Here is a 72,089-nt window from a genome sequence, read left to right on the forward strand (position 1 = left end):
CAATTAACATATTAGCAATACCACTTTAAAATCATTTGTCCAAGTTAATATTATTATATATATGCTAATGTTTTTATGCCATAATTGCGCACGCTATCTTCGCTTGTTACATTACCATACGTATTTACATTTTCCTCTTATGACACACCTACTTCAGTCTTTAAACCTAATTTACTGTATCACACAGATTTCTATATATAATATCTCATGTATCAAGACATTATAAATTCATAACCACAACGCAGCTATATATGTATGAAATTGAATCTTTACTTGTACAATAATGTAATAATATAATTTTGATAATATAATCTTACACACGGTACATATAATAGATGGCATTCTGTGTGTAGGTACAATATCTTATTGATTTCTTGCTAATTATGCATGTGTGTGTATGTGCATGTGACTGTGTGTATGTATCTCAAACCATAATGAAACTTCTTCTTACAATGTAAAGTCACCATCCAAAATGGCTGACTTACAATGCTGTGTTACAAGCATATGTTGGCTCAAAGGCCTAATTTACTAACAATGCAAAGTCAGCAACAGGCCCTTAACTCATTACAAACAGTATTAGCCAGTCCACCACAAATAGCTCTTTATTCAGCAGTTATCACACAATGTCCACTAATATTTCTTGTCTAACAGGGGGGGAGATATCTATAAACTTCCCAGCAACATCCAAAGAAGTCTTTTCATCTTATCACACATCTGTTTTACTAGTAGTCATTACACACATAGGGGGAGGGGATAAGAGCACACACCAGTCAGACAAGCTACCAAATACAGTTTGTATTAAAATTAGAGATGGTCACTGACCCCCGTGTTTAGGTTTTGTATTCGGTTTTGGATCTGGATTACCGTCGTGTTTTGGTTTGGGTTTTGCAAAACCAGCCATTGCGTGTTTTGGTTTTGGTTTTGTTTGGTTTTGTTTTGCTATTTTGTTGGAAAATCAATGTTTTTGGGCCTAAAATAACCCAATTTAGTGCTCCACCTGTTTCATAGATAAGTAATCTAATTGTAAAGCTAAAAAATCATCCAAAAAACAGTTTAATTCCTGGTAGGTAGGCCTTCATTTATTCTACACACAAAACAGATTGTCTTCCTCTCCATCTATGCATATTGGCAATGCAGCCATCATCTTTGGATGTGTATTACACCCTACACTTATTGTTAAATATGTAAAGAAATGGAAAAAGGCAGTTTGGTTTCTGGCTCTCTAGGCCACCCTCCACTTGTCAAAAATATCAAAAAATTCAGCCGTTATAGACTATACAATATTAATTGAAATGGACAAAGTCAGTTTGGTTTCTGGCTCTCTAGGCCCCCCTCCACTTGTCGAAAATACCAAAAAATTCAGCCGTTATAGACTGTACAATATTAAGAGAAATGGACAAAGCCAGTTTGGGGTCACTCTGTCTATGACCCCCTACCCTTAAGGATAAATTGCCCAAACAGCAGCCTTTCAAGACGGTACGTGATATGGAAATGTCACAAGTCCCTTTCCTCTTTGGGGGTAGATTGCACCCTACACTTACATAGAAAGTTTTAAAAAGATGTTATCGTCATCATCTTCAGCTTCATCCTCACCCTCATCAGTGTATACATCATCATCACAGACTATCAATTCATCGCCACTTGAATCCGCCATTAGAGAACAGTCAGTGCTTGGATGTCTTGGATGGTGAAGGCCTTCCTCGTGGAAGATGTAATTCAAGGCCAACATACTTTGCTGAATTGCTTGCTTTCAGCTCCTCCTTCATTTTAGCAAGCTGCTTTTCCAATAGTCTAATTAAAGGAATGACTTGGCTCAAATTAGCAGAGTCTGCACTCACCTCACATGTCACAACTTCAAATGGTTTCAGCACCTTGCACAGCACTGAAAGGATTCCCCACTGTGCAAGAGTGAAATACATCCCCCCTCTTTTCCAATATCATGGCTTGTGCAATATGCTTGGATGGCTTTGCGCCGTTCCTCCATCCTCTGAAGCATGTACAGGGTTGAATTCCACTGAGTTACCACCTCTTGCTTAAGTTGGTGGCAGGGCAAGTTAAGCTGCTCTTGGAGCTGTTGTAATCTCCTACATGCTGTGGCTGAATGCCTGAAATGGCCTGAAATTTTACGGGCCACCGAAAGCATCTCCTGCACCTCACGGTTATTTCGTAGGAAACTCTGCACCACCAAGTTGATGATGTGAGCAAAACAGGGAATATGTTGGAAATCACCCAGCTGTAATGCTCGCACTATATTGTTGGCGTTATCAGAAATGACATACCCTGGGGAGAGTCCGAGTGGTATAAGCCATGCATCAATCACATCTCTCAGTTTGCGTAACAAATTGTCAGCCGTATGCCTGTTAGTGAAGCCGGTGATACAAAGAGTGGCCTGCCTGTGACAAATGTTACGTAGTGGTGTACATGCTGCTGCTGTTCCTGTTGGTGAAGGTGAATGACCAACCCAGTGGGCTGTCACAGTCATATAGTCTTTGGTTTGGCCATTTCCACTTGTCCACATATCTGTGGTTAAGTGGACAGTGGGCAGAATGGCATTTTTCAGCGCAATCTCTACATTTTTACGCACTTTTTGGTATAGTTGTGGAATTGCTTAATGGGAGAAATGGTGTCGCGATGGAACTCTGTAACGCGGACACAAAACCTCAATTAACTGTGAAAAACCAGCTGCGTTTATTGTGGAGATTGGACGCAGATCTAATACTAACATTGCAGCCATGGCGTCTGTGATTCGCTTGGCGACTGGGTGACTGCTGTCATATTTGCTTCCCCTCGCAAATGATTGTTTCACAGTTAATTGTAAGCTGAAATGTAGGACTGCTCATTTTCTTGACCTGCCTCTGGGCTGACGATTCACCCCCAGCAGCAGCAACAGCAGCAGCAGCAGTGTGACTAACGCTTTCTTCAGAGGAATCAATAATAGTGCAGGAGTCATCCAACCTTAATAAGTGGGATGCCGGGCTAACTGCGAGCACTACTGAGGATATTGATGAGGATGGTGTGGTGGCTGTATTTTGTAGCCGTCGGGATGTCGGTGAACGGAGGGTCTTAGCTGATGATGGAGTGCTTGTAATTTTTTTGGAAGAACTTTCAGCTTTTCCCAAAATTTTGCCATGAACTCTCGTTAAATGGCGTAACATAGGCGAGGTTCCAACATGGTTAAGGTCCCTCCCTCGACTGACTGTGGCTTGACATACACTACAAATCACTATACAATTGTTGTCTGGATTTGGGTAGAAATAATTCCACACATAAGAAGTGGATTTTTTTGTTTTATGCCCAGGCATGACAATGGCCTTTTTCTTGTCACATGCCAGAACTGCTGCCACTGGTGCAGGACTTACACAAACAACATCATCCTCATCAACATCCTCATTAGCGCCCTCGTCGCCTACACAAATCTCCCCCTCATCCTCTTCTAATTCCAAAGTGGCATCCTCAATTTGGGTATCACCGGCTACACTCAGGCTATTAAGGCACACATCAGCAGAATGCTCACGATTAGACATCCCACTGTTGGATGGACTCTCCACAGGGATTGGTGTAATTTCTGAATCAGAGCAAACATTATCCTCTAATGCCTTACTGTTATCTTGCAGCTCGGCTTTGATGTGTAACAGTAGTTGTGCACCAATTGTAGGCTCGGTAACATTTTGGGATCTGCCACTAATAGCCAAACGTGAAAGCCTCATTCTCTCTTTGCCACTGCGTGTGTAGAATGGCATGTTGGCAATTTTTTTTTTATCGGCACTTAACGTTTGCTCAGTAACACTTCTTTTTGGCTTCAACACAGTAATTTTTTTTTTTGTTTTGGTTTTTTCGACTGATTTCGAAAAACTGTGTAGCTTGACATCGCCCTGCCCAGATGACGTACTGGGAACACTAACATCAGGACTGGTGACAGAACCTGGTAGCTCATTCTGATCATATGTGGACTGCTTTGAATCCATTCTGAGCCCAAAGCACTTGTAGTGCTAAAAGTTATTTGATAAGATACTGCTGACAGATTGTAATTTTGACAGCCAGAAATATTTATGCACAATTATGGGGGACACCCCAAAAGCACTGAGGAGTGCTAAAAATTATTTGGTAGATACTGCTGACAGATAGTAATTTTGACAGCCAGAAATATTTATGCACAATTATGGGGGACACCCCAAAAGCACTGGGGAGTGCCAAATATTTTTTTTAAAAAAAATCCTCTATCCTCCTCTCTTCTCTAGCGATTTTTGGTAGCTCAATTGGAATAAGAATATTGTACTCTCTGTCCCTGCTCTAATCAGCCTGTGACTACACCCTGCTCTCTCCCTCTGTCAAATGGCGATGGATTGCTGTGGAGGCGTGTGTTTATAATCTTCAAGTATCGCAAGAACCGAGCCCCGAGATCCAAAGACGTCACGATGACGTTCGGCCTCGATTTGGATTCCGAGCGGGCGGGAGAGTCGGCTACTCGGCTCGGTACTCGGATACCCAAAGTTCGGGTGGGTTCGGTTCTCGGGGAACCGAGCCCGCCCATCTCTAATTAAAATCAACAACCAGAACTTCAATATATATTTACAGTGTTACACAATACAGTATGAATCTTTATCTAGTAGATATTCACAGAGAAGCCACACTATAGCTACATCAAATACAATACTATTCAAGTATGAGGTCTATTGTATTGATACAATCAGACTACTAAGGTATTACTAATTTCAAACCCTTAAACTGCATCACTTCTTAAGCACACTAACATTTACTACAATAACAAGATCTAATTCTATGACTATCCCGTGCAACTTCACTTTCTATGCTTGGTGTTACCCTAAACAAAACCCTTCTTAAAAGCTGCACCACATGGTCTGTGACTCTATAACAAAGCTTACAACACAGCCTATTGTAGCTCCTAAAGTCTATATCTTAATCATTTAAACCAATAACAATACGCAGTGTACATTTTACTCATATTAAAGTCATGTTTCCTCATGTTCAAAACATTACCGGTGCCCCGAAGGACACATGTAGCAAAATCCTTGTGTCTGTCTGTTTCCAAGTCCAGTTTTCAAGAGACTTTAGTCTTCACAAAGGTTAATTACAAATCTTCTGTGGGATGGGCTGATGTACTTGATTGGGGGCAATTGTTTTGATATGTAAATGTACCTAGCATCACATTTCTCTTCAGACAAAAGCTATGTACCTTGGCATAGTGGGGGAGGAGAGACGACAGTTATTTAAAGAAGGAAAATGGTATATATATATATATATATATATATATATATATATATATATATATATATATATATATATATATATATATATATATATATATATAATAATCAATTATATATATCTTTTTCAATTAGGTAACAACAGTTCTACACAATACACTCCAGATTGTCTTGTAACATTTGTAAACAAACCCTTCGCACCTCCCACTTTTCCCGTTCCATAATACCAGATTTATCTTTAAGTAAGAAACTGTTTGCCATAGTTGTTTTTATCTTCATACTACGTATTTTTATCCTTTGCGGAAGTCACTTAAGAAGGAATTAATCTTCGTTCCTATCTGGACTTCTGTTCCTTGTTGAATCGCTACTTTCTTATCTCCCCGTTTTTTCTTAAAATACTCTTCGCAACTTTCGCACAAGATAAGATCGCTAATGCTTTAGATGTTAGGCTTTAGGGGCCTTATTCATTAGTGATCTTATCTGCTGTTTTTTTGCTTATGTTAAGCAAATCCACTCTGTGCATGCCCAGAAAAGGGAGATAAGAAGCAAAAATAACTGAGTAAGTGAAGAATTTCTTAAGTTAAGATGAAAATCCATCTTAAATTCACTCTTATCTCCCCGTTTCTTATTAAAATAAGCTTTTGCACAAGCATAAGATCACTAATGAATCAGGCCCTAGATGTTTTTGTGTAGGTCATATTTACATCTGTATTTTCAACGTCGGAAATATTATTACTACCGTATAAATGTCTACTGTACATAAAATTAATTTTTACAGTTGCTCCTAATACCAAACACATGTTCTAGCTGTATACACAGCCGTCATCACTAGTAATCAGCACTTACACCCAACCTGTAGCTGATGCAAGTGATACAACAGAAAAACACGTACCTTAGAGATGAACAAAGCTTGAATCGGATACTGCTGCATGCGCTCGAGCTACCCACTCCCTTACTGTACTTTGACTATGTGCATACTACCAGTGCCCTCCCTGTTCCGCTTATGAAATCGTAGGCTGTAGTAAGGGTCCTTTGCGCTAAAAGATGATTTGGATGTTGCTGCGTTCACTGGCATATGATCCGCTTGTGGGCAAGCTAAGAGCGATTCTACGCAAAATACGGACCATTTCTGCATATACATTCCTTAATGTATCAGGCCTTCTGTTTGTAGCAAACAACCATACACGATTTCTTCCTTTCAAACCTTCTGACAATAACTGAAACATAGCTTACACAATTAGATACTGTCTTACCTGTAGCCCTAATGCTGAGCACTGCTAGACAAGAGATAATATTCTGGACGCTGTTGGGTAATGTTGGACACTGCTACAGATAATGGGTAATGTTGGGCACTACAAGAAATAATATTCTTGGCACCTTAAGAGACAATATTCTGGGCACTGGTGCTGGGTAATTTTGGAGAGTGCTAGAGATAATATTTTGAGCACTGCTGGGTAAGGCTGGACTCTGCTAGAAATTTTAATCTTGGCACTGCTGGTCATCACTTGAGATACTTTTCTGGGTAGAACTGGACTAGAGATAACATTCTGATCACGACTTGGTAATGCTGGACAATGCTAGAAATACATTTCTTGGTATTCCTGGGTAATGCTGGGAAACGCAAAGGAATAATATACTATTTATCATATTCAGGGCACTGCTAGATATTATGTTCTGGGTACTGCTTGGTAATGCTGAGATACTATACTGGGCACTGCTGGACTTGAGATAATATTTTTAGCACAGCTGGACTAGAGATAGTATTTAGGGCACTGTTGGATTAGACATAAAAATCAGGGCACTGCTGGACTAGAGATAGTATTCTGGGTACTGCTGGACTAGAGATAGTATTCATGGCACTGCTGACTGGAGATAATATTCAGGGTACTACTGGACTAAAGATAGTATTCTGGGCACTGCTGGACTAATAATATTATTCTGGGTACTGTTGGACTGAAGATAATATTCAGGACACTGCTGACTGGAGATTATATGCAGGGCACTACTGGATTAGAGATAGTATTCATGGCACTGCTGACTGGAGATAATATGCAGGGCACTGCTGGACTAATAATAGTATTCTGGGTACTGCTGAACTGGAGATAATATTTAGGGTACTACTGGACTAAAGATAGTATTCTGGGCACTGCTGGACTAATAATATTATTCTGGGTACTGTTGGACTGAAGATAATATTTATCATCATCATCATCCCCATTTATTTATATAGCGCCACTAATTCTGCAGCGCTGTACAGAGAACTCACTCACATCAGTCCCTGCCCCATTGTAGCTTACAGTCTAAATTCCCTAACACACACACACACACACACACACACACACACAGAGAGTCTAGGGTCAATTTGATAGCAGCCAATTAACCTATTAGTATGTTTTATTCAGGACACTGCTGACTGGAGATAATATGCAGGGCACTGCTGGACTAATAATAGTATTCTGGGTACTGCTGAACTGGAGATAATATTCAGGACACTGCTGACTGAAGATAATATTCAGGGCACTGCTGGACTAGAGATAATATTCAGGGAACTGTTGGATTAGAGATAATAATCAGGGCACTGCTGGACTAGAGATAGTATTCTGGGCACTGCTGGACTAGTAATAGTATTCTGGGTACTTCTGGGCACCGCTGGGTAATGTTGGACACTCTACAGGTAATATTCTGGGCACTGGAGGAGATTACTGAACACTCGGCAGTGCCGTAACTAGACATTTTAGTGCCCTGGGCGAGACAGGGCACCGGCGCCCCCCCCCCCCATCTAAGTGGGCGTGACATTTGCTGAGTGGGTGTGGCCAGCTTAATGTGGGGGTGTAGTTGGCACTTTACTGAAAAAATTCTGTTACACATATTTGCAAATGCATGAAAAGCTAAATGCATGTATATATATTTATATCTATATAGATATATGGCACTGGTTCTATATTAAAGTACAAACCAAATTATTGATATTAGAAGACAGATGGAAAATCAAAGGACATTGTCTCATGAGAGATCTTAATCAAAAAGGTACTGACAGAAGCAAAAACAGGATATTTTATAGGGGAGAATACATGATTTTTATAGAGGTGGAAATCAACTTTCCCTTTCACCAAAACAATCTGAATCATATTGGATGTATATAATCTGCTAAATTCTACATTTACTATCAGTAGCAAGCATTAGAGACAAATCCTCTATAAGAAAGTCAGTGCAACTTCATATTTTGCTCACTAAATCCTGTCTGGAGGGGAGATCCCAGGCAAATACAGCTCCCTCCACTACCCTCCGTTTCCTATCACTGTAATATCTGTAACAAAGATCTACAAAAGTCACAACCTTACCGTGCGGGATATACAGGGGACACTTTGGTAAGTTGTGTATCCGGGAATTGTGAGTAAGTTGTGTATCCGGTAGGTTACAATTCATTCAGGGCATCAGAAGCAGTGGAACGCATGTGCGTTCCACCGAAAACAGGAAGTTCGGCATTTGGAACGCAAATGCGTTCCAAATGCCGAACTTCCTGCTTTCGGTGGAACGCACATGTGTTCCACTGAACTGCTTCTGATGCCCTGAATGAATTGTTGCTTAAATTAGAGCGTGGTTTCTTCTGGGCACAGAGGCAGGTAACGGGGGCGGCTGCGCCCCCTTGGGCTTGCGCCCTGGGCGGTCGCACCGCCCGCACCGCCGTCGTTACGGCTCTGACACTCGGTACAGCAGATTACAGTTGTCCGCACCGTGGAAGTAATTGTGAGCACTGCTCAGTAATATTAGAATTTGTAATGATTATGTTTGTGGCATACTAAGAATTGTAAATAATGGGGCACAATATGGCATACATATCGGTGGAGCCAATACAGTACTCTCTGCAATGAACAAGTATAGTAGTAGTAGGATCTGCGTGTGTGCAACTTCCTTATCCTTGAGGCAGCGATAATATTCTGCATATGTAAAAGTGAAAAGAACATCCTTTGCTAGGACATAGGTAAACACTGTAGGAGGCAGGTGTGCAAAGAGCGCGAAATGACACCTGTCACCCTGTAATAGGACTGGGAGGAGACTCCCAAACCTGCGACATTTCTATAGTAAAGTGTCTCATACGATACTTCCATCTGTCCTGTGCGCGTCTCTGCTCCCATGTTTCAACTTGCAGATCTTGGCAGCGGGGACGGGATTTGTTGCAGGGAAGAATTACACTGTGTAAAGAATCTGTATGTGTGATAAATCACATAGGAGTCCGGGATTACAGAGGGAACGTAAGTAACACTCAGGAACTTGTTACATTGTATAATGTGTACTGTCTGTCATTATTCTAATGGTTACTGTCTATTATGTAAGTAAACAATTGTTAAATGTGTTACAACGCAGAAATAATTAGATGATATATTTATTCATTAAACAAGTTATACCTACAGAATGCTCTCGACATACACAGCACATTATTAACTAATGTGTGGAGATCGTTTATTGTTATTATATATTGTTATTATATATAAAATAAATTAATATTATCTATCTATATATTTACTTTATATTATGTATTATAAATATGTTGTCCTGAGCAAAAATATTGAAAAGTGGTCTGAGCGTTGCTTGTGTGCTTGGACATTTTCCCTCCACAAAAGGATTTGGGGCTAGATTTACTAAACTGCGGGTTTGAAAAAGTGGGGATGTTGCCTATGGCAACCAATCAGATTCTAGCTTTCATTTATTTAGTACCTTCTACAAAATGACAGCTAGAACCTGATTGGTTGCTATAGGCAACATCCCCACTTTTTCAAACCCGCAGCTTAGTAAATCTAGCCCTTGATGTCTGTTCCAGCTAAGGAAAAAACACTTCCTTTACACTGTGCACTGTGTAATAAAACATCAGCGCCCCCTCCCTCAAATTCCTAACCAACCTTAAAGTGAAACCATCTCCACTATAACATGAAGGCCTTGAGCCTGGGGGCCTCATACTATGGTGAAAAGTCAGGTCATCAAAGTGTTAGTGTCTCTATAGGAGGAGGAGGGAGGTGGAGGGCTGCACAGAATATAGCACAACACTTAATCATTCTGGGTCTCTTCCTGATCTCCGTGCTGTACAAGCTATGACAATTAACAAGATTGGCACTACTGGGAGTAAATGTATTAAGCTCTGATTTTAGCAATTCACCGATATTCAGTGACTTTGTAGAAAGAGAGCACTGTATACAGATAAATTAACTTACATTACGTTTAAAAAACATTCACACTGTCCAGACCTGTTTAGGAGCTAATAGTCTCACTAATCTATATGTAACGCCCCCTAGTGGTGTTTTAGTAAAACCTTGCACCTCAGTGAATACAGGAGGGGTCACCTAGAGGGCAAGCAAGACGTTTATGAAAAGTTAAATAAACTGGTTACTATGGTGATAACCCAGCCCAGCCTGTGAGACTAGGGGGCATATTTAACAATAGACGGTATTGCACTATCGTGCACTTACCGTGTAATTAGGTAATGGAAGTCTCCAATTGATATTTATGACAGCTCCATCGGACTGTTTAATCTCGAAAACCATTAATTTTCTCTGCACTTCGTTTTTTCTAGCAGTCACCATACAACAGTATGGTGACTGCATGTAAATGTACCAGCTGAAGCTGGCGTACATCATCGGAACTGTTACAGAATCTTTTCTTCCTCGGTATGTCCAGCTCTGCTCCGGAGAGAAGAGCTGGACAGCGCATGTGCAGGGAGTGATCTTGTGATCCCTCCCTGTCATCTGATCTCATTTCAGACTACAGATGCCGAAACACTAGTCTCGTTTCTGTGCACAGCCTGGAGGTCTCTAGACTGCACATGCGCAGTTGCATCTACAAATGAAAAAAAAAAGAGGAGGAGGAGATCGGTATACAGCGCGTGCGAAGAGGCAGGTAAGTATGATTTTTCTTTTCACAGAAACAGCAGATTATCGGGACTGCTGTTTCTGTACTCCGGTTTTGATAAATTTGAGAAATTAATCAATACTTATCCGTCCGATAAGGACTGATAACCATTTCTCTATTTCTACGATAAATGATAAATGTGCCCCTAGGGGAGAAGAAGGAGGGGCTGTGAGCAAGGAGGAAAGGGGAAAGGAGAGAGAGAAGACACAGGAGAAGAGAGATGTAGCTGGGGACCTGGGAGAGAAAGAGGGTGGAAGCTCCAGGATCCCCAGCATTGCCTGGAAGTCTGAGCGTGGTGACTGAGCCAGGGCAAGGAATGTGTGCCCTGAATGAGGGGGAGAACTCCATGTCACTATAGAGAACCCAAGAGAGAGGGGACACTTTGCATGGAAGTAGGGTTGCTACAAGAGGCATGGTAGCTGTAGTGTCAGACCCTGAGGCTGAGAGAACACAGAGTGACATGTCAGAGCCCACAGGAGACATCATCCCCGCAGAGGAGGGATGAGCTGCAGTTGAGAGGTACACAGAGTGCGTCAGAGCTGCATGGAGGAGAAGCTGCCTGCCTATTAGCATCCATGTGAGTGCCCCTACAGAGAAAGGGTGATCTGCAAGACATATGATTAATGTTGTATAACATCTGGATAACATTAAGAACTGTGCAGGAGGAGTAATGAGATATATTTGCAACCATATTCGTATTGCTCATTAAGAACTGTGCTGGAGAGAGTAAGGAGCTGTAAATATATTTCTTTATTGCTGCAACCATTATGATTATCGTGCTGGAGGAAGAGGAGTGTAAATAAAGAGTTGAGTTTGTTATAGAGATGGTCCGGCGCCCAAATTATTGTGACTTTTACACTGCATTACAAAGTGACATTACCTGTGTCCCACTAACTACAGAGAAACACCTGCATGTGCAGGGACCCCCTGATCATTTACACCCATGCCCATCAGCTAGCCAGGGCTTGAGAAGGAGGTGCACTGTGTACCCTTTGCACCCCACACTGCACACAGTGACAGGGGGTTACATATAGATGTTTAGTATCAAAAGATTTCATGAATAAGCTGTCCAGAGAACAACATACATATTGCACATATGAAATAAGTTTCATAAATGAAGTAGATAGTTCACAACCCTATCAGATGGAAATTGGGGTTTAAGCCACCAGCTGAAGCATGGATCTGTATTAATTCAAACTCTCCAGTATCAACAAAGGAGTATTAGCTGTGAAAGGAACCCTTCACTATATAGGAACAGAACCACAGTACAGATAGGTGGGTCCAGACATTGCTGCTTTAAACCCGGCAATCTGACTCTGCCTATTACAACTGATGTCATTTGCCCTGGAGACATTACACTAAATCGGATTTTACACGTGATGGGATGTAAACGTGTAGGGAATGTTGGCTGTAACTTTTATAGTAAGTCTATATTTCATGTTTGTCAGTCTTGCAGTTCACTGATTTTTTACTTGGCTCTAACTGTGGTCGGCTTTATTGCCGACGAATAAACAAATCCAACCCATTTATTTGAGTGGTACATTGCGCCCGTTTTCTATATATATTTTCCGGCTAATTAGGAGACTGTACAATATGTTGGACATTAGTGCTGTTCTATTTGCTGGTGATATATCCAAAGTAATGTATATTACCAGTGGAATGAAACTGAGTCTTTACACAAACAGAGGAAACTTTACTTCATTCACGGCCGGGAGAACACAAACACACGCACAGGTAGGGTGTAGTATAGGTGCTATGAGTTTATCAAAACAAATCATTATCTACATATAATGTTTCAGTCATGTAGACATTGTAGCACTGCACAAGCGTGAATCACAAAGTCCAACATCCGCAAATATTACAAAGAACAAAGAAAGATGTACATGTCCTGGGAAACTGGAAATAACTGTTACAAATCATAGATGCAGTTCTTCATGTCCTTGAAACTTGTTAATAAAACTAAAGCCTATTGTTTTTCAACACATACAGTATTTCTTTGATTTAAAATAATATTAAAATGAGAAGCACTCTTAGGGCTAGATTTACTAAACTGCGGGTTTGAAAAAGTGGAGATGTTGCCTATAGTAACCAATCAGAATGTAGCTGTTATTTTGTAGAATGTACTAAATCAATGATAACAGGAATCTGATTGGTTGCTATAGGCAACATCACCACTTTTTCAAACCCGCAGCTTAGTAAATATACCCCTTAAAGGTTTAATAACTTGAATATAAAGTACTTTTCACTGGACAATAGTTGAGCTGTTCATATACAATTCCATCAATCTTATATTGTTTTCTGAACAGCTGTAGGGTTTTTATTGTCTGCATATGCTGGTTATTTTACCCAGATGTAGCAATACGTTTACAATGGAAATTTTAACTTCAAGTGCGACTTTGCTTCATGAATCAACCGCCTACACACATAACAGGCACCCGAAATCATGTTTCTTGTTTTAAACACGTAATAATATCTTAATCGTTTCCTATTGATTTATATTTACTTTTTATTTTCAGAAAATCCACAGACGCCTCACCATCACCAAGTCAGTATGAGCATTAAGGATATCTTACAGCATGCACTTCAAGACATTACTGGGGAGTCCTTCAAATTATTTAAGACAAAATTGTGTGACCTTGATGTGCCAGAAAAAATCCCTCGAAGTAAATTAGAAGGCAAAGGTGTAGAAGAGGTGGTTGATTTAATCATCAGAACTTACACCTTTGATAATGGACCAAAGATAACTGTGAAGGTGTTGGAAGATATCAAGGAGCGTCAGGCCAGTCTCGATCTCAAGCACAAACTTGAAAATGGTAAGAATAATCTTCTTAATCTAGCAGATATGAGCAGTGTCGGACTGGGGCATGAAGGGCCCACCGGGGGACTGCAACGCTAGGGGCCCACCAGTGGGGGTGTGGCCAGCCTTCATAGAGGCGGGACCAGACACTAGAGGGGGAGTGGTCAGCTCACGAAGGACAACTAGTACCATAGTGTAGTATATAAAGAATGCAGTGTGTATATAGAGTACACATTCTTGACCTGCCCCTTAGATTGGGTAGAACAGTCACCAAAAATTGGGATTGTTCCAGTAAACCAGGCTTGGCTAACCTCTGCTTACCCAGTAGCTAGAGAACAGATGGAGGATATATATATATAAGATAATTCTGTGTCAAGTGAAAGTCCTGGAATTTGGAGGAAATTAAAATACATATCCAATAATATTAAATAAAAATAAGAAAATCTACTTACCCATATTTTGATTGATGCAGCCTCTGCTCCTTAGTCCTTCAGTGGCGGCGGGAGCATAAGACAGTCAGCTGACAGGAGGAGGAGGGGGCAGGTCACATGATCGCAGCTGCGATCGCATTTGAAAGATGACTGCAGCCAGTCATCTGCAGCAGCAGGGACCCCGACCACCAGGTGAGCTGACCCCCCCCTTGATCCACAATGTGGCTGCCGGCTGGATGACAGGATACGTATGTTCAGCAGCCATCCATTAATTCCTGGTTTAAGTTAAATATTCTACGAGTATTCCCTTTATTATTCCGCTCACGCTCAGACAGTTTGTGTGTAACACACTTACTGACAAGAAGTCTGATGTGCGTAGGGGGAACTGTTCCCTGTGGTCAAACCCTTATCTGGAAATATCTGACAAGAATCCCTGGACCTGGTCTCCCAGCAGGCACACGCTCCTCTGTCTAACACGCTGGCAGGATCTGGGCACACATACTGCGTGTAACACGGGTGATATCAGGATGGTGATTGGGGAACTCTCCACACCAGGCCGGCAGTGAGAATGATTACAAAGGTTTATAACAAGCAGACGAGATGAACTCTGTACACACAGCAGCAGGGACGCCGGGGAGGGCAGCAGGGATACCAAACATGTGAGCTGAATGGGCTCCGCCCACTTCTAGAAGGGGGTGTGGCCGTAAGGCAGCGGGGCCTACCGGTCATTTTTCCGGTAGTCCTGTGGGCCAGTCCGACACTGGATATGGGCCACTTATTGACCAGGTGGTCTGGGTAATAATATGAGCCTAAATCTCATAATATTCTACAAATTATTTTTATTACCTATGAAATCTTCCTTACTTTGGAAACCAAATGAAATGATAAAGTCAACAAGGAAAACAAGAATGAGGAGGCAGGAAAGTGACATCTACAGTATGTTTCAAGGGAAGGACAGCACTTGGGGGTGTTTTCAGTAAAGAATCATTTAAGCATCTATTCACTTTCTTACAGAACCCTGAGAGCTGTTCAGAATATTCTATACATTGACCTGCACCAGGGCATTTGCTTACTGTTGTCAGGAGTGTGTATCCATTACTATGTGTGTGTCTATATACATGCATTTTTTTGTGACTTGTAAATCACACTTCGTAAATGTTGGTGATAAAACACATTCGCTAGTACAACAGATGTAAATAGGTCTGACAAACGATACCCTCCAACATTGTTTACTTGCATTAAATGGGTTTAACACAAGTTATTGGCAAAAAGGCCAATGGAGTGTCTTCCAAAGACTTCTCAAACGTCTCCACCGCAAGTAAAGATGCCGATTAACAGCTACATGACAAAAGCATTTTTGATTGACGTGCAATTTGCATTTTGAAATGCAAATCAAAGTGCCAATGGGTAAAAGGCCATAAAAAGTTATCAAAACTCGGAGCAAGTCTAACTAGCGCAATGCCAATGTTTTCATTGCATTATCAAATTGGAACATTGTTAATCCAAAAAAATATTGTATATGGTACAAAAGTCACAAGGGAAGCATTTTATGAGAATACTATTATTATTTTTATATATAAAGAAAACAATTGTTGAAAGAAACCTGTTCCGTTAACACCTAACCATTTTTATTTTCTTCTACTTTCTTCTGTGCATTACAAAAGTTGATACAACAAACATAACTACTGCTCATCACAGACGTCCTGGAGGATACGAAAAAGAGGATCCTGTAGATTCTAAGGAGACTGTTTATCTTCAAACTACAAAAGTGGAAGATGATTGTAATCCATCAACAAGTAAGGAAACTATACAAGTGAAGAGGGATTTAAACACGAGTAAATCTGAGAACACACCTGACGATCCTCCACCAAAATTAACATCAGAATTAAAAAACAGCAAAGTGTCAACACCAAAGTGTCAGAGGGGAAAGCCTCGGCCTGACATGAAATTGGTCATGCCAACAAAGGAAAAAATTGAAGTTATGGTGGAATATCACATGGGCCAGGCACATACATTTGCCATCCTTCTGTTCCGACACTTTGTGCCATTTTCAATATATAAAAAATGGGTCGAAAATACCAACTTTGATGGATTTGGAGGTAAAAAAGCCATACCAATAAACCTACGAAATGCAATACTAAAGGAAGTCCGTGAAAAATTCACTTTAACACCAGAAGACAAAAAACAAATTAGAAGGAAAATAAATGATCTCCTGAGAAACCCACGCGCCAGTGGCTGGCCAGTTCTTATCTGATTTCAAAATATTGCTGTAAGTATAGCGGCGTGGTTTGGCTGCACATTTAGGCAGACGTGATGGAAGAGGGCTTCTCCAGCATTATCCCGACAGTGAATTCTGTAGTAGACATTTTTCACCAAAATTTGGCACACTAAATTATAACAATGGTGGTTGACTTGGAAGAGACCATGACAACACCTAAATATCTAAAATAGAAGAGGTAAAGGTTAATGTCTCTTCACTCCTCCAGGTCCTACAGTCTCTTTTGGGGGAGAGTTTGTGTTATCTTACTGAAGGCTACAATAACTTCCCTCTGCTTAGATAGACATCAAATCCAGCAGAATGGTTTCAATTAGAGACATGCTAACAGCCAAGAAAATAGGATGAAAAGTCATAGCCTCCTTCTGGGCCACTCCGTGAAAGCAGAAGACCCAAAGACTTTCCTAGAAATATTGCTGCCACTGAAGTTTGAAGGCATTTTTCTTTACAATCACTGTGAAGAGAGCTCATTGAGTCACCAACACCTGGAGCTCTCCTAAGGTTTAAGAACTTGCCTAACCCACTATATCTCCTTTAGCCCTGTCCTGGACCCACCACATTTGGACGTATGGTTTCTAGACTCCACCAAATTGTCTATGGGTCACTTGCCCCTACTCATACTCCTTAATATTATCAACCACCCTCTTCTCCTGCACACCCCTAGCTCCCTTGGCCTTTTCTATACTGTTTATCATGATAAATCTCCTCCTACCTCTCCAGCCACTCTTACAGTGACTCTATGTCTTGTAACTCTCCCCCCCAATCCCTGTAAATGTTAGTCTCTCAAGGTTCTGTCTCAGCCCTAAGCTTTCCTCTCTTTTTTGTTTTAATCTATTCCTTCTGTAGACTATTTTGGTTGCTTTAAATTCCATAATTACTTCTATGCAGACAATGCCCAAATATCACTAAGGACAAATTGAAGAAAGAGAAAATGTGTGAATGAGGGCACTCTGAGATGCAAATAAATAAATAATTAAAAGCAATAATCTTTTATTAATACTGGTTAAAATGTTATTGATTATTTAAAAGCTTGTAAGATGATTAAAAATATAGTGAATTGGTGATGTGCAACATACATATAGTGCAGTAAGTGAGTAAGAATTTCTGTTCAACTGAAATAGCTTGTTGTTGTCCTATATAATAAATATATATAAACACTTATATTTGTGTTTATTATTGTACTATCAAATAACTTTTGCAGGGATCTTATGCGATCAAATTCCTCTTCATATTTTCCCATTAAAAAAGAAGATAGAATTGCATATATATATATATATAAAAAATCTGTGGGAAAATATAGTGCGGCCTCTATTGGTGGTTATAGTCCCTACAGGTATTTTTCATTAGTAGAACTAATTTGCCCAAATATTTACCCCATTGGTTCTACGATCAAAAATCAGACACCTAATTGTACGGTTCCTCCTCGTTTTATTTTTTGTGTTATAATATTATTATAAAAGAATGGAAAACGAACCCCTTACTTTAAGCTGCCTGGTAACATAATTTGCTTGATAGTATTAGTATTGTGCAGATCTATTCAGAGGATCTGGTTTTAGATTATTTTCCCTGCAGTAGCATATAAAAATTAATGCTAGCAACAAGGCAAACGCCAATTACCCAAATATCTAATCTATAATCTTTTAGCCCTTGTGTCAAAATATCTATCTGCTTGGATGTCACCCTGAAGCTCGAGATACAAAAACTGAGCTTATCATCTTCCCTCCTCCCAGTGCCATCTACCCCCCAGTCATGTCTCCCTCACTGTTGCCTTTATCATATTCTCCCTAGAACCCCCCATGCCCACTGCCTTGGTGTATTTCTCGACTCAGCCTTCTGATTTAATCCACACATTCAGTCCCTTGTACGGTTATGTCACCTCCTCCGTATAAACATTACCAGAATATGGGTATTACTGAAACCTTTATACATGCTCTCATTATCTCCTGCCTTGACTACTACAACCTCCTCCTATCTGGCCTTCCCTTCATCCAGATCATACACAATATACATCTGCTCATATTAAGGCGGAATCAGTCTCATGTGATGGTGGAAATCTCACAGACAATGACTTTTATACACGTATAGATCATACACAATATCCATCTATTCATATTAAGGTGTGCCCTTCTGCTCCACGGGAGGTATCTGTCCTCCCTGAGCTCACCTTAGGACACCTGCGTTACGGTTTGACAGCTGTACCGCCCCAGTCAGACTCCCCACCTGCCACTGTCCTCGGAGCGGTTCATGCTACAATCCATCCAAAATACCATGGTGAGGCTGATCTGCCTCTTCTGCTGTACCACATCCCCTGAACCACTCTGTCAATGCCTACTAAATACTACTTATTCTTAACTTCAATATATCCCCTTCTTTAATGTTTGACCTCATCACAAGACTCTCGCCCACTAGGTACTATCAGCTACAGTCACAATCCCACTAGCTCCTATTGAAGAGAAATTATTCCCTAATAGATGATGGAAAATAGATTTACATAATTTCAGAACATTACTATTTCAATATATCCCTATTTCTCTTTGACATTGTAGAAACATAGGTTCAACTATAACTGGTACAGTGATGTAGACAGCTTCAACTGCAACATTATATGCTTTCTTCTAAATTCAAAATAATAGATGGAGATCATTAGCATTTTCCCTAATCCCCTGATAATGTCTTCTAATGGATAGAGAATTGTTATAAAATTATATCCGTGGTTATGTATCTATCAATTCATTCCGAGAAGAGTCTCTATAAGTGTAATGTCAAGAATCTATAGTTGAGAAGAAGCATCTTCTTTATTTTATATCCGTTACTCTACTGAGCAAAACAGACTCTTCTCAGAGAGCATTATGCTTATGTGCTTAATATAATATGTTCCTAAAATGTTACTTATTGAACACATATGTCAGATGTATCTGTCCTGATATATTTCAAGTTTTAGTTGAACATTACCACAGGAATGCTTCTTAACTGGTTTAAACAAATACAAACTGGTCTCTAAACTATTCACCCCACACGGGAGACTGATAAATATTCTAATTTCATGTTTTCCATTGTTAAGTTCTTAGACATCAATGAGACAATGATATATAATGTTACAGAAATGCTGCCTAGCATTATTGTCCTGAGTTGCATGTTGCAATATCCTGTACTGGCCATTTCTGCATTAATTGAATAATTAAATATCTGACTGGAGAGGAGCGAGGCAAAGAAAACTCAAAACAGGTTTGCTTGCTAAGGTCTGAAGGGCACCTCTTGGTCTATCACTTACTTGGCATACAGTTGTTGTACTGTCATAGGAGAGTGTCTTATTTTTATTCCTATATTAGCCAAAGTTCTGACCTATTACATTATGCCTCACATCTTCAAGGTACCTAAATTCACATTTCTGTACTTTTAAAAATTTGAGAAATCCATACTGGATGAAGGAAAAAGTTTCCCAACATTAAATGTTTATAAGAAACCCAAAATACAGTTAGTAAATGATGAAGCGATTGGGTTCTCCATACTTATAATGTTCTCTATGTTTTAGGAGGGGGTATTAATTATCATCCAAAATATCTTTTTTTTTAATTGTGCCATTAATTGGCATTGGCAAGTAGACCAAGAATTACATTTAATTTACTTATATCTGCCCCATTTGTGTCTGGACTAGTATGATATGCAGGATGTCCCACACACATTGGAAGTGGTCAACAATGCCATTCTCTCCTTTTTCTAATGCAAATGTCCCAGTTGTAGATGAATTCCCAGTGGATTTCTACACAAATATATATTGTTTCTGGGCTCTTACTAACTAACTAACCCTATTTATCCTAGGTATAATTATACTACCTCCATGCTGTGAGGCCACTTTGTATTACTCTTTAATCCAGATAAAGACACCATATTATATAGCTCATATAGTTCCATTTCACTACTTAGAATATAACCCTAGCAAGCAGATTCAACTTGGTGATCACATCTATAATTCATTTTAACCAGACTGGATTTATAAAATGATAGAAACTAACAAGTAAATGACATTATCACACAGTCCTGAAAGATGTCCAATGTCCAGGAAAATGCAAAGCCCAGATCTTTTCGTATGATATTCTCTTTCCAAAAAAATAATACTACAATCAATAAAAACATTTATTTCTGTGTAGTGTATTTTCTACTTAATAATTTGTTGTCTTAAAAGGAATTCTTCTTTCCAACGATGGTGTGTCAGTGACCTCAGAAATAAGTGTGCACAGAATGCGTCAATGTAGAATAACCAAAGGCCTAAAGCATAATAGTGTAAAGTTAGCAGTGGTGCCCTTCAACCAAACAATAAAAAATGTGAAAGCAACGTGGAAAAAAAATGTGAAACAAGGGAAATCCACAATTTATCAAATCAAATTTGTGAAAAATGTAAATAATCAGATGAACAAATTACTCAGATGATCTCCATGCAACAACCCACTCATGAAAAAGAAAAAAGCTGTATAGTGTAACACTGTGTATGGTAGAGACCCCGTCCACTCACATTCAGAATAAAAACAGTAAATTCTAAACCATAAGATAACTAGCAAGATACAGAGCATCCCAAAAACTACCAACAGATCATATTATGAATACAATGGAAAAATGTAGCAGAAAAATAATGGACCAAGAGGAGATTACACAGACACTATGGAAGGGAAGGTATAAGATAATCCTACAGGAGATGAACTGCAAACACTCCATAGACCATAGGTAGGCCTCCTTATATTGAAAATAGATGAAATTACAACAACCATATTAGTTCAAACTCTGCATTGAGTCCATTATGACATAACATATTCAGTAATAAAATCCATTTCATTTCAAGTCTAACTAAATCTCCAACACTATCCCTCTTCATTACTCTCGTTACTAATGCTAATTCCACAAAAGCGTCTCAGGACCTCTACATTACATTGGTGTTCTTCTTTAAAATGGGATAAAACTATGTTTTTAAAAAAAATCCTTCTTTATGTTCCTTAGATGTTCTGTGGTTCTGTCCTTTAACATTCTCGAGATTTTATCTACGTATTGCTTGTCGCAATTACACTCTAATAATAATATAAAGCTTTTACGGCTACATGTGATGAACTCTTGTCCTATGACTGTGCACTAATGGATGTTTGTCAGGACTATTTCCACTAACAAGAGGGAATATACACGGTTACCCACTACCCCCAGTCCTGTAGGCTATTGTTATAGTGCCTCTCACTGTTCATATTAGGGCAGAATAAAAATCTGAGGATCATTCATTTGAGGAATAACTTGGACTATATGCTATTGATATGATCTTATATATGGGGATCCTCCTTATCCCTCCAGAGAGCATTAGAGGTTTCATATACTGGGTTAAATATTAATTCAGATAAATCATTATTAAAATACCATTCTAATGAGTGGAGATATTTATATTTTTAGTAATACAAACTGAGCAATGTATATTTTTTGAAACGTTTTCGAAAATTTCAACACATTATTTAAATATATTTGTAAGTCTAGACTACCATTGTTAGTATTCAGCTGCAATCATTTACTGTATATACTCGAGTATAAGCCTACTTTTCCAGCACATTTTTTTATGCTGAAAAAGCCCCCCTCGGCTTATACTCGAGTGAGTGCCTGTTCTCCGGTCCCTCAGCTCTTATCTTCCGCAGTGGAAGTTAAGGGCTAAAGAAAATCCCTCCCTCCCTACCAGGCACAGAGGATAGTAAACACAGGGGGACATATCCAGAGCTCCTTGTCAATGAGAAAGAGATGCAAGATGTGTGTACTGTCCTAAAGACAGCCTAGTAGAAGACGGGCGCAGTACCTGGGGTGAGCAGTTTATCTAGTAATTAATGACAAACATATCCTCTCCAATATTTTCCAAATTGAATGTGAACGCTATATACACTATATATACACAATATATACACAATATATACACCTTACTAATATGGTTGCTGATTTTTTGGTACATTTGTAATAATCAACTATACTTATCAACTTTTATATATTGCACTTAATTTCATTTTGAGACACTCACACTATGGTGTTTTGTTGAAGAACTTCTCATAAGAAGTCTGCTACAAAGGAAAACTTTTGGATCTCTAGGGAGATCAATATCTTGACAGCTGAATTTAAAGAATATATCTTGCAACTGTAACAATCAAAGGGGACATTCATATGGAAGATATAGAGAATATTAATGACATGTATTTTTACAAGTGACCTTCATTTCAATTAGAAGACATCTATGAATGATTTCTAAATTCAAACGTCTTGATCATCACAATGTTTTTTGAACCTTAGAATGGGAATCATTTGTTTGTAATACAATATCACACTATGATTATTTCTTTTTTCTTTTAATGCAATTGGTTTACGCTGTTGAGAATTTTCTGAAGACTAAAATCATACCTTGATCTGAATATAAGTATTATTTATCTATTATTTATCACTCTGGTGTGTGGGAGACAGATAGCGCTTGAATATTTCCTTCACTTCATGTTACTTTTTGCCACTTTTTTTCATGCAATATAAATTGTTATAGAGATCTTAAACCTTGACTAGTCAGGTAATTGTATAAGATGATGTATGTTACAGAAGTACAGATTTAACCAAGACTTTTACTTTAGGATGAGGGTGAATCAAGTATCCCTTATGAAGAGCGAGATATTTGTACTTATACCCCAGGTCAGGTGTCATAATCATTGATATTTTGTTCTGCAATTAAAATACTAAAATAAATTAAATGTGGTGGAGTGTGTACAAAGTTGAAGATTTCCCTTGTATATAAAAGAGGTATTTTAAAACCCATTTAAGTTGAGTTACCAAGTTTTTTAAGTGACACACTGTTAGGTTTCGGTGCTTAATATAAACTAGTCCATAATGATGAACAGGTCAGAAAATAAATTAAATTATCAAAATGAAAATCTGTATAATTATAATTAGGGGAAACAATTAAGTGAAGAGAATGTTGATAACAGTAAATTGAGGATAAAGTAGATGACGTCTAAGCTATTATTAGGAGGACCAAACGCTATGAGAACCAACGGACATGAGTAAAATTAAGCATTACTAATAGCAAAAAAATAAAACTGTCTGGGAAAACAACAACATACTGGAACTCTGTGCAAAATATTTTAATATTAAACAATAAGAAAAGCAACTATTGTATATTATAATATAACAAATGCTGTGAATAATATTAATGAAATAACCAGAGTTAATTTAGATATCTAAATATATTACCCATGCTCTATCTTGCTCTTCTGCAGCAGGCTACCAAGTTAGGAGGAAGGAGCAGGCAGAGTGTGAGTGACAACTGTTGCTATACAGAGATGTATGATGTGGATTGTGGTACATAGATGCAGGGCCTGGGGGTGTCACAGTAACTTAAATGACTGCAGCCTCAGCTTATTTATCTGTATTAGATCCCATCAGGACACTGTTAAATATGTGGGAAGAGCCTTAGCTATCTGTAATGCAGTGGGGAGGTAGCATTTTACTTTACTATACAACATATATATATATATATATATATATATATATATATATATTACTATATAACAGAGCTGCAGTGGAATGCCAGGGTTGCATTTAACAGCTTATTGTACCTCCTGGACATTTCAATTTAAGATTTAATAATATTAAAATGCATGATTCATACATAACAAAATAGCTACATTTTATGTTTAGAGTAGAGCAAAAGTACAAAGCATTATATATTTGAGCGAAAACACTGGGAAAACTTAAAATCATTTGAGGCATGTTGGAGTCTTTTCAGAACACAGTCATTCTTTCGATGGCCACGATTGTCACCAGATTATGATAAATCATGGATTTTGAATGGAGCAGCCAAAATTAGATGGGCCTTCACCAAAAAGTGGACGTGGTTAGTCTGACAGTTAAGGATCAATTCACCTGATAGTTTGTCCCATGTTCCTGTCCTTTGTCCTTTCTATACCCCATCAAATATTTGCCTACCCCCATGTGTTCCAAAGCAGCTACATATTGTTTTCCACCTTACTATGGTCTGATGTCTTCAGAGATGTATAAAGTTCACCCTCTGCTCTTCTATGTATTCTTCTCTATATGGGTCTGTGTGCAAATTGTTTCTCAGATTTTGACCCCTTTTTGAGGTTACTTATTCATACTTACCTACTTTCCATACACTTCTCCTGGGTGAAAGTATGACCTGGATGGGGTTTGATTATAAAATATGTGTCAGCTGGTGGGCGGGACAAGGAGTATGATGCCACAAATTGTTTCATCAAATCCTTCCTCATTCAATTCATGATGCAATTTGTGTCATTACACATGTCTCCCGTACACTTTACAGGTCAGTGTAAGGTCTTCAAGGAGAATTGTCTGCTCCCATGGCAGTCTGGAAACCCTCCCAACAATCCAGGCCTTCCTGGAGAGTCGGCAACTATGCACTAACTTTCATGCCACTGTATCGACTCAAATGTGTTTATATAGGGTCCAAATTCTCATTTGATTAATTTAGGTATCTAATTTTATCTGATTTATATGTTATTATTCATTTTTTCAATAAAACATTTTTAAATTATCCTAATTGTGCAAAAACGGTTGCGGAGTAACAAAATTTTATTCCATAATAAAATTTAAAAAAACGATAACTTCAGTGACACACATTAGTATTTATGTCCCATTGAAAACATTAATCAGAAAAATATACAACTGTTTTACAGAATAGAGAAAGAAGAAAGTTACATATAGATAGGACACAATCAAAACACCTATTATTTGGTATATTTTGTGTGAGAATACTTTCTGCATAGGCTTCGGCCTTGAATTAAACAATCATTTCATTATGTACTCAGATGTAGTTCTGCTGTCATCTACCATTATAAATAATAATTGCATATAGGTAGTGATATAGTAATGGTGCCATCTTCTGTATCATTTCCATATCTATATTATCGGCCTAGGCAGAAAAAAATGTAAAATCCCTCCAGTGGACCATGAAGAGGCAGGTTCCCTGATATCTCTTCTACTAGTGACTGGTGTTCTGATCACTGGACCTTCTAGATGTGCTTGGTACTGGGATTTCCTGCATTGGACTCTGAAGCCTTACCTAAGGCAAGTTAATCTCATTTATTCCTGGATGCTAATCACCTGTGGCTGACCTTTTAAAGACTGACTTTCCCTGCAACCTGTGCAGTTCATCAATTGTTCTTGTTGTTGGTGGCCGTCTGTTGCTGCTTGATTCTGACCTGCTCCTCTGCATTGACTTCTGCTTGTCCCTATGTTTTTGCACCACGTCTTGCGACCCTGACTCGTGGCTTCGACTGGACCTTCCTCTTGCTTGTTCCCTGGTACTTTTTGTGGATCTCCCTGCTTTTGACCCTCTAGCTAGCCTGACCTTCCTTTTGCTTGTATCTCCTGTGGATCCTCCAGTGTCTCGTGTCTCCTGGCTACCTGGAATCCAGATACCTGTGGATAATCTAGGACTGTGTATCTCCTGGCTCATGGGTAACTCTGTCTCCTTGTCGCTGCATCTGTACTTTATAGTGTCATCAGAATTTTACCTGGTAAACCTGTTACCTAGTGCTGCAGTTCAGCCTTTGTATCTTGGAACCTGCTGATTCTATGGCCTAAGTTGTGCCATTCACTGCACCTGTGCCTTATTGTGTCATCGATATAAACTTGCTTTTTCTGCTGTTTGAATTCCTATTAACTGAGTTGCCGTTTACAATCGTCTGCACCTATTGGTTTCCCATGTATCTCTGATATAATAAACACCTCATTTTTCAAACATTATTGCCTCGCCATGGAGATCATACTAGGAATCATAACAGGAAAGCAATTATAGCAGATTATCTGAGCCACTTTCATAAACATCCTGGAGAATGGACATTGCTCAAAGATGTGTTCCACATGCTCACAGAGAGGTTTGGCTACTCACAGATAGATCTGATTGTCACATATCAAAATACCAAGCTAAAGCGGTTCTTTTACCGTCACAAGGATCCCAAAGCAGAAGGTATATAAACCCTAATGAGACCTTAGGTCTTCAGTCTGAGGTATGTGTTCTCTCATTTTCCCCTTATTCACCACCTACTGAGGAAAAGACTCATTGTATTCTTTGTTCTTAAATTAATAACACAGAACATTGGTTGTTCTAGTCAGTAAAGTGTGGCCATGACAAGCAGAAAGCATGGTCACGTGATGGGGTCCCGTTGCCCATAGCTTAAGCTAAGTATATACCATATATACTGTCTTCACACAGGGGGTTAAATAAGTTAACTACCATTCTTGTTCATGTTATCTTTCTCCTATATATATTATTTTTATTAGCATTATTATTATTGTTTATTTGTATAACGCCATTATATAATGCAGTGAATTCCAAAGAATACTGAATCATTCACATCAGTCCCTGCCCCATAGGAGCTTACAGTCTAATTCATTATCACACACATACTAGGGTCCATTTTGTAAGAAACCAATTAACCTACCAGTGTGTTTTTGGATTGTATTCGGTACCCAGAGCAAACCCACACCACCATGATTAGTACATACAGACTCCACACAGATAGAGCCCTTGTCATATTGGAGCTCATAAACCCAGCCATTTGAGCCTGCTTATCACTGTGCCACCATGCCACAGAAATCTCAATATACTATATATTTGGTCACCTCGATAGGTTGATGTTAACTAAATAAAGAAACAGGGAATGTTGCTGAACTCTTCAGGTAGCTATATACCAAATACATTGTGTACGTGAATGAGTAATAGTCAGTGGCCACTGATAGTCACAGCTCAATTCAAGAGTCACAAATAGCATGTATAGTCTTTCTCCCTAGAACAAGGGAGAGATGATTTATAAATGCTGGCCGATTGGCTTCTCTATGCTGACTGGATGTAAGGTGTTCATATGATACTTGCATTTAGTCTTGTGCCACAATCTTTGGAAAGGATCGTCTGATGTTTCAATTTCTCCTGGTCAATACTGTTAATGTCTGCGGCCATATTAATCTAATATCTTTAATGTAGACATTTACATGTTTTTTGTTTTGTTTTTTTCTTAAAAGATACAATATTTATTTTTTATTTTTTTACATTTACATGTTTTAAGTGAAGGTTAGGTTACAGCTTTACAAACTAGAAATAATGATACAAAAAAGGAATGCAAACAGCCCAAAAAGCTATAATAAAAAGATATACAGATTTTATTTCAATTACAGGCAGCAAATAGGCAAAAGTTTTAGGATCAGTTCAAGAAATGCCAATATATCAAGCTAATAGAGGATGCATCCGATTTCCAGGACACACTAGCAAAAGAGTACCAACTTCTTTCTTATGCGGTAAAAATGCACATAAAAGACAGTAGATGGCAGCATTACTCCAGCTAAGCATAAAATATGTAATTACTATAGATAACAGTAGATGACAGCAGCATTAATGTGTACTCTACTTATGGCCAATATCCATGTAGAACCTTTTTACATAAGAGCATTCATTATAATTATGAGTAAATCTGTTAATGCAATTTAACCAGTTAAAACAGAATAGGTAAGTATTGCAAAAGTTACTGTAAAGCGTTGCATTGCATATATATGTGTATAAGCTTAAAGAAAATGTGCAGTGCAATTTGACAATACTATACCATTATTACCTTTGATTTTTTTCCAGAATTAGCCTGGGCTCCATTAATTTACAGGTATAAAACAAGTCTTTTACATTAGTTAGTTCATTGATGCCAGGTTACTTCAGCAAAAAAAGTCTGTGATTAGCTTGTATAAGACAAATATCTCCTGTATCACCTGTAAGATAAATCAACATAGACATTTTTCTCCAGAGGATTTGGGGACTTTTTGAGTGTTGAGACTTCCCCAATGTGAAGAAAATATAAAACTGATTTATATGTCTATCATCTGCTACTGAGATTTATTGTGGAAAGTGACGTAAACATAATTTCTTCAATCCTAATGCAGACATATCCAGAGGTGCCCAGATATATTCAAAGTCAGAAACCCTTCCTCCTGGATCTCAGAGCAAGTTTCCAAAACAGTTATATATTCCAGCATGATGGCTGAACAGTTCTGTTTTGATACACTGTATGTGTGATTTTCTTTCTGTTATCAACATTGTGATGCCCACATATGGGATTTGGGATGGATATGAGTGAGGACCAGTGGAAGAGTCAGGAGCACTTCTCAGACCAGACAGTGCTGTCTCCCTGAGAGCTACACAGCACAGATGAGGCTGCTTAGAAATAGGATGTTTCATTTTTGCAAACAAACGCTAATCTAGGCAGTCCAGATTATTACAAATGTTGGAATTATCTGATCACAGAGGTCATAGATAAAATTGGGAGATTGGGAATCCTCTATCTCTACAGTTGTTAGGGGACAACAAGTCCCAGTACCACACTGGTTTGCAGAGCATGTGGGGACAAACTTCAACAGCTGGAGAATGAGAGGTAACGAAAATTTTATGAAGTCTGAAGTAAGGGAAGAATATATACAGAATGTAATTCCTTTTTGTCTATTTATCTTTATCCCTATAAGTAATCAAATAATTGTCTCATCTAACTTTACATACACATATGTATTATTTCAGAAGAAGTGATGTTATAATTAAATTTCTAGTTAGAATGATAAGATGAATACAAGCTTATTATTGTCACTTAGTATTAAAAGCTTCCTTTAGACTTTCTAAAGCTTGTTCTTTTGTTATTTTCTCCCAGTCTTCTGGTAATACAGCTGGTTTTGATTTATATTCATCAGCAAATTTTTGATTAAACTGCACAAAAATGTATTTCCAGTAATCAGATGACTTGATACTGGGGTCAGGTTGGATGGACCAATCTGGATAATATGTGCAATACTCTTTGAATGGGTGCGGATTCCAATTTGTGTCACAGTTTTGAAATGTACCATTTGATACAACAGAAGTAGAACATATGTCAGTGACCAATCTCTCATCCATTACAAATATGTACCTCCCCAATCCCTTAGGTCTGTGGACAGATGCAGAATGCTCCTTATGATCACCTCCTGCATTCTCACAGGGAACTTTACAGAATGGACACTGATGTCCACATCCAATCACCTTCTTAAACAGTTCATCCTGAGGCTTCAATGTGACCCTGGAAAGTACAGACTCAATGTCTGATGATCCCAGTTCTTCTAGAATTTCTTTTTTTATGATGGGGAGATAATGGAGAATGACCTCAAGGAACTGCTCAACATTTGCTGTACTATGGAAAGTGATCAGATTTATCACAGTCTGTGAAATGACTAATTCTTTGCTGAATAGTTCACAAAACTGCTGTAAAAAAGTTGAAATTGTTTCTATGTTTAAACATTTTTCACTTTTAAGGAAATCTTCTATTTTTTCAGAGATCACACCCAAAATTTTTACCTGTAACAAATTTATAGATGATGGATCCTTATATTTTTCTAAAATGTATTTAAGTATCCAGTTTTTCAAAAAACTCTCATATGAATTAATGTATTGCACATAGTTCTGGAAGCTGTTCTTCTCCAGTAGATCATTCAGCACAGTTACCTGAAAATTACTTCTGTTGCTAAATATAATATTATCAGAGTTCTTCAATATCTCATCAATGATTTCTTTCCCAAGATGTCTCAGAATATACTCAGATAATGCTGGTTTCAGACACTGCTCACAGAATGTTTTGGCTCTGTTCTGACACTCATCTTTCATTTGAAATATACTCTCAAATGTAGATAAATATTTAGGTTTTAACTTTTCTAGGCAGATTTTTGAGTAATTTTCTTGGATAAACGTATCATGCATCTTCTGAAATTTCCGAGATGCTCTTCCAAAGATGAGGAGCTTGAGGTCCAGCTCAAACTGTGATGTGAAATGAAACTTCTTACGGTTTCCTTCCTCCAGTTTATCATTGATCATGTGCAGTAATTCCTGGCAGTAAGTGTCATTATAATCTTCAGGCGATATTACTTTCTCTGTGACATATGTATCACATCTATCTATCAAATATGCTGCAAGTACTGCTACCTTATCATAGATTTCTTGGCTGATATATAAATTATTACGTGTTACATTATACCAACTGACATCAATGTACTTTTTATCCATCATAAATTCTCTGTGTCTATAATCATCTAAACTCATCACTTTAGAGAGATTTTCATTTATGCCACCACCTTTTACACTCATCTCACTTCTCAGCAGATGAAGCATTGTCTGACCGATGTTACGTTTCCTTAATTCCTCCAACTTTAAATCACAGAGTGTTTCTACCCACATGTCTTCAAATTCTTGTTTCACCTCCATGTCACCCAGCTCACAGTTCTTCTCTCTGCAGCGTTTCAGGAGATCAGTAATTTTTTTTTCAATCAGCTTCTGGGATGTCTTCTGGATAATCTGTATATTGATCTCTCCTTTCTGAATAGAAACAGCTTCATTGACCTTGCTAAACGCAATCCTTTCTAGCTCTTTTTTTAGAAACTTTACACTCATGAAGAAATCTTCTCTGTATCGTTCTATAAGATGGACATTTTTAGATTTATTCTCAAAGTATATTTTAAGTTGTATCAGTATTTTATTTTCTTCTTCAAGTAGCAGCTGTTGAACATCAATCTCATATTGTGCACAAATTTCTGTATCAAAACTATTAGCAGATTGATTTCTAATACCAGTCTCTGTGCTCATCACCCAGCTGTGGACATTTTTGGTGAACTCCCATTCCCACAGAGAGTATTGTGCAGACAGATTATTATAAGCTTCAGCTACCAGACTGTTCCTAAAGCTGAAGATAAACTTCTCATGTTTAACTGCTTTCCACAAACTCTTTATCCATTCAATAAACTGATGAATATTATTGCACTGTCTGAACTCAGAATTCTGTGATTCTAATAAATCAAATAAATACTTTTTTAGTTCATAAACATTTTCACTGTAACCAAAATTTACAGGAGCCATTGGGGGGACCCCCTGCCACAGTCCAGGAATGTACCAGTTGTGTCTCTCTAGATCATAGTCCATCACATCACTGAAAGCTGTAATTCCACTTTTCTTCTCCATTTCTGCAGCAATTTTTGTCATTTCATTCAACTGTTCCAGAAGCTTCTTCCGGTCTCTCATGTTCTTTTGATGAGCGGACACAACGCTCACATTCTGATGTACAAACTGACAGTTGGGTTTCTTCCCAATTTCTTTCATCCTAAGAAATGCATGGACCACGATCTGTAAAATATCTTTCATCTCAGATGTATGTTCCATGGCCATATTCACTATGGTGATATCACTCAAACCAACCACTAAAGTTGCCAATTCATTGTCATGTTCATAACTGTCCTCCAGAGATGCCAACTCAGGAGCTTTCAACCCTTCAGTGTCAATCACCAGAATAAAGTCACAGCCCAGCTCCTCCTGGAAGGTCTCTTTCACTTTAATAAGAGTCATGAAGGCTCCTCGTGTGCATCGTCCACTGGCCACAGGGAACTGTAAACCAAACATGGTGTTCAGAAGGGTGGATTTCCCCGTACTCTGCACTCCCAGCACAGTTATTACTCTCATCCTGCAGTGTCCTCCTGTCTTGTTGTCCAGCTCAGTCAGGACATCAGTTATCCACTGCAGGGGGATGTTGGAGGCGTCTCCATCAATCAGCTCCAAAGGGAACCCATCCAGCAGGAGATCAGCAGCTATTCCTGGAAGATTAGAAAATTGTTTTGGGGTTCCAACAATTAGATTCTCATTAACCTTTGAATATTCAGCCTCATAAACCTGCCACAGCTCACGTAGGAAATGTTCAATTCCTAAAGAGCTGTCAGAGAATCTCTGATCTAGTTGCTTTAGTTCTTCAGGATTATTTGATTTATTGTTACATTTTTCCTTGTATTCAGACTGCAGTGAAGAAATATTATTTCTTGCAGTTGAATCCAACTCAAACTTCATCCATTTCAGAAAATAATGTTTTTCTACTTGAGACAAATTGGTGATTGCGTTAATAAACAGTAATATGCCAGTAGAAATGTTGTGTTTGTATTGTTCCTGGCGTAGGGAATTTAGATGCTGTATGAGCTCACTATGATAATCTTGTACATTTTTATCTCCTTGTTTTGTCATTCTGCAAAGTTCTTTCTCTATTTGTGTTATTTGTTTCCACAGATCTCCCTGTAATGTCAGAGTTTCTTTCTTATACTCTTCCACATTGTGTATTACAGAGGTAATGTTACTGGCATGTTCCTTTGCATTCTGACATGTAGACGTGTTCTCATCTACACAGATATAATCTCCTTGGATTTCATCTATAATACTAACCAAACTAATTCTACTTTGACAATTATTTAAAAGACCATGAATGGTGTGTTGTATTTTTCTAGCCAATGCTGCATCATTAGCTGTGCTGCCTTTTAGAATAATATTTGTATTATCAATTTTAAGTTCTGACATTAGATTGTTTATGTGCTGCACAGTCTCTGTGGTTACTTGTTTCCCAGGTCTTGGAGTAACAATGAAATAATACTGTGTGTCGGAGTTACTGCAGGTTGATAACATTCTGAATTCTCTCTCACAAATACTCTCAATAAATATAAACACAGCTGATGAGACTTGTGTCAGAAACATGAACTGTTCCCAGCTGGACTCCAGGTCTCCACGTAGATTGGTCACTGCGATGGGCTCTGGGAAAACATCAGACTGACCACAAGGAAAATACCAGGAAATTTCCACAAGTCCATCAGATATTATCCTCTCAGTATTTCCTCCCTCCATATTGTCATGTATGAAGAAATCGTGATGATGTTGAGCTGGATTAAGAATTTGATCAAGGATTTTAGATTTGGATAATTTGTTTTTCCCTAGTTTTACAAAGGAGAAGATCGGCATGGGAATGTTCACAACATTTTCTTCACTGAACCCTTTACTGTCAGCTAATGATTGAGGTCTCCATCTCTTCACAATATCCCTCATTGCCCACAGCATGAAGGTGCATTCTGTGCCATCACCAGCAGGGAGCAGCAGAGGGACAGCAAACTGGCACATGGACATTTTTGATACAATCTCTTGTTGTAGAAAACTTTCTGAACAATGCAGGACAGCGCACACAACATCCAGAGGGTGAATATTGAGAGTTGAATGATTCTCAGTTTCAGTCATTAACAATTTAAACACATTTTTATTTTCATTTGGATCCAAGTTAGGTGAAAGTTTTTCAAACTGAGTGTTTAGTGCAGTTCTGTTTAGGGCCATGAGCTTCCTTAGAAAGTGCCATGGAATATCTGTTATATCCTGAGGCTGAACATATTCCAGATTCTCTGACCCGATCTCTAGAACATCCCTTAGGGTCAGTTTTGATACAGTTGGTTGCTGTAAATTTACATTCTCCAGAAGTCTGTGAAATGTCTGCACTTTGTCTGTGAATAGAAACCACATATTAACATTGTTATTCAATGAACTTTCAAATAATGAAATGTACATTAAATAGTATTTGATTATTCTATTTCCATAAATGTACTTCAGCATTTTCAACTACTGTTCAGTGTGTTGTAGCCCTAGCAACAATTCACTTATATATACTCATTTATATAGAGACAGCTTACACCTTTTATAAAGGGAGTTCTATAACTGGAAATCTTCCTCCCAAATTGTATGTACCTGAGGTCTGGCACTGACAAGGATCGGGGGACTCTGTTATGCCCTTACTGTGCCAATCATCTTTTGAGACAGGCAGCAATGTTGTAGCCCAACAATAACCTGCCTGTCGGAGTCTGAAGAAACAGGAGAGTAACAACAATTTAGCACAGGAGCTGCCAGAACTCCCAAACCTTACAAATACCAGACCCCAGGTAAGTAAAATATGGGGACAAAGTTTTATCCATTTAAGGTGTAACACTATCCCTAAAGGCTAAAGGATGTATCAAATCATTCTACAATTAAAATCACTTCCTAAAGATTTTTTTTTAGCTTACTACAGCTACATAAAATTGGTACTTTGGTAGTTTTGGACTTTCTCTGCATGTTTCATACAAGCTGTGTTCTCCACTAAGGTATGATACAGTGTATAGCAGCCTGGCTCCTCTCTGATTACAGGTAATCACACCTAAATTGTCAAGAAATTGTTCATCTGCTTTATAACAATTTATCTTGATTTCCAGTTATGCATCACCTCTTATCTGCCACAACTTCTATATTTTCAGCCAATAGGAGACCTAACTTAATAACATAGTTGCTCAAACTCTGCATTCTGCTAAACAAGTTAATATTTCCCACACTCACATTCAAACGGTTAATGCAGCCAAGCAATTTATATCCTCTTAACAGGTATTGAATTAATTTAGAGCAATAAGGATATCACTCATTGATATGGTAATTTAATATGCCTAAAGGTACAATGCGTATAGAGTATAAAAATAATTACTGACAAGATGACATATGACATAGGCAAACACTTGCAGAAATAAAATGAGAAAATTTAGAATATAAAATTACATACTAGTTTTTTAGACTGTGCCTGGGACTGGCAGCAAAGATGGACAGCTTACAATTCGATTGTTGACCCTGACTGTTAGGTGACCTGGGGCTAGATTTACTAAGCTGCGGATTTGAAAAAGTAGGGATGTTGCCTATAGTGACCAATCAGATTCTAGCTGTCATTTTGTAGAAAGTACTAAATAAATGAAAGCTAGAATCTGATTGGTTGCTATAGGCAACATCCTCAGTTTTTCAAACCCACAGCTTAGTAAATCTAGCCCCTGGACTTTTTAAAGACTCATTCTCACCTTCCCCCCCACCTCCCTACTGGTGGGGTGTCTGTGAGTGGTAAACTAGGCTGATGAGAGTTTTACAATCTGGATTCCTAACTCACTTTATAATCCCCAATGTTTACAAGTAACAGATCTTTTCTTGTGAGAGTCATACTAACCTAAGTTTAACATGAATCAATCGAGTATAAATATATGAATGTATAGATATCCAACAGAGGTGATTAGTTCAGTTAATATTCAATTATTCTCACATAAAAAAAACTAGTTAAATTGTCCTCCTCAAAACACATAAGGCTTATATATTTTTAATTTTGAAGATTCATTTTATGCAAAAATAATACCTGTCATGAATGTGATCTAAACCAAAAAAAGAGACATGGGAATTTTTATTGCTCATCATATTAGCTTTGAATTACTAGACACCCATAAAGACAAGGGCTGGGTACGGATTAGCAATTACCAAAATTCCGACATCCTTCATACCTACAAAAAAAACAACGATTGCACAAAAAAACGAAGTCAATACAAACAGACTTACCTGAAATCCGGAGATCAAGATGTCCGATGGCACCGGCAGGCTGACAGGCAGTGATTCCGAATGGACAGCTTTCCGGCACTCGAGTCTGACGTCTGCGCAACTTAGATGAATGGTAAAGCCACAATGTCTGGACCCCACAGACTAAGTTTTGAAACACTTAGCCTGCGAGGTCCAGACATTGCCACTTTAAATTACAATTTATCTAAGTCGCGCAGACGTCAGACTCAAGTGCCAGAGAGCTGTCCACTCGGAATAACTTCGTTTTTTGTGCAATCGATTTTTTTTTTTGTAGGTATGAAGGATGTTGGAATTGTGGTAATCGGTAATACGATTACCACCGAAAGAGAAAGAGGGAAGTTTCCTTATATTAATTGGCAAACCGAACAACCTCCCTTGAACTTTATTCAACATCTAGGTCTAAAGCAAAATCAAAAACACAGTTTTTGAAAAACTAGGGAAAATATTCTCCCAAGTCAGAAATGGAGAACTTATTGTTGCAGGAGACTTGAAAGCAGAAATTAGCACTACCCTGAATGGATATACCCCTGTGGCCACCACTTGTGAAAGAGCAGACCACTAAAAATCTAAAGTACTTCTAAGTTTTCAAAATACGTATCTGCTATATGATTCTTGGAGAGACAGGGAACCACTCACTAGGGATTATTCATTTTGACAATTTATAATACCTACTCAAGTATAGTTATGATTCTGATCAGCCTTGGCCCAACCCTAAGGCTAGAAAACATTTATCCAATAATCTGGTCAGACCACACCCCAGTCATGGCTGATCTCCACAATGTCATGGAGGATCAATGAAAAGCTTCTCCATGAAAAAAACATATAATAACCAAATTCAACACATCCTTACTGAATACTTTAATTAAAATAATATCCCTTCACACCTACCCAAAAACCCAATGGACAGCTTATAAAGCATTCCTGATAACTATGGCCTCCAGACAAAAAAAATCCCCAAATAACCCTTCTCTCTGCAAAACTACAATATATTGAATCCAAACATAAAGCTAGGCCGGGTGTCCTGTCTGACAGATGTACAAACTGCTAACAATTTCAAATGATTAAAACAATCCTTTTATGAAAAGGGTAATATGGCCCACATTTCACACAAATAGCCTCTAGCTTCGCTCCAGCCAATACAATTACTTGGCTAGATATCGAAACCAAGTACTCTCATCTACCTGGTCCATTCAGAGGAAACACAGGCCTCCTCTGTCCAATATGCTACTGACAGTATAGTTATTATTACAAATTTGTGACTCTTATGCTTTAAAATATGACCTTTATAATATGGACTCCCCCATTATTCCTCTCTGGAATAATCCATATTTCCCACCAGACACTGCGGAATCAGTGGCGCTATATAAATAAATGGTGATGATGATGATTACCCGATCTATCCAATGGATCTCAGCCAGATATCTTTTTGAAGTAGATATGACAGAAAACAATTGTGAATATCTTTCTCTGACATTTACCAGAAACCTCATGAACTGACCATTCATCCTTTGGAAGATATCTTTCTATAATTTTCAAGAGATATACTACCATTCAAACAAATCTGCCTCATATCTCTATACTATATGGCTTTTTTGTTTGACTCCTTTAACCAATAGAAAAGTCACCAGGAGATAGGACGAGAAAGACACCAGGTGACGATGGAAGAGAAAAAAACCATAGGTTATATCTAACTCTTAATCACAACCTTAATCAAAGAAACATATAGTATAGGTGGTGCTACACCCCAGAGAAACTAAATAAGATGTTCCCTACATCTGACCCAAAATGCTGGAGGAATTGTGGCTAATAAAGATTCAACACAGATTCCTCTTAGTTTTGACCCTAAACACTAGATAAACAGAGATCAGGGATCAGAGATCAGAGATCACACAGTTTGCCTTTACAAGTCATCGCAGCTTTAAATTTTCACTGCAAAGTCGCCGATTTCCGGCAAGTTGAAAAAAATCGGACATTCATACATTTACCCCCAGCTCTCTAAACACTGACCAGCTTCTCTAGCATCGGTCACACTGAACAGTGAAACAACCAGGTTTTTATAACTGACACTCCTCCCGCAGCAGGTGACACTCTCACCTTCCCTTTAAAAGGGAGTTCTCATTGTTTGCTCTGTTTGCTCTCTACTGCAGACACACCCTTTCAGCCTGCTGTGGGAAAATACTCTCTTAAACCAACTAAATTAAATCAGACTTTATTCTATTATTTTGTCACACAGGTGTCCTCCACCTGTTTATCTTTAACCTAGGTGTACTGCTGTGCAAATGTGTAACACTTGCATCCTTTCCATGCAGATTGCAAGCTAAATACCTCTCTTGGTTACATTATGTATCTAACAAGAGGAGTGTCAGTGTATTTTAATGTTATATTCATTCTTTATTTTTTATTCTGGCCTTAAGCTTCCAACAGTTGTGGAACAAATCCCATCATGCCACACCAATCAAAGAATGACTGAACAAGCTAGGATTTATAGTTCTAGAAAAAATAAACAGACATAGGTGGGTTAAAGCCATTGTTCTACTAAGGGCATGGGGCTGGGGAGTTATTTTACCTCTAGCCATAGCAAAACAGAAAGAAAAGAGTTATAAAGTCTAATGGGGTACATTTACTAAGGGCGGTTCCAATGAACCGCAGATTCTCTGCACTTTGCTGTCATATTTATTTTTTTTTTTCAATAATTTTACCAACATCTCAGTGTGATTAAGGCACTTGGACATTTTAAAGGAGTTGGCATAAATATGTTCCCAGTCTTCCTCCGACAAATCTAACTGAAGGTCTGATTCCCATTGGATCTGAGGTTTGGATTTGGGAGCGGCATCAAGACTCAATAAGTTTTTATACCAGAGGGTAATACTGGCTCTACTACTACCTTTAGTTAATGGGGAATAATACCTAGCTAAAGGAGGGCCTATTGCCGGAATGCTCAAAGGTAAGGAAGTTAATAGATGCCTGATTTGAAGGTATTTGTAAAAGTCACCTTTGGGCAACGAATATAGGTCACTGAGGTGTGAGTAGGAGCAGATCCCATCCGAGTCCATCAAATGTCCTAGAGTCCGAATACCCCTACCAATCCATCCAGAAAGATTCAAATCTGGTATTTGGTTGGCGATTATTCGTAGAGACACACTCGTCGTGGGACGCAACAGTCCCTCGGTTCTCTGGCACAATCGATCCCACACAGTCAATGTATCTCTGATAAGAGCCGGCAAGGTCTCCACCGGGGGTCTCCACTGGACAGGTATCCATAAAAGATCTGTCAAGGGGAACTCTGGAATAGACGCTACCTCCAGATCTACCCAAGGCTTCACTCCTCCCGGGAGATACCAGTCTCGGATCTGAGATAGAATACAAGCCTCATGATATTTTGTCAAATGAGGAAGGGCCAGTCCCCCTTGCCGTTTCCCCCTAGTCATACGCTGCATAGCAATACAGGGGGGTTTGGACTTCCAGACATATGTTTTCAACAGGGAGGTCAATTTGGTCAACAGACCCGAGGGAAGGCAAAATGGGAGCATGCGAAATAAGTACATTAATTTAGGGAGAAGCATCATTTTGAACGCTGAGATCCTACCTAACCAGGAGACCTCGAAGCACATCCATGAGCCTGTAAGCTTCAATAGTTGTTGATGTAATATAGAGAAATTATGTTCTATTATTAAAGCTAAGTGAGGGGTTATTTGAATTCCAAGATAAGTAAGTCCAGTAGTTTTCCAAGAGTAATTAAATTTATCTTTTAAAGCCTGTAATACGTCTACCGGGACATTTATAGGGAGCACTTCTGTCTTTGAAGTATTCAATTTATAAAGGGAGGCTTTTCCAAACTGTGACAGCAGGTCCTGGATTGCTGGCAGCGAGGTCTCCGGGTTAGTCACAAATAAGAGCACGTCATCAGCGAATAGACACACTTTATGAGATGTCTCTTTCACCTCTAAGCCTGAGCACCTTTGGTCCAGTCTTATCCGTGCCGCCAACGGTTCTATGGCCATCAGATATATTATAGGGGACATGGGGCAGCCCTGTCGGGTCCCGTTTGTAATTGAGAAATTTAGAGAAAGAAATCCATCACTATACACTCGCGCTGAAGGGTTCGAATATAGGGATAGTATGGCCTTTAAAATGTTGCCAACAAATCCGAAGGTGTGAAGAACCTGAGTCATATAAGACCAGTGTAACCTATCGAACGCCTTTTCAGCATCCAGGGATAGCAGTAACATGCTATCATTATTCTTATGGCATTGTTCTATTAAGTGAAGTATACGTCTCAAATTATCGGGTCCCTGTCTACCTGTCACAAAGCCCACCTGATCTGGGTGGATCAGTTTCGGGATGATAGGAGCGAGTCTGTTAGCAATCAATTTTGCGAATATTTTAACATCTGAATTTAAAAGGGCTATGGGACGATAGTTCTTGCAATCAGTAGGGTCTTTTCCAGGTTTGGGGATAACTACTATATGGGATTCTAACATCTCAGAAGGGAAGGAGCCGGAATGAGTCCCGGCCTCATATAATTGGAGAAGGATAGGTGACAGTACCTCTTGAAATATGGAGAAGAATGAATTGCTGTATCCGTCAGGACCAGGCGCCTTATTCTTAGGGAGTTGTTTGATGACCCTATCTATCTCATCTAGGGACCAAGGGGCATTTAGTTCTTGTCTGAGAGAGGGGGATATGGTTGGCAGGGGGAGATCTCTCAGGAAGGTGGCAATGTCATGATCTGTCGGTTGGTGGGTAGAGGAGTCGGTGCGTAAATTATATAAGTCTGTATAGAAAGCTGCAAAAGAGTCTGCAATGGCTTTAGGGTTAGTAATCTTAGCACCCTTGGGAGTCGTAATGGTTTTAATACGATTCCGTGCTTGCAGTCCCCTAAGTTTACGTGCCAGCAATCCGCTCGCTCTGTTACCCGCTACGTAATATTTTTGGCGTAGTTTAGATAATGCCATTTGGGTGCGCTGCATAAGAAGTTTTTGTAATTCTGCTTTGACCTGTGTTCTCTCAAGGTTTAGCGCTTTGGACGGGTGTGTTTTGTTCTGGGTATCTAGAAGTTTAAGTTTCGCCTCTAGTTTCGTCTGCAGAAACAGGGTCGCCTTATGTAGTCTAGAAGCCACTTGAATAATCCTGCCCCTAACTACCGCCTTAAGGGCGCACCAGTAAGTAAAGACCGAGGTATCAGCTGGGTCATTAGTTTGTGTGAAGGAATGAATAGCATCTTTTATCTCTAGTTTTGCCTCAAGTGAGAGTAATAGGTGTTCTGGCAGCCGCCATGGCCGAAGAGCAAAGGGCGTTCGGGTCGATTTCCATGTCCATGTCACAGGGGCGTGGTCAGACCACGACATGGGGAGAATCTGCGTTTTTTGTGTATTTTGTAAGGACCATTTGTCTGAGAGGATGAGATCAATCCTGGAGTAGGTATTATGAACTGTAGAGAAGTAAGTGTAATCTCTGTCTTTAGGATTAACTGTTCTCCAGACGTCATACAATCCAAATTCAGCCAAAAGTCTACCCAGAGCCATATCCGAGATGGTAGGGGATTGTGACTGTTTAGATCCTGGTTTTAGAGATCTGTCTAATTTGGGTTCTACTACTAGATTGAAATCGCCCATTATCACCAAACTGCCTCTTTTAACCTTTTCAATCAATGCTAAAGTATTTTTCAGGAAGTGAAGTTGTCTGGAATTAGGGGCGTATAGCGACACTAAAGTTATCCATTTCTCATTCAATTGTCCTATAACTATCAGATATCTACCCATCTTGTCTTCCACTGTAGTAGAAAGTTTAAAAGAACAATTAGAGCTGAGTAGAATGGCAACCCCGCATTTTTTATGGGGTCCATTCGCAGTATAACAAGTAGGGAAACGCCGGTCCCTGAAGACAGGTGGGGCTTTGGCAGTAAAGTGTGTCTCTTGAATTGCTATTATGTCAGCTTTCGCTTTATGAAATGATGTTAACGCCAGTCTGCGTTTAGCAGGGGAGTTAAGCCCTCTAGCATTTTGAGACAGAAATGTAACCATCACTTAAGAGGAGGGATTCGAGGTAGTTCAACTAGTAACCAATCTATGAGGCACCGGTCAGATATGACCTGGCCTCTTAATTGAGTCAAAGTAAATGTCTTCAGGTGCTGTGTTCCAATGAGCAAGGGGGGGGGGGGTAAAAGAGGGGGGGCTATATATCCCCTCTGGGGGTGGGGAAACAGAAATAATCCCAAATATAGGATTAACATTTTTGCCGGAGAGGGGAAATACCGGCAAAATCACAAGCTTGGAGTGCGCGGCCTGGGCCAATCGGCACCCCCGCCCGCATGTACAACCCAAACCATGCCCTGTCTAAAGATGGATAATTAGATAAAGAGATATGAGCACACATCAGAAACTATCTCAAAGTATAGATATCATAACAGACAAATATATAGCGTTTTTACACACCCTAAACACAACGAAATAACATGTATTACATTATCAAGAGAGAAAATACTTATATCAGACCCCATATATTTATATATATGTACATATATACTTAGTAAGGGACAAGAATCGCTTTCCCTATGTATGAAAAAGCCCGGCTAATCATCTCTGTAGGAGGAAATATAAATGTTAATCAAATTTTATATAACTCAACTTTGCATTCAATTAATTAAATTAAAGCGCCCTCTTAACAATAATATGGCAAATATACAAAATATGAGGGAGAACAGAGGTGAATCAAGTAGAATCTTATCTGAAAGGTGGGTCAGCATGAAGTCATCCCTCCATTATATTTCAGTCTCTAGATACCGTGAAGACGCTGCATCCATTAGATGAACCGTATTTGTAGAAAAAGGCCTTGACCGATCCGTACATACAGATGTGGAGGAGAACCCAACATTGAGCAATAACATAACTTTGCAACTGGGGGACCCTCTCTAAGTACTGTAGAAGGACCTGGAACCATTCATCTAGGTCTCCCAAGTCATTGGATACAGCTTAAGGGCGCTCCTCTAGGGCTCAGAGATAGTCGGATGGACTTGATAAGTACTTGTTCCAACGGATCTTTCTGCGCTCACTTTAAGAAGAAGAGCCCCCGGAGAGTTTGTATAACTCTGACCGAGTATTTTCGTTATCAGAGGAAGGATGTGTTCTTGGGTTTCATATCGAATAAGAAAAAGCTCAAACTGAACTAGGGAGTTCCTCCCGAGGCGGAGATTCTTTACGTCTCGATCCCCCCTGAGTAGACCAATCGTTGGAGATGTGGGGTCTAGCTTTGGGATCAGACTGTATAACCGGAAGGTTCCAGGACGTTAAGAGCTTTGTCCCTTCATCCACTGAGTTTATGATATGAAGCACGTTGTGTCTGTGGATCAATAGCTTCACTGGGAACCCCCATCTGTAGGAAATATCATTATTTCTTAGAGCTCTAGTGACTGATTGGAAAGCTCTTCGTTTCGCCACCGTGTGTTGGGAGAAATCTGGGAACACTTGAATATCCTGAAGGAGATCTGTGCCCTCTGCTTCCCTGGCTGCCCGCAGGATACGATCCTTAATATGGTAGAAATGGACGCATAATAAGGTATCTCTGGGAACGGTGTCCGGAACTCTCTTATTTTTAGGGAGCCGGTGTATACGGTCGATGGTTAAGTCTAATATGGAAGCAGAAGGGAGAAGTTTCTGAAACAGATTTGTGGCAAAGGATGGTAGATCTGCATTTGAGATCTGCTCTGGTATTCCCCGAATTTTGAGGTTGTTGCGGCGTGATCTATCCTCCATATCCGCCATCTTATCCCTCATGGTGGCAACCTCTGCCTCCAGTTGTTCATGAGATGTAATTAGCTCATTATGTGAGGAGACCACCTCTTCTGACTTGTTCTCTAGCTGGACCGTCCTGGAGCCCAATGCAGCCACCTCTGCTTGAATGGCTTTCATGGAGGCTCTCAGTTCCGATGATAAGTCGGCTTTCAAAGAAGCTAGTAAGGATTGCATTGATTTAAGCGAAATCGGAGCCTCAGGATCAGTCGTACGAATAGGGGACTCAGAAGATGGGATAGAAGTCGAGGCAACATCCAGCTGTTCAGAGTCGTCACCCCGTTCACTCCCCGCTTCCCGGAGGGGGGACATAGATCGCTGTTTGTTTTGTTTAAAGAAGGGGAGCTGTGCAGTTGCGTTAGTCGGGTTGAGTTTTTTAATCTTTTTGATCCTTTTCGGAGCCATCTGAGTGCGTTGTCAGGGCGTTTAGCTTAATGAGAATATCAAATGGATAAGCAGACTCAACTTGGCAGAATCTTTTCAGAGAAGTATCCAGACGGAGCTTTATGTTATTATAGATAAAGAGGTCAGTTAATTACTGGGTGGTCCTTCCAAACTATAGCGTTGACCTATCATGAGGCTTGATCCCATGGGTTAGACGTGCTCAATCTCGCAGAGTAGGGTACATGCGGGCGGTGGTCAGAGCATCTTGTATTTTACATGTGAATCTTTGCTGGAACTGGATTCACTGTTATCCAGCAGCTGTCACCCAGCTATTACATAGCAATAAAACATATGGCCACTAGATGGCAGCAGGCCCCAACAGATGGGATTGATCGTGGAGCTAATCAGCTTACAGATTACTCCCAGGACGCTCCACTCCAGACTCCAAACCGGAAATGAAGCCTGTAATGGCGTCCCACGGCTTCCGGGCCAGCGTGACCCAGATCAAATCTGCAAATCAGAACGAGCAGAGAGACTCCCAGCGGGGGATCAGTCCCCCTGGTAAGTTTCCCGTTACAGCGCTCCAGGTATTGCCGCGGAACGGGTGTCCCAGCACCTCTCCTTTGTTAGTGAGTTATTGCTGCTCACTCAGGGTTGCGACTAGCGCTACTAGCCGGCTGACAGGGCTACTGCTCTTCCGTCACCCAGCTTAGGCACTTAGGGTGGCCACGGGGGTTTGAATCAGCGGGTAAATTAACTATTTGTCGGAGCTCCAGGAAAGCACGTCCAGCTCCGACGGCTATCAGACCACGCCCCCCCTGTCATATTTTTTTAATTTTATTAATATTAATAATTTTATTTATAAATAGACAGGCCAAATGAAAATTGAGTATTCTGCTTTGACCTCTTGGCAAGGACTCCCTTAATAACCAGTACATGTAGCAATATTAATCCAAAAGGAACCTCAATATTGTCGTGCAAGCCAGTGTTACTATTATCACTGGTCCCCAGAATTCTGCACCCATCGATCTATTGCACAGTGAGGCTTCTCTAGGAGAGTAGCAGTGTGTGAGTCTGTGTGGAGCAAATGTCAGATGAATTACAGAGTGCAAGTTGTAGGAGCCCTGATTTACATTTACATATACCACTAGAACTGTTACTAGCTTTCATTATTACTGTACTTTGGTATGGAAACAAATTACCCTAAATTATATTAGTCTAATACTCGCAAGTATATGTTATATAGTCTTAAGGATTGACAGGGGCAGAAGCTGGAATATATTTATTTGTTCATTTTTTATCAACTTTTTTAACCAGTGGAGACATTTAGGAGTAATCAAGGGTCTTGTAGATCTTCATTATTAATATTACTAATATATCCAGTTCAAACTTGAATTGTTAGTAACAACAACACAAGATTCACAATATTTGGCCCTGAATTTAATAACGTGAATTCTGTCTCACGGATAGTTTCAGAAATAAAGTAAAAAGTCATCATGACTATAAAAGTATTTCACACAATAACCAATAAACATGTTTATGTAATGTGAAATGTCTGTGATTACAGTGATTGTGATGAGAGAAGTTACTCACTTTCCGGTAAGTGTTGGGACACATCCGACAATGCTGGAAACCTGGGAATCATGTTCTCTAGATGGTCCAGGAATATCTCACAGGCCGATTCTCCCTTCTGAAGTATAATATCTATCAGCTTGTCAGCTCTCTCTCCTGGGCTCACAGCCTCATACAGATCTATATTCTCCTGGAAACTTATGAGGTGGAGAGAGTCCAGCTCATCACACAAACCATCCACATTCTCCTCAAGCACTTCTGTTAATTTCCATCTCAGGTATTTAATAGTCTTTAATGCTTCTCTAATAGGAGCCATTGTTTTCTGGGTTTCACAGTCTGAAAATAAGTATAAACACAGTGATTATCTGTTTACATAGAATGATTTATATCTGTTGGTTATCAAATAAAATCATGTAATAATAGGAAATTATTTGTTGTCATTAGCAGTGTGTACAATTTATTGTGATTATGTTTTTCCATACTTACATAAAAGTTAACAGAAAAGTGTATGGATCACATTCTCTGAGTAAATGTAAATCTTTATCTTTGGAGACCTTAAGAAGTCATCACAGACTTATATAGTTCTCCCTTATTAATATTACTAATAGATCCAATGAAACCTGGATTTCTGGCCCACTGATACTTTCAGAAATAAAGAAGAAAATTCTTCCTCATGACTGTAAAAGTATTTCACTCAATAACCAATGAACATGTTTATGTAATGTGAAATGTCTGTGATTACAGTGATTGTGATGAGAGAAGTTACTCACTTTCCATTAGGTGTTGGGACACATCAGACAATGCTGGAAACCTGGGAATCATGTTCTCTAGATGGTCCAAGAATCTTTCACTGGTCAATTCTCCCTTCTGAAGTATAATATTTATCAACTTGTCAGTTCCCTCTCCTGGGCTCACAGCCTCATCCAGTTTGCTATATTCCTGGGATGTTATGAGGTAAAGAGAGTCCAGCTCATCACACAAACCATCCACATTCTCCTCATATACTTCTGTTAATTTATATCTCAGGTGTTTAACAGTATTCAGTGCTTCTCTGATAGAAGCCATTGTTTTCTGAGTTTCACGGTCTGAAAATAAGTGTAAACACAGTGATTAGTCTGTTTGTGTAGAATGATTTATTTGTGTTGGTTATTAAATGAAATGATGTAATAAATGGGATACGCTGTCATTAGTAGTGTGTTCAATTTATTGTGATTCATTTTTTTTCTTTATAGACAGAAAATTGTGCTGATCACGGTAATTGTAAAACTATAAGTTTGGAGATCTTTGTGAGTCATTAAAGACTCATGTTGTTCTCATTTATTAATATTACTAATAGATCCAATGCAACCTGGATCTATTAGTAACAACAGCACAAAATTCACATTAATTAACCCTGGAATCTATTTGTAAGTACTTGTGACTATAAAAGTATTTTGCACAATAACCATTGAACATGTTATATAATGTGAAATGTCTGTGATTACAGTGATTGTGATGAGAGACGTTACTCACTTTCCGGTAAGTGTTTGGACACAACAGACAATGCTGGAAACCTGGGAATAATCTTCTCTAGATGGTCCAGGAATCTCTCACAGGCCGGTTCTCCTTTCTGTAGTATAATGTTTATCAGCTTGTCAGCTCTCTGTCCTGGGCTCACAGCCTCATACAGATCTTTATATTCCTGGAAAGTTATGAGGTGGTGATATTTTAGTTCATCACACAAACCATCCACATTATCCTCAAACACTTTCAATAATTTCAATCTCAGGTGTTTTATAGTCTTCAGCACTTCTCTGATAGGAGCCATTGTTGAGTTTTACAGTCTGAAAATAAGTAGAAGCACAGTGATTAGTCTGTTTATATAGAAGTATTTACCTGTATTGATTATTGAGTAAAATCATGTAATAAATAGGATTTAGTCATAGTTACTCAGTGTGTATTTGTCACAAATCAATTCAGGAATACAGCTAAGGAGCCACACATAAGGTGAAAAACATTCAATGTTTATTAGCTGAAGAGTATGAACAAAAGATGTAATAATGAGCTTTGCAGAAATTATCAGGTATATGGCAGTGGCAGGTAAACAGGAGGTATGGAAAGATTCCAGGCAGCAAGTGCAGGGAAATACAGAGGTAAATACCAGGTTCACAGATGATACTGGTAAGCAGAATGTAGAGATCCCTAGCAGCATAAATCCAGGAGCACAGCAGGAGGAAGTAACAACAATGAATAATAGGATGTGACAACAGATTGTAACATGCAATGAATGCTGGGAGTGGCAAGTATATATGGAGGGAAATGAGAACACACCCAGGTGCATGGGATAATTGGTGAACAAGATAACCCCTAATGCAATCAAGAAAGGCACGATAGCAGCACCTCTAGGGATCAGAGGTACTGCTGTTAATATACCAATAATAAAGTCTAATAGTCCTGGAGGCAGGAGCTGCCAATACAAGCAGAAAGCTGCAGGCAGATTGTGACAGTATTCAGTTTATTGTGATTCATTTTTTTGCATATTAATCTTGATAGTTAACAGATCACAGTTTGTGAGTAATTGTTAAAACGTGCAGGAAATTAGTCATAACTCAGGCAGGTAAGGCTAGATATAGACGATAATGTATAAAAAATTATTGTTATTACATACAATCGGGAACATTTTCGGTTATGATACACACATTGGGCTTGAATTTACTGTAAAACAATTCTAGAAGCAGATTAAGAACAAACACCAGCTTTACACATATAACATGACTACAATAAATGGGCTTCAAAGAACTTCAAACTAATCACTTCAGGTTATATATTACCACTATTCCTGATTGTATTATCGATTGATTCAGACATCTACATCCGATCACATTTCATCTATTGTCAAATAGACACATTTTCATTGTCCTACAATTCAATTTAAAGCAATCAGACCTTAAGATCAGATTTTAACATGTATATTATGGCAGCTTTCGTTACTTACCAGCATAAAAAACAAAAATAAAAGTTACCTCAAACAAAGATAATGCTAAAATAAATGTTTGTAAAGCAACTTGACCAGTACGATACAGTGTTACAATCCATTCTGTTGGGATGTGAAGATAAAAACAGGAAGACTACATAATAAATAAGTAAAGAAGAAATAAAATAAAGTCAATTTATATTATGGATATACAGTATGTAACACATTAACCCATATTTAATGAGAAACAAGATTTGGTAAAGTTCCTTGGCGCAAAAGCAAATTCACTTATATGTATCAATATCTACTTTCTCTGTATGTCACCGGGTTTGGTGGAGTTATCTTAATGTCCGGAGATGCAGTATATGTATTAATAGCACACTCAAAACATGATGTAGAGCAGTATTGACAAGGCAAAGAAATTGTATGCTGGTGCTTATAATGTGTAGGACACCTATGACAAGGATAACATGGCAGACAATAATATTAGTCATTACTGATTTATGGTAAGTATAGTAAAGTGTCAATCAGTGTATAACCATATGCTAGAATACAGCTATCAACAGATAGACAATTGCTAGTTAATTGTCAAATGCATAATCAGAAACACACAGTGTAAAATCAGAAACCTTTATATGTTTCAAAAGAGTTAAACATGGTTAAACAGGTGATAACGATACTCTCTCCCCAAATAATTCTTGCAATTAGAGAGAAAAAATATAAACAACTTTAATGTTAATAATGTAATCAAATAAAAAAAAAAGAATTAATTTACACAGTTTAATATATAGTTATTGGACTGACCTTATGTCTAACCAGCTCCAAAATGTTCATGTTAGTGTAAATATATATAATTCAATTACATTATTATTATTATTATTATTATTATTATTATTTATATTTATTTATATTTTGACTTGCAGTGAACCCCATCATCTGGGTCCTTGCCCCACCCACTTCATTAGGAAGTGAGCAGGATGCAGGATGGATGTGGGCTCTCCTGGGAGTACGGGCGAGGTACCTGTAAGTTTGTGAGTTTCCCAGACATTCCAGAGCATAAGGCTGTGCACGTAATAAAAATCTGAAATGTACAAATGTGATAAACAATAAGACACTATCTCTCACGCTCAATATGTGCGTAAAGTGATATCCAATGTCCATCCACAAACTCTGCAGCTAGTAACTGAGTCAAGGCTGATGAGGTGAGCTGGGTGTGTCAGAGTGAGGGGCTGATGGAAGATACTGAACTATGAACAGTAAAAGGTTGTAAAAGTGGGACTGACACATTAGTGCTCATGAGAGCAGGGTTTATTATATGTGGTAAAAGCAGTGCCATTATTTAATGTAATGACCCATAATGCTCAGCAATGTTAGGGTGTGGATGGCCAAAGAGCATCAGATAAATGAATATGTGCTGGTCACATGATGCTAATCTCCCTCATGTGATACAACCCTCAGCTGCTGAACCTCCCAACCAATCATGTTACATAATGTGTTACCATTACACTTATATAATCCCGGCCTGTCTGTGCCACAGAGGTTAGTGGTCAGTCACTGGCATCTGATTTGTTGTTTAATGGAGGAGAGGGGTTTATCTCTCTATATTCATATTAAAAGTCACTCAAATAGCAATAATATATATTTTAAAAGATAAAGAAATTAGGACACTACATTATTACCTGAATAAATGTAGAAACACATCAGCTTGTTAAAATAGGTAACTCTATACCAGAAAGCTGTAGTAATATGACATTATGTACAGCAAGGGCTAATATGTGTGCTGTGTTTGAGATGCAACACACACATAAAACTAATAATTATGCTTAAAAAAACAAAATATATAACATATACATCAGTAAATACTACTATTGTGACCAGGAGATATATATTATCACTAATAAAAACAGTGATCTGAATTCACATAGTGGTATTATAAAAAAGAGCTGCTATTAATGCAGAGTCTTTTCACATTTCAGCCTAAGTAGTGATGTGAGTGCAGGTGATTTGCGTGTCTTTCAGTGACGTTTGAAGCATAGATATAAGTGTAGGGACTAGCAGAAAATATGGACACTGAATTCTAGGTTGCCAGCTTAAATGTTTTAATCAAAATATGAACCAACACCTCATATTTCTATTGTGCTAGATACATTCAGTAGATAAAATAACAATGTAACTAGTGTAGAAAATGTTAAAGATGGCATCATAAGTGAAAAGTACATTCTACACCTGCACCGTGAGATCTTAACTGTTCAATTTCCTCAGCTGTGAATGAAAAATAGATTGAAGAAGAAACACATTGTACAAACCTGATCTCCTGTGGTTATTAGATTGTACGTAGAGGCAGACCGGTCCCATAGTGGGTTCTCTTGGGCTGGGCCACTGAGCCACCTGCAATTCCGCCCCCCCCCCCCACCCAGGCTAACATTTGCAGCCCTCCCCTGATTGTACACAACATGTTTCAGCCTCTCAGAAAAAAACACCATTACACATGAGAAGATCATGTTTTTTTTACCTTCTCTGCTTGTTCATGTGTGTAACACGGAGCAACTCTGTGTAGTAGAGTCCTCTGTGTACAATGTCCGTCTCCAGAGACTGAACCCTGGTATATCAGCAATAACACACTCAGTGTAAACAGCCTCCGGCTGTAAAATGAATTCTGCGAATTAGGAGAACTTTCACTTTCATTCTCTGTCCTTTGTCACAATTTACAATTATAATCTACACATTGATTCCTTTGTCACTCCAAGATGATTTGAAGGGGCAAATAGCTGATTTTTAAAGGGCAACTGGGTGGCATATTACCAAATGTTTCTATACTGTGAAGTTTGTATATAATATGGATAACATGTCTCTATACTTGTGAGTGCAGGTTCATATTTTGGCATCATTTCCACACAGATAGAGCGTATCACTGTATCGCTCCTATTTAAAAAATAAAACCAAAATAGTTTTGAGTCTTTTCTTGTGGACTACTCTCTTCAATACACACTGAGGTTTTCAGTTGGATTATAATCTGGAGACTGAGATGACCATTGCAAAACTTTGATTTTTCTTTCTCCCCATAACCATTCTGTGTGTATTTTGATGTGTTTGGGGTCTATAGTTTGTTGAAAGCTCCTCCAATGGCCAGGTTTCAGCCTTCTGGCAGAGGCAGACAGGTTTTGGCTTAAAATATCCTCGTATAGAAGGCAATTCATTGTTTTTTTCACAAGAGACCATGGACCACTAGTGTCATGACTAGTATAACGTACTTGCTATCGATGGCACTACTCAGAGGAAGGTGCGGAGTCTAACGTGCCCCTGGTGTTCACCAGGGACCCCCGCAAGGAGGTATGGACTCAGCTGCAGGGAACACGCAGGTCCTTCCACGAGTCGGATAGCGAAGCACGAGAGGAATGTCAGACAGGCAGGTTCGGCAATGGTGCGGGCAATGCAGGTACACAAGGAGAATCCGAAGGGGTAGTGAGTCAAGCCGGGTTGGTAACGTGCTGACAGCGAGGTACAAAAGGGAGATCCAAAAGGGTAGTCAAGGCTATCCGGGTCACAATGGTCACAGGCAAAACGGCAAAAGACTGGAGACAGGCAAAAGGTCAGGAGACAGACAATCACAGGAACACAGGAACGCTGGAGGACAGGAAAGGACCTGAAACTCTGGCACTGGAGGTGGGGCTATGGAAGCCTTAAATACATCTGGTGTTCAATAAGCTTCAGCGCTGTAGCGCTGTCATAGTATTAGTGCCGTAGCGCTTCCTGGAGGCAGCGTCCCGTTGCCTAGCAACGGTAACGCTTACAGTATAGTAACTGGATGGCCCAGCTGGGCGGAAGTGACGCGCCTGGTTGCTAGGCAACCAGACGCGCCGAGCAGGAAGCAGGACCTCCGTCCCGATCTACAGGCGGCGCCTGACAGTATGCCCTCCTCCTCCTCCTCCCCTTGATTGGAGAAATCTTTTGAGTAGCAGAGGAGCATGAAGGTCTGGTTTGTCCACCCAAGATCTCTCTTCGGGACCAAATCCCTTCCAGTGAACAAGGAACTGTTGACGACCATAGCGGATACGGACATCCAGGATTCGACTGATCTCAAACTCTGTTCCAGAGGAGGTTTGAACTGGAGGAGGTCGAGATGGAGGTACAAAGAACCTGTTAAGCACCAATGGCCGAAGTAGGGACACATGAAAGGTATTATGACATAGTAAAGAAGCAGGTAGCTTTAACTTGATAACTTGAGAGATGGTGTAGGGACCAATAAAACGTGGAGCCATTTTCATAGATGGTACTTTGAGTTTCAAATCTTTAGTGGAAAGCCATACTTGATCCCCTACCTTCAATAGAGGAGTAGCTCTACAATGACGATCTGCAAAGGTCTTATGGTGCTGTGTTGCTTTTTGCAGAGCTGCTTTGGTTCTGGCCCAAATGAGAGAGAATTCTCGATAGAGTGAGTCTACAGCTGGAACTGAGGAGGAAGAATTTGGAAATGGGTCTGGGATAATAGGGTGCATCCCGGTCACAATAAAGAATGGAGAAAACCCGGTAGATTCATGGACATGGTGACTGTGTGAGAACTCTGCCCAGGGAAGGAATTGTGACCATCTGTTTTGATTATCAGCGGTAAAACAACGAAGAAAAGTCTCTAAATCCTGGTTGATCCGCTCAGTCTGACCATTGGTCTGGGGGTGATACCCTGATGAGAATTTTAACTCCGTACCCAGCTTTTTACAGAAGGCCCTCCAGAACCGGGAGATGAATTGAACTCCTCTGAAGGAGATGATCTCTTTTTTGCAACCATGAAGTCTGAAGATTTCTTTAATAAACGTGTTGGCTAAGTGACTGGCTGAAGGTAGACCTGAAAGAGGAACGAGGCGCTAGATCCTAATGAGGTGCTTCACATTCCTGAAGAAGCAGAGTGATGTCTGTGACATGCCTAGAAGTGAAGCAGAAGAGGACAAGTTGTTGGAAGATAATTAATGTTTCTTATTTAATTAACTGCTAAATTAAGACAATTACCTGTTCCTGTAATGATGAAAGGGGAAATGAGGACAATCCTTCCAAGTGAGGCTTGATAATGTCCATTAACTATACTTCTTATAATTCTTTTGTTGGTGCTAAATGCAGTTGAATTTATTATTCTACCCAAGAAAAGTTTAAAATGATACATTTTAATCCATTACCTTTACATACTATGAGCTACCATATAATAGTACTCCAAAATATATTCATCTAAAACAACAAAGTATGTGGTATAAGGTTTTAGGGATTGATAAGGGCAGAAGACGGTATATGTTTATTTTTTTACTTTTATTTTTCATTTGATTCACATTTGTTTTTTCCTCATGATTATAAAAGTATTTCACTCAATATCAAATGAACATGTTTGTCATATGCAAGCTTATTACTAGTCATATAAACTGCAAATATGTGTTTGTGAATTAATTCATAGTAATAGTTTGATGTGGCTCAGAGGAGCTCTGGGTCCAGCCATGGATTAAAACCTTAAACCTGAATTCCTGAATCTAAATTAATTTATCCCTTTGATTGTTTCTAAACTATGTTTCTAAGCTATGTTCTCCCCATAAGGTATTTATGGATAAGAGAGTCCCAGACACATGGCTACAGAAGAGCACCAAGTAGCAATTTCTGGCACAGGTTATAAACGAGGAGGTCTTTGAAATCTTTCTTAAGTTTGTATCAATGACTTCTTTGATATCTCTGGACACCTGAGGGGTTGGGGGGGGGGAGCAGAGCAGCTGTAAAAATGAAAATGAAAGGACATAAGGACACAGGAATATGTCATACCATATTTTCTCAAATATCATGCTTACAGGAGTCCTGTTTGATATGCACCTGATGGGAAAATAATGACCTATTGTGTGGAGGTAAAATCATCTTAGTAGAACATACTGGTAAGAAGTTAGGCCCGTATAGAGAAAATCTGACTTGAAAGGTGTTTGGATGAAGGTCATAAACAACTAATATGCATTTCCACAGACTTTCTAGTTGTGACATCACAGTGGTAGGGGGCTTTGTGTACCTGCAGCATGCTTAAAATGTCCTGTAATTCTAAGAAATGTATACACTTTTTTGGGAGTCAATTTGATATAGAGAAGTGTCCATTTATTTCATGCTCTCCCAGCAAGGCAGAAACTGATCATTCATAAGTTATCATTTCTGTTGATTTACTCCTTTTTATTTTGCAAGAATCTATTGTTTTATATCGTTGTATGTAATTTTGTTAATTGTTTTTATCTTAAGCATTGTGAATTTATTTTCTATAATAAATGACACTTAATAAGTTCAGGTCTCTGTGTATTTACTAATTCACATGTCAGACTTCTACATAGTTGAAATAGAGGAGATCATTTGGTTTAAGATAACTCTGATGAAAGTAAATTGTGATAGATTAATTTAAATGGAGAACCAAAGGCTTCCTAAGTAAGAGGGTCAACTCTTCTCAGAAAACCTTGCTGGTGGCATAATTTGTAAATCAAATGTAGTGTGTGTCATAGACAGGGAAAGCTTTAACAATTATAAACAGACCAGGTGGTTGTTTTTATTAACCCTTTGTCTCACACACGTCACGCAGGCTCAGATGAATGCTGTATTGTGACAATGTTCATGTAATATGAAACGTCTGATTACAAATGACAAAATGAGAGAAGTTACTCACTTTTTGGTAAGTTTTGGGACACTTCACACAATCCCGGAAACTTGTTCTCTAGATGGTCGAGGAATTTCCCACAGGCCGGTTCTCCCTTCTGCAGTATAATGTTTATTAGCTTGTCAGTTCTCTCTCCTGGTCTTACAGCCTCATACAGATCTTTATACTCCTGGGAAGTTATAAGGTGGAGAGAGTCCAGCTCATCACACAAAACATCCACATTCTCCTTAAGCACTTCTGATAATTTCCATCTCAGTCATTTAATAGTCCTCAAAGCTTCTCTGATAGGAGCCATTGTTTTCTGAGTTTCACAGCCTGAAAATAAATATAAAGACAGTATTTAGTCTGTTTACATCATCGTTATCATCATCATCATCATCATCAGTTATTTATATAGCACCACTAATTCCGCAGCGCTGTACAGAGGACTCAGTCACATCAGTCCCTGCCCCATTGGAGCTTAAAGTCTAAATTCGCTAACATACACACATACACATGTAATGATTTATCTGAATTGGTTATTGAATCAAATTGTGTACTAAAGGGAAGTCATTGAAAATATACCGTTTATTGTGATAAATTTCCCACATTAACAATAGATTTTAATAATTGACAGATATTTGTGCTGATCAATGTCTGTGAAGAGTTGTAAATATGTGGAAGAAATTAGTTATATTTCAGGTAAGCTGTGCTAGACATAGGCACAATCATTTTCACTATTTAGAAGGAACCGTTGACTTTATAGATACTTATATCATCATGATTATATTATATATGATTAGATACGTTTGCAGTTACGCAACACATGTTGTGACTGTTTTTCCTAGAGCGACCAGACAATTGAAAGTGATTAGATTAAAAATGAATGATCATGTAACACACTATAACACTGTTAAACATTTGTCTAAACTATAATACACTAGTTTCAAAGAACTTCAGTTTGGCCTATTCAGATTAAATATGTCCACTATTCCTAATCATATTATCAACTGATTCAAGCATCTATATTTGATTGTTTATAATCTGTTGCCTCATACATATGTTTAGATTTTCTTACAGTTTGAATTAAAAACAGTGAATCTTAAAACCAGAGTTTAAGATATATGGCCAGCCTTATGCTGGGTACACAACTATGTAATTATTGCGCAAATCATACTATTGACGACCATTTGGTGAGATATTGCATAAGTGTGCATGCTCCCATGATCATGTTTTATCGCACCAAAACACATCACATCTGTTGATTTGGTTTTATAAAGTTCCAAAAAATCACGATCAGCGATGGAACAATGTGGGGCAAATGTAGAACTGTGTATGCACTCACGCACAGCAGTGTAGGCAGATATCTGTAGAGTGTGTATGCATGAATCTACATGCTCATCGGGTCTTTCAATTGTTGGTGAAATCATTACAGAAATTGCATCTGAAGTAAGATTACATAGGTGTGTTCGCCAATTATGATGCAACAGCTAAGCCTACATAATCCCTCTGATCATTGCTTGTGCACTGTCAGTATCCATATTAGTGTCACAGCCAAATCTCCCTGGGACAACACTACCTACATCTCAAGCCAGACGCAAAGGCCCTGAAAGTGCGTGACACATATCCGCAGGCAAGATGTCCACAGAAACTGCCTTTCACTGAAGTAAGTATTTCTGCTAATATACTGCTTGGTTTAGCCACCTTAAATTATTTATGAGTGAGGGAACACATGGCACCTCTGAGTGTGTAAAGCTCCAGTTTACCTGTTCCTTACTTACCAAGGAACGCCTTTGATTTGCCTGACTCCTTCCTCATCAGCCTGTGCAAACTTTTCTTCATGCCGCCATCTTGCTCCATAAGGCCATGTGATTTGGAAGAAATAGAGCTGCACTTATAAAAATCAAAGTGCTCGTGGCTTGAAAACTTACATTGCAATGCGAATAGATGACATAGGTGTCAGGTGCAAATGGGATGGGGGGAGGAATATAAGTAGTAAGGGGCTATGGAAAATAGGGATAATACAAGTGAAATAATTGAACAACTACAGTTGGGCTAATTGAGTTTTCTATTATCTAGCTCTGTAAATTTATAATGTGTAAAACATAGACACTGATAAATGGTAGTATATGTAAAAGAGCATACATTACAATAAGACACTGTTGCTATGATATGAACCATCTATGTCCTTCTCAATACAAAAAGTGGATGTACATTTAACATACATTACCATTAATTTACTTTTGATGGTAGATAAAATAGGTGGACTGTGTTAAATGAATAATAAAAGGTTAATATTGATAAAAAAAAAATCTTAATAATAGGGATACTAATGTGTAGGTAATGCAGTAAAATTGTATTTACAACATAAGCAATAAATAAACATGCATTGTTTGGAAATAATAAATTAAGGAAACAGAAAATGATAATAAAATGTAAAGACAATACATGGAAGAGATGAAAGTTCTATATTGTGATAATAAAGGAATATATCTGCTCTGTGTAGATATATTGCCACAAGGTGGTGTCTGGGGGAGGTCTCCCGTGATGGTAAAATAGAGAACAATGGAAATTGATGTGTTTTAAAATCAGAACAATTTGTTAATAGCATGTAAAATAGTAGCCATGTGCATAGTGTTTTGTAAAGTCCTTTGTAAGATGGCAAGCTGATGGCTGGTTTATTTGACTGTAGGTCGTTGCTTGGGTGCAAGGGGAGTCCATCCCATATGTTCCTGTGTACTTCTTGATTAATATACAAATCCAAAAGAAGAAAAATATGACCAGAGAAGCACTCCAGGTATAGGAAGTTGATTACATTAATACAATAATTTTTTTTAGTATTCATTAAAAATATTTATAAACAACCACGAAGAAAAAGGAGCGAAATATTAAAAAATAGTGTTGAATAAAGAAAGAGTGGGTTTCTCAATCTGCCCGTGCTGGTACCCACTGACTTTCTTCTGCTCAACACCTCTTTTTCTGTCCAAACTCCTCCTTCTTCTTTCTCTTTTTTCCCACCATTTTTCGTAACTGCCTTGCCTTGTGCTGCTATCGCTGAAAGAGGACTACATGGCTAAGCCTGAAGGTCGTAACGAGGCCCCACAGCAACAGAACACCAATGTTTTTGCTCAAGTTTCATCTTAATTGGCCTTCTGTGGGGATCACATTGCCTTTGTGAGCTGGGGGTGTATTTAAGAGTGTTATATCTCAATAAGTGCAGAATTATTAGTTTTGAACATAAAAGCATGAGCGACTGATTTGTGATTATTTGCTGTGTTTATGTAAATTAGTGACAAGGAAAAATGTGTATTAGTGTGTGTGTGAAATTAACCCTTACAGTATGAGGATAATGGCAGCAAAGTGGTAAATGAGTAAAAGCTGAGACTGTTAATTAGTAAAATAAATGAATAAGAGTCACAAGGAAATATAATATAAATAAATTATATACTGGGATGAAATGTTTCCAGGTGATTGACGTTAATAAATTGTATTTTCATATTTCAGTGTGCTAGTGTAAGGTTCTGGTAATTTTCTCTGAAGGCCTCCAGTTGCAGAAGAGAAAACACAAGTCTGTTTTCATTTTGGTATAAAATGGTTTTCACCAACGGCCAGGAGGAGGACGTTGGCGAGACAGAGAACCATAAGGGAGGTATATGAGTTCCCAAATTTTGGGGAGTCCACATGGACTACCTGAAGAACAGGCAACTTCTCAGATCTTGGGTGGAGGTGGGGCTTAATGACTGGATTTGCATCATCAGCCCCCTCCACCCCTCCGCGCGCCGTACAATGATTGCAGTATTGTACAGCATAGGACGGCACACCCTCTCCTGCACTTGCCACCAGACATCCCCTCTGGGATCTCCCAGAAGATATATACTATAAGTTGACAGATATGGGGTAGTTGGAGTTACTGTATACTGAATTTTAAGCTACAGACATTTTCTGTCTGTAATGAAGGGAATCGTAGAGCTGAAATGTTAGAGACAGTAGAGGAGAAGGTAAGTAGGAGGTTTCAACAATGTGTGCATGGAGGGGTGGTGAGAGAGAAGCAGACATGTGATATTAAAGAGATAAGTAGTTAAGTAGGAAGTGAGGTTTGAAGGGGAGGTCATAAGCAGTATAAAAATAAAATGTTCGTCATAATTATGCAAATTATGCAAAAGCAGTTGTAGAAAACAGAACTTGCAAACAGCTCAATAAGGAGTGTCCAGGCACTGCAAGAAGTAGCTGCAGAGTAACAGGAACTCACAAGAGAGTGTTGGATTGTTGTCCTCCTGCAGCAGTGTTTTCAGGTAGAATGTTCATCTCATGGTTAACTCCTGTGTAACTCTTAAACTATATACCTCTGCATACACAAAATTAGAGCAAACACACATGAAAACTCTAGCCAAACCGCCTAACACTAGCTATACTTCAAAGCTAGGCTTACAGTCTATACTGACTGAATATGTCAGGATAAAATACATGTGATCAGTGACTGGAATTAACCCCTGCATTAAAATTCGGTCTAGTTGGACGATCACATATGATCTGATACTGTGACAATCTGTCCCTTCTCTGCAACATGGTAGGAACATTTCTTGTGAAATATTATGTGTGAAATCAGGCACAGATCTTCCTTGGCGTCACCGATATGCTTTCAATGTCTTGGTATGTGCACAAGAATCTCAACATAAGCAAAACATGGAATGTGTAGTATTTACCCTGACCTCAAGGCAGCAGCGATATTCGAGTCTTTGTCATATGTGACATTTCAAATCTTTAGTTGTTTGAAGGATACTGCTTGATACAATCTAACAAGTAGTTTATGAAAATAGTCTATCCTAATACCATGGAACTGTGTGAGGCTAAATCACCAGAAGCTGCTTTGCAGGGTCTCATATTATCTACAAATACTGGATCAGAGTTGGGTAAATTAATCAGTACTGCTCCGTACCAGTATTGCCGAGGCAGCTGAGTATAGCTCAGCTGCGTTGATGAAAATTTGTTGATAAATTGTGGTATTAATGGATTTTATCACTGCAATAAAAAAAATATTATTTTTATCACCAAAGAAACAGACATATTGTTAAGTAATGCTGTCATTGTGATACGTATCTCCTAATAAAAATTAGTCATACTTGTTTGAAATGGCTTTCATGAATCCACACTGACACTGTTATTAAATTATTTTCGAGAATATATTTCAAAATCAAATTTCTCAGAATTCCCTCAAAATGTATTTACATCAGAAGTCAAAAACAATGTAGGACTGTGCTCAGTATAGGTTGATAGAAAAGAAAATGATTTATTTATAATTGTTTTCAAATTTTAGAAAATTAAAATAGCATAATATTTCTTAAACACCACTCATGTCTACGATAAGTATATATTATCTAGAATTATTTATAAAACGCACATACTCATATATAATGACAAAAAAAATGTACACTGCAGTGTTACCCAAAAAATGTTAATATAAATATAACATACTTGCCTACTCTCCCGGAATTTTAGTGAGGCTCCCAAATTTCATGGAGTCCTCTCGGACTCCCAAAAGAGTAGGCATCCTCCCGGACATTGTGGAGGCAGGGCTTAGTAATTTGCATCGCTAAGCCACGTTCTCGCTATGAAATGTCGTGTATTTTGGTATTTCTTAGCAGGGGACGGGGCCAGAGTGACGCAATGTTGTCACCTCCCTCCCTCATCCCCCTGCCACATAACCTCCCCTCTGGGATCTTCCAGAGGAGAGGTATCGAAAGTGGGCAAGTATGAAAGGCTTTCTTTTGATAACTTCCAAACAGTTTCGAACTTCAAGGGATATGTATAGATCCTTTATAATGAACCAGAATTTTCCAAGATAATCAGATTAGTTGACCCGCTATTTTCTTAAAGGTGGTGTTTCCTTTCAGAACATGTATTCCAAAGCTTTCAAAAAAGTGACAGTTGTAATTAAGTCTATGGACCAAACAATTGTCCTTACCAAAACCAAACTTTACTAAGTGTATACTTGCATGAAATGCAAGTTCTCTTCTGGATTTTAAAGATACAAAAAATGTCGGCATCAATGCCCTGACAAGCTTCGTCGCTAAGTTAGCAACTTTATCAAAAGGATCAGTTAAATGAAAATGTTTCTAAAAAAGGTCTCTCAGCTTTTTAAAGCATAATGAGCTTCATGAAGCGGCGTCACCTGTGTAACAGGAAGAATTGCAGACATGGTGTGCTTATAAAAAGAATATGTATATATATATATATATATATATATATATATATATAGCGTTAAGAGATCAGCATTATAACAGTTTCGTAATTAAACACAATCACAACAGAAGTTAGACTCACAATTCTATAATTTACTGGTTTCAATTTCATTCCCCTTTTAAAGATTAGCATCACTTCTGCTTTCTGCAAATCTTGTGGCACTAAGCCATAAATAAATAATATATAGTGGTTAATTAGCAAACTTAGCTCTTTTAGCACACACCATTAAATGGTCTGCGTAGAATATTGTAATTACACAGCCTATTTTCTGGTACCTTTTCCTAATTTGTAAATACAGGTGAAAAATATATTTTATAATATGGTCTTTTTCTTTTTCATCTACATTTATGTTTCCTACTTTAACATTTAATGGCCCAATATTATTAGTTTAACTATTCTTGGTGTTTATGTACCTGAAACATTTTGGAACTAAACTTTGAATCTTTTATAATATGTAGACGAGGCAGAAAAACATATGTATTAACACTATTTCCGATTTTTTATTGGTGTGACAAATCCCCTCATCTCAGTTTATAGTCAGGTCTACCAATATACAGTAAATATTAGAGATGTTCACTGACCCTCATGTTTTGGTTTTGGATCTGGATTAACTCGCATGTTTTGGTTTCGGTTTTGGTTTTGGATCCTTATTTTTTTAGAAAAATAGCTAAAATATGCTTAAATCACATAATTTTACTCTTTTTTTGTTCCTACATTATTATTAACCGCAATAACACTAATGTCCAATCATTTTCAGTCAATTGTAACCACCTCACAGGTCACAGTATTATTTTCATACACTTTCAGACAAAGACTGCAGCGACCTGGCTGGATGGTAAGCGACAGAGCAATGACACAAACACACGGCAGTTCATAGCACATCTAGGAAACATTGCCACACAGCAGTGGCAAAAAGGAAAACTGGTGCAAGATGGACTTGTCCTTGGACCCTCTCACCCACCCTTATGTAAGGTATTGAAAAGGACAGGTACAGTTTAACAAAGCAAGCACTCCAGTGACAAGGAGTACAACGTTTGTAGCTAAAGTGATTGGTTTGTTTGGGCCCCCACAAAACAAGCTACCAATAGCTTAGCTGCCTTAAGCCTAACAGTGCTGTCAATAAACTCTACATTATTAAACCATGTGTTCTCGTGCTACATCTTTAATCTCCTTCTCCTCTGTGGATACCTCTTTCTAATCCCTAAAGAACTGCCAAACCTATGTAGACACAGGAATGGATGTTACATCTGGAGTGGCATTACATCTGCTTCAGACAAACTGTTACATGAAATATGTAGGCAGCATGGAATTTTTCATGTTGGAATACGCTGCATTGAACAGAGATTTAAACCAATATATAGACGCAGTTGAGGAGAGCGCACTTAAGTTAAAATGTGACCCACAGGATGAGATACCGGTTTCAAGAGAGCTTGTACACGAGAGATACACTGCACTGATTCAGAAGAATCATACAGAGGAGGCCCTGAGGCAGGACGATAAATATGTCCAGTTTAAAAAACAGCTAAGAGACCTGAAAAAAAATGGGTGTGTCACCGCTCCCTGCAGACTAAGCTTTGCAAGATGAAGATGAGGAGATTGTCGTCACCCAGAGCACTCGGCCGGTACAGTGACATTGAGAATAGCTTATGAATCAGTTATGGTTCATGTGATCGCTCCACCCGTTTGTTGGATAACTGTGGTAATTCTACAGCTAACACATGGCGACAAGCGCTGACCCCTCGGGATGCATGCTTTTATCAGACCAAGACCAATCCGGGGTGCCCCGGCGAGTTGGAGATGGTGAACCCAATTAAAAACAAGCTATGTGGTCACGCGTACGAGAGAGAAGCAATTGAAAGAATGATTGAAAACAAATTTCATCCTAACACAACCCCAAAAGAATCCACCATTACAGAAGTCTCTGTAACATAAATGTCAAAAACAAAAATGTAAAAGAAAAGCTTTTAGCATTTTAAAGAAAAAACACATCTTTAATAAAGGTGAAACTTTACTGTAGGAAAACATAAAATTGCCAACATGTCATTTTACCCAAATATTAATAAGCATTCCAGCATCACCTAGCTCCCTTCTCTCAGCTAGATCCCAGCACCTGCAATTTACACTGTCATCATCCTCACGAACAACAGTGTGTAAATCATCATTACTCAATACTAATTAATCTCGGCTGAAATCCACCATTACAGAAGTCTCTGTACTCTGATCTAAATGCCAGTAAAGGCCTGCCTCGTGGAATTTGTAGTTCATTTGTTATGTACGTCTAGTCGCTATCCAATGACGATTGTCCACTTCAAATTGTGTGGTTTCAAAGCACAATGCGATTTAATAGCAAAAAGCAGCAGAGTAACAATAAAATAATATAAGTACAGCCGATTACATACGCAGGCGCCCTAGATCCAGCATACAGTCATTCAGTCCTGAAGTCTGTGGTTGAGAAGAGTGTCTGTTGGTCCCAGAGCTCCTGCTTATATACAGTCAGTGATACAATGAAAACAATACAGATGAGTTGGCATGTTTCCATAGGTTCAGGCTTCAGGATGGTCTAGTGTAATGCAGGTCATTGGCCAGTTCAAACGATGCTCTCCAAGAGTGGGGGTCAGCTCTCCAGAAGATGCATACTAATCTTCTAGCCGAAAGCTGGTTCAAACTGGTCTATTTACATTACACAGACACTATCATTCTAGTCATTTATTCCCTATGATCCATAACTAGCATACGCAAGGTGCGATCCTTTCGGCGATTGAACTGGACGTCTGAGGATAAATAGGGGATTAGATTGATACTAGACATGATATGTTTCCTGTATCCTGAACCTTAGATCTCACTAAAGTGTATATAACATTATAACATTTAACTATAAACTCTGCTACATTTCATTATAAACAACTATATGTTGCAACTATTTTTAATATTAACTAATTACAAGTGTATATGTTCGTGTAAATGTGTGTATAAGTGTTCGCACGTGTTGTGGTTAATTACGCTTCTCCACACCGTATAGTGTTATTTGCATAATTTCAGGCATAGACAATCAGATTGATAGATATTGATTTCAAATGACCATATCCAATTATTTGACTTCAACACATTTTACGACAGAGTTGTCACGATTTTTGGGCAATGTTTGTTAATATTTTTGGTAGATTGGCATGTTGGCAATTTTATGTTTCTCTACAGTAAACTTTCACCTTTATTAGAGAGGTGTTTTTTTGTTTAAAAAGATACAAAATTTCTATTTATATTTTTGTTTTGCTGTTTTAAAACCACTGTGTACTTGAACATAGGCTTTAGCACGTTACGTAGAGGGATTAGTATTATCATGACTGAGACTGGAGAGTGACAAGAACAATGTGACCGGAGACTGGAGAATGACAAGGACACTACCACTCCTCCTGTTTCTGTATGAGCTATGTCACAGTAGAATGTCACTGGAGACTTTTAAAAACACTGCCAGACCTAATATTTGAATTTCTGTTTCAGCACTAAACACTGACACCTCTCCTATTTCTGGGTGAGCTATGGCACAGTACAATGAGACTGCAGGTTTTGAAGAACACTGACAGCCATATTATTTCTAATTCAGCAATGTCAATTAGCAATGAAGCAATGGACCTCTCCTGTTTGTGTGTTAGCTTTATAACACAGTTCAATGTGATTGCAGATTTAGAACAACACTGCCAGCCCTATTATTTCTATTTCAGCAATGACAATTAGCAATGGACTTCTCCTGTCTGTGTGTTAGCTATATAACAAAGTACAATGTGACTGTAGATTTAGAACAAGACTGCCTGACCTCTCCTGTTTCTGTGTGAGCTATAACTCAGTAGAATGTCACTGGAGACTTTTAAGAAAACTGGCCCCCCCGCCTCTTTCTGTTTTAGATATAGTGCTGCCCAACTGCACTAGAGACTGCCAACAACCTTGCTACCCCTGCTGTGTCTCTCTGTGAAATGGCATCGCTGTGGAGGGCGGTAATTACAGAATCCAAAACTCGCGAGATCTGACGACGCAACAATGACATCTTCCTCGTTTTCATTTCCAAGGGCGACTGGTACTCGGATGCGCGATGCTCGGGTTATATGAAACGTATTTGAAATATTCTAATATCCTTCCCTTCACTGGTCCTTTGCAATAAACTTTTCTTCTATTTGCTCTAAAAGTTCTCATAATGAAACTGTTTGGAAATACACTAAGAAAACCTGGGACTTCTCACAGACTGGTAAATTTAGTTTGAAAACAAATTAAACACTAAGGGCCTGATTCATCAAGGAACACAACACAGACTCAATTTACGTATTTTTTAAAATATACGTAACTCGTGCATACACACGTCCGTATTCAAAGACGAGCGCACAAAATTAATACGTTTGTAGATGAATATGGTAGTAATTGACTTACATGATGTAAAATGTAACACAAGTGTCATAGCATATCGATTTGCTCATCTATGTGATTTTGGAACAATTGCACCTTATTTCATTACTTTATTCTTTACTCCTAATTCACATATGACAGCACATGCGTGCAATTCCTTAATTACACTAAATCACTTTTAGATACTCATGTTTGATGACAATTACTGCATTACTGCTGATATTTTATTTGCATTACTACATCAACCTGCATTATTCCATGATAACAAAAACACTTTAGAACATACTTTACTCACAACTGTGTCTCATTAGTCTTTGTTTAGAAAAAATAAAATGCACACAAAAAGGATTTTTAAACACCTAACTTTTTTATTAATAAAAATAAATTCAAACAGAAAAGTACAAAATGAATTTTTAATTAATTAAATTTTTTTTTTTCATTTTTTCAAAGAATATGTGCAGGGGCGTTATCTCTTCAGCACCTGGGGAAATTTTTTTTTTTTTAAAAGACTAAATTTTAACATCACAATTAGAGATGTTCACTGACCCCCGTGTTTTGGTTTTGATTTTAGTTTTGGATCTGGATTAAGTTTGTGTTTTGGTTTTGGCAAAACCGCCCGTGCGTGTTTTGGCTTTGGTTTTGGTTTTGGATCTCTATTTTTTAGAAAAAGTAGCTAAAATGTGCTAAAATCTCATAATTTTTCTTTTTTTTGTTCCTACATTATTATTATCCTCAATAACACAAATTTCCAGTCATTTGCAGTCAATTTTGACCACCTCACAGGTCACAAAATTATTTTCATTCACTTTCTGACAAAGACTGCAGCGAGCTGGCTGGATGCTAAGCGAAAGAGCAATGGCTCTAACACATGGCAGTTCATAGCACATCTAGGAAACATTGCCACACAGTAGTGACAGAAAAGAAAAGTGGTGCAAGATTTAATTGTCCTTGGGCCCTCCCACCCATCCTTATGTAAGATATTGAAAAGGACATGTACAGTTTAACAAAACAAGTGCTCCAGTGACAAGGAGTGCCACTTTTATGGCTGAAGTGCTTGGTTTGTTAGGGCCCCCACAAAACAAGCTAACTATGGGAATTGGCATTGCCGTGGAGGGCGGTACTTATAGAATCCAAAACTCTGGAAATCTGATGACGCAACAATGACATCTTACCTCTTTTCATTACTGAGGGTGCCCGGTACTTGGATACGCGATGCTCGGGTAGGCTCGGGATATATGAAACCAGAGCTGGATTAAGGCTCTGGGGGGCCCGGGGCACTTTAGACAGGGGGCGCCTAAAGTGCACTATGGCTATAATTTTAGACAAATACACAGACAATACTGTGTGCACTACTGTTAGGTGCAGACAGTTCCCCCTTCATGAGTAGAGCAGTGTGAAGTGGGACATACCTCCCAACTGTCCCTGTAGTCGGGACAAAGTCCTGACTGAGTGGGTCAGTTCCCAAACTCAGGACTGCCCCCCCAGAATCAGGACAGTTGGCAGAATGTCCTGCTCTTTCCTACCTGTTCTTCCCGCTTTCAATACTTGTTGCTGCCGCTTGGGTCCTAAGCTCAGTTGTGCTTGTCTGGATCCTGGAATTTTGGTTCCCTGTTTGGAAATAGAATAGGTACATGACATATAGAAATATCAGCAATGAGTGAACACAATAGTCCTACCTGCCTCTATGCAGTCCGACATTAAATCAAAACAATTCATGTTTTATTATTAGTGCCCCTTTCCTGTAACCAGCCTAACTGTAAAATAATTTTATTCATCTTTAATAAAAAGACTCATTTCCCCCAAACAGCCCCAACATTAAATAGCAATCACATTTATTAAATAAACCAATTTCCTACCATACATTAAATAACTTGCATTCACTTTTAAGAAATAGCAATTCTTTTTCCAAAACTCTGCCACACATTTAATTAATAGCGCCCAAACCACCCCAACATTAAATTAATCATCCCAACCTACATTGATAAGTCTGCACCAACCCCACTTTTAAATTAAATTGCCCCACTATCACCCCACAAACAAAATAACACCCATTAATTAGCTACTACCTACCTCACACATTACATTGCCACAAGCCCCTTGTGCCCTCACACATTAGACTGACACAAGCCCCCTGCTGCCCTCACACACATTATACTGCCACAAGCCCCCTGCTGCCCTCACACACATTAGACTGCCACAAGCCCAGGGCCGTTTTTCCGAGTGGGCACGATAGGCAGGTGCCTGGGGGCCCAGCAGGAAAGGGGGCCCAAGACAGCAAGACAGGACTGCTGTGAAAAAGAAATCCTGTGTAAAAAAAAAAAACGAAAATAAAAAACTTACCTTTTGCGGTCAGATCAGGTGGTCAGGTGACGATCCGGCTCCCTCCTTGGTCCCCTCTTCTGTGCTGTGCTCGCAGTGAATGTCGGGTGTGATGTCACGCCCGACATTCACTGCGAGCACAGCACAGAGGAGCACAGAACCGAGAGACTCGGCGAGGAAAAAGAAGAGAAGGGGATCGGACTTAAGGTAAGTTAAGGGGGCCCCTATATATATATATATATATATATATATATATATATATATGTATATATATTAAGAATTAAAAAGACAGAACGGCGCGTAACCTAATATTATATAAAGTCCAACAGAGTATCTTCAACACAATAGCCTATTTCCAGGCAGCTGCCAGCTCCCAAGACCAGAAGGTGTGTCTGGAAATGATCTAGGAACAAAACATAGAAACAAGGCGCCACAATAGTGTAATATAGTTGGTATGCCAGTACTAATACTGATATATAAAGTGATGGGTAATTCACACAAAGTAAAAAAGTGTGATATTTTCACACAGAAGTGCAAATGTGAATAAATATGAAAAAAGTGAGTAGAGACTTCACGCAACTCCCAGGAATTTCAATAGTGCAAATGCGTACCAAATATAAAAACTTTAAATCTTATCTGTAGATGGAGTACTCTCCAAAAGTCCCTTGATCTTTCCAAGAAAAATCCTCTTTCTAGGACTGGGCTCTTAGATAATGCTGCTCAGACTTCCAACAGTACACAGAGTAGATGAAAAAAAGAAATCAACATAGTGTAACACTGTAAACGCAGTGAATTTATTGCAAAGAACAAGTAGGTAATGCACTTACATAAAAGGTAATTAAAACATGCTTATCTGGGTATCTTTAGACAGTCAGCAACAGATAGTAGAAGACAATAAGTCCCACTGTGAGGTCCAAAACCAGATGACGCCAATACTTCCTGAGCAAAAACAGGGTAAGTCCAGATTAAAAACATATATCCTCAACGCATTTCGTCTGTTGTATGGTCAGACTTCATCAGTAGGTGATAGATAATAGCGCTGTATCCTCCAGCGTCTTTTAAATAGTGTTCAGCGCCATTTTCACGCATGTGCAGTAGCGCTAAACACGTCACTGGCGCGCATCTATGGGAACTTGAGTGGGAACTTGAATGTGATGTGTCAGGTCACATGGGCTCCTCTAGTGTTGGATATTTACAATACAGAGGGCAAAAGCATTGAAAGAAAATGTCCGCATACATGCAATATAACAGTACTTAGAGAGGCATACTTTTTGCGATCACATGGCAGCAAGAAACTTGTTGCAATACATCCAACGCTAAAGGCTAGTTGTAATAGATAAAATATCTAGCTCTATAGCATCCAATAGACTGCTGCCATATGGAATACACATAGAAGGTGTACATGTACATATATCCCTGCACATCTCCTAGTATAAACAACAACATAAAGATAATGATTTCTGTAGGTTTACAAAGACAGAATCAGTCTAAATACTCATATAAAGGATACATCAATAAAAATGGACACATCGGTTAGATGGTAGATAAGGCAAATATAACACATGGATACCTCTATTATAAAACAATTAAAAAATAAAATACAAATAGTATAAACACTTATAAAAACAATAGGCAACTACTCAGAAAACAAAAAAGGACCACCTTGTGAGCACTGGATCAAGTGTAGGTACATTATATATATATATATATATATATATATATATATATATATATGTAAAAAAAAGTGATTATATAATCCCCTTTTTTTTTACGCACACACACTATATATTTATATATATATATATATATATTTTTATATATATATATATATATATATATATATAGTGTTGTTAAGGGGGCCCTGCACAAGCCCCCTTGTCATCAAACACACACACACTTACCTTGTTATCTGCACCATAACTCTGCGCTGCTCAGGCAGGAAGTGAAATGAGCACTTCCTGTCTGAGGCCAATCAGCAACAGGCAGCCTCACGATTGGCTGCCTGTTGCTGCCACTGACCACCAGTGACGTTTTTATCAACTTTCTTTTTCAGCCCCCCCCATGCTCGTAGCACCCCCCACACCCCCTGCAAGTCAAGTGGGGGAGGGGGAGTGATAAAGAAAGTTAATAAAAACGTGCAGCAGCTTCTCTCCTCCCTGGCGGTGGGGGGCCCTCAGAGAGAGGGGGGGCCCCGGGTACGTGTTTGAAGTATTCTTATATCCTTCCCTTCACGAAACTGTTTGGAAATACACTAAGAAATCCTGGAACTTCTCAGACATGTAAATTGCTCTTTCATTGAGAAAGCGCAATGACTTTAACACACAGGATGTTCAAATTGATACCAGATGTAGGATGTGGGCATAAGTTTAGGAGTGTGAAAGGTCACATATGCCCCTTGACCTTAGGGTATAGTTTTTCTGTTTGATGAAATATTTGACAAACGCATTTATAATTGATTTCTTTGCTTGTATGGTGCATTATTTCTAAGTATGAGAAGTGATAAGTGACGCCTGTTAAGAGGGATGCGCTTTTCTGAATATAATCTATGTGTCTTGTATGGGAAAGCCCAATCTTATTCTATTGCTGAACTAAGACTCAATGCATTGCATTATGGAAGAATAAATAGAACTTTGCATTTTTTACACTTACTATTTTTGAGTGCATTATTAAATTTTTGGAGGTGTCCACTGAGATTATCTGTAAATAATGATCAGCCGCCACATCTGGAGGAGGGAGACGAACTATATATTCAACTGTGGCCACAAAGGTAATATATTTTTTATCTTTCTGACTATATACTTATGTCTCCTACTCTCTGGGTTTGCTGAAAAGGTATTTATAGTTATCTCTGTAAGTGTGAAATTGCAAACGTATTTCTTTTTAATTGTTTATATGTTTGCATAGATGTATAAGTATAGATTTGGAACCAATTTGAATTTCCATTTGCTGTTTATTGCTCAGAGACTGTTTTTACCTTGTTAACCATAGTATGAAAGGTTGCATGTATGTGAGTGTGAAAGGGTTTTCTTTACGAAACATGTGTCTAGGACAGTTACTGAAATCAAGTATTACTTCTGGTTAACGCTTGAAGGAGGTAAAGAATAGCTCCAAGTCATGTACTGTGAAACACAAAAAAGTACACTATAAGGCCTTAGATAGTAGTGTGTGTAACATGTGTGTGTGATATGACCAGGATTTATCTGACAAGTTAAAGTGTGGTAGCACTAATAACGGTTGAATCCAGTAAACGGGGTGATATATATAGTGCAGATTGGCTAAAGTACAAAAGAAAAGAATAAGCTGCGTGATGGGACAATATGTAGCTACACAAAAAATGCCTAATAGGAGGTTGGATATTTCCTCTGGTACTCCAGCAGCCATTATGTTCCATAAATATGGAAAAAAGTCTGTTCAATATGTGCATAAATGGTTAACAAGGTGTCTTGAATTTACAGCAAAAGGAAATTTTGATTTAAATGTCTTAGGAGAAATAGGAAAGGGCGTTTCTAAAAGTAAGGAAGTGCAAGCCTTGCAATTATGGTTAAATGAGGCTACAATTCCACCTCCGTATATTGATCAATATATGCCAGTTAAAACTCCTAGTGCACCAGGAGAGCAAGACAACCCAATATCCGATTTATTACCTAGAAGGTTGCATCCACAAGTACCTCTCCATGTGGATCATGAAATAGATATACCACAGAGAGATAAAATTGTGGATAAAACAAAAAGGGATGATGAAATTGTTATAAGGTCTGATGAGCGTCAAATATCTGAGGAGGACAGTGAGGAAGAAGTAAAGTGAGCAGTAGGAGGTCTGGTTACAGAGGTTAAAAAGCTCCTTATGGGTAAAGATTATGCAAATATATCTGCAGATATAACATTACCAGTATTCCAAGACTGCAGAGG

General features: G+C 38.7%; 1 protein-coding gene across 1 annotated transcript; it reads right to left on the reverse strand.

Annotated features, from left to right (window-relative positions):
- Positions 1–29,239: 29,239 nt before the first annotated feature.
- Positions 29,240–47,459, reverse strand: LOC142097200 (interferon-induced very large GTPase 1-like). Its single transcript, XM_075178848.1, has 4 exons — positions 47,158–47,459; positions 46,416–46,730; positions 45,667–45,981; positions 29,240–33,996 (listed from the first exon to the last, which is right to left on the reverse strand). The coding sequence occupies exons 1-4, from the start codon at positions 47,450–47,452 to the stop codon at positions 29,273–29,275; spliced, it is 5,649 nt and encodes a 1,882-aa protein (XP_075034949.1). The 5' UTR covers positions 47,453–47,459; the 3' UTR covers positions 29,240–29,272.
- Between the last annotated feature and the right edge of the window lie 24,630 nt (positions 47,460–72,089).

The sequence above is a fragment of the Mixophyes fleayi genome, chromosome 7 (assembly GCF_038048845.1).
Source record: "Mixophyes fleayi isolate aMixFle1 chromosome 7, aMixFle1.hap1, whole genome shotgun sequence".
In the NCBI taxonomy this organism is placed as follows: Eukaryota; Metazoa; Chordata; class Amphibia; order Anura; family Limnodynastidae; genus Mixophyes; species Mixophyes fleayi.

What these genes read in the sequence shown, in the direction of transcription:
- LOC142097200 (XM_075178848.1), bottom strand. Translation starts at nt 47,452, where the DNA reads ATGGCTCCTATCAGAGAAGTGCTGAAGACTATAAAACACCTGAGATTG. An exon ending in GTCCCAACACCTAATGGAAA is followed by an intron (nt 45,982 to 46,415) that starts GTGAGTAACTTC and finishes ACTTATTTTCAG; the next exon opens with ACTGTGAAACCCAGAAAACA. An exon ending in GTCCCAACACTTACCGGAAA is followed by an intron (nt 33,997 to 45,666) that starts GTGAGTAACTTC and finishes TTCTATTCACAG; the next exon opens with ACAAAGTGCAGACATTTCAC.